Consider the following 72,089-nt stretch of genomic DNA (forward strand, 5'->3'; position numbering starts at 1 on the left):
GGTGTCTGAAAACATATATTGGTAAGGTTTATTTTAACAATTTTGTATCAAGAGGTATGCTAGCATTTTGGGTGTTGTCATATGACAATGTGACATAGAGGTAACCTTTGGGGGGGGGAGAAAATGCATAGGGGAGAAAAAGACAGGATAAGAGTAAGGGAGAGTAAGGAAAAAGAAAAGATGAGAGTGGAAAAAACGTATATAGTCACCGCCCACGGGGTCCAGCGATGACAGTCGGTAGTTGCCGCTTCTCTCAGTTGAAGTGGTGGCCTTGATCTACTGGGGGTGAAGGAGGGAACCCCTCACACTCCATGAAGTTATGAGTTATTATATCCATGGTCAGTGTCACGGGCCATGCCTCGAGCCTCCAACCTCTCCCTGGGCCTGCGCAGAGTTTTTGTGCCTGGCCTGGTTCCGACCTTTCAAGTTGGCAGAGGGGAGGATGGGCTTTGATGGGCCATCGGAGGTATAAACTCGGCTCTTTCTGCCTTTTCAGAGCTTGACACCTTCAGCACTGGAGGGAGGGATGGGCCCAACTGCCCATCAGAGGTCAAAAGCCTGCAAAAGTCTCCTAGAATGCATAAATCATCAACCCTTTCAGTCTCTGACAGTTGGAAACACAAAAACTGAACAACAGGCAGTAAGGGCCCTTTCAAAAGGAAAAGTTGAGAATACATAAATGTATTTCAAACAGAAAACCTGAACCTGGTGAAATTTGTGCAGAGGCTTAACATTTTACTTTGTGAGTAGCTCCATTTAAATCAATGAGGCTCTTCTCAGCATGTAAAACTTGACACATACACAAGCCTTTGCAGGATGAGAGCTAAAAATTGTTTTTTAAGAGTGTGACTTGTCTGGAGACATTCCAGAGGAAAAATACATGTGGGGCTTTTCTATAAAATTGTTGGCACCACCCTCCTTATTAAATAGGCATGAATTCACTCAAAAAAATAAGGTCTAGACATTTATATAAAATAGCAATAATGCTTCTAGATTTGTATGCTGGGTTAAATTCTTGATAAATATTTATTTAGAGTTTTATAATATTCCCTCTCTTACCTATTTTACTCTCTTACCTATAGTTCTGCTATCAGGCAAAATTTGCTCTGTTCGCTAATAAAATGCTATAACTTTCAAGCAGACTACTTGAAAAACAATTTCTATTATTTATTTGATTATCTTAGGTGTGGTAAAACTTAAAACTTCCTATCTTACCTTTAGCTAATGCAACACTAAGACAAGAATTTATTGTTCAATGTGTAGCTTGTGTATTGAAGAGCAATATATTCATTTCAGGAACAGAGTCTAATTTTAGATCTGTATTGAAGGTGTGATGAAAAGGCTGGGAGTGTCAGTAGGACTTTTCAAGAACAAGCCCAGTACTTTGTAAGAACAAGCCCAGTATAGTTCTTGAACTATATAAAGACTGTGAGATGAAAGAAGTCATAGAATAGGCTTTACTGGTTTAAGTGGAACCTGTTACATACCTGAAATTATTCATTCCCCAGTTGCTATCATGGGCATGGCCTCAAACTACTTCAGATAAATGTTTTGACATTATAGCTCTTCAAGAAAACAGAAATAGCCATTTGGCCCCGGGGGTGCTGGACTGCTTGAGGGTAGATGCTGCCAACACTCTAAATAAGTGGCCTGGGGAGACACGTGGAACATCTGGCAACAGCAGCTACTTTTTAATCACACAGGCCACAGGTCACATTGTACCACAGCTCACAAAATCGGCGTCACATTTAGCAAAGCACATTTACTTGACCACAAGGTGTCTTGAGGTCAGATTTAAAAACTTCTGCAGATGTAGACAGGAACCCAGCAGGATCTTCACAAGCCCCCAAGTGCTTATTTCCCACTGGTTTCCCACTAGGACTGTCTTTGTAGTAATACTTTAAAAATACTTTAAAAATATGGCATTAGGTGTCTCAAGGCACACTGCTTCAGGCTGCAGACAGCCAGATGCTGCCTTTTGGGTAACTGGTTTTCAACTGCAGTTTCTATTAGGGCAGCTGTCCCATATCAGTACCAAAATCCTCTAGTGCTCCCAGTCTAGAAACGTAGGAGACCTGTTCGGGTTAACAGGGACAATTGCTACATGAAAAAGGGACATTTTACTTAACAGAGTTGCATAGAAAGTCTTGGAAGTCTTTTTCATCTCCTAGGGTGCGGTAATCCCTGTGGATTTTTCAACAGAGATAGCATGCTATATATACAGGGAAAAGAATAGTTTCTTCACCAACTGGGTTGGGTTTTATGCTTCAAAATCATCTTTGCAAGCAAGGATTCCTCCCCTTCTCTAGGCATAATTTCCTGAGCAATTTCTGCATTCCTATATTTAAAAGTTGCACATTTGGAAGATGCAGGAACACATGCTCTTTGCAAGATGATCTCCGATTCCTTCCCCACTCCACACTCAGAGTCAATTTTAATGCATTGCTGGAAAGCCTGTTATAGAAATGTATATAATATATATAATGCCTTGCCTGAGAAAAAAAATGGGGGATGGGAAATGTTGCCAAAGAAGTTAATTGCATTTTCAAGATTTCAGTGTATTTAGAGCTATAAGTAATGAATCCAGAGCAATGTCCTTGGAAACTATACAGCAAATGCAAGGATCAGCAGAGTAGCACTAGATGGCACTACAGTAATTTTCAGTCAATAAGCATAGGCCAAATCCAGGGAATGATGGAGCCGGGTCCAGCTCTGAATGGGCAGCTCAGATTTACTATCTACATTTTACCTGAGTGGCCTGGGGAGATTCTGAGGAACGTAAGATGTAGCAGTCTTTCCAGGGATTAAAATATAGAACCTTGAGTTGTTTGGTTAGTGATATAATACAGATGATGAAAGTGGAAAGCTACCTGAATGTTTTAATGTCACAAAGTGAGATTACAAGGCATCCGAAAACCTGTTATGTTCTATTGAACACCAGATAAGCATGTCCAGATTCAGTACATCAAAAAGCATCTCATTTCAAAAGCACACAAGAAGTGTTATGTGTCATCTAGGCAACTGGACAGTTCATTGTCTGTCTTCAGGTATAAACTGCCTGGTTATAATTACAGTGTTTTGTGCCTAAAAATGAAAATTTGACTTAGTGGGCCAAAATCACCTAGATTTTAGGACTAGCCTAATGGCTTACATTTCCTGACAGACAGAGTTAAATTCTGACTGTTGCCAATTTCTTTTAATGTTTCCCACAGGTGGTAGCAACATCAAAACTTAATACATATCTCGTTCCCAGTAAGAATCAATATGGCTTGTTGTCTCTAACAAGCTGATTTGAGAGCCTACTTTTAGAACTTTGTAGAGGTATAGTCTTTAACTGGAACACACGAGTGATTCTGTAGCTTATATTATCAAATACACACAGGAGAATAGAGCCTGTCAGAAAAATCATACTCACTCTTGTAAGTTGAATCTCTTCAGCTGAACCCATTCAGGTGGTTGTGGCAATTTAAAAAAAAAACATGATCTATCTCAGATTTGAGTTCTAAAACATTTTAGAACCAGATTTATAAACCTTGTAAATCCTTTTAAAGGAGACATCCAAGTGCAGAATATCCACTGCGATAGCACTACGAGTTATTTTTATAATATAATTATTTTTCTATTATGCTTTTCTGTGAGTTATATTTTGCCTTCTGCTATGCTCCAGGTTCAAATTCTCAAGGGTACTTAATATCTATTTCACTGGAATTGGTGGGAGTTAGATATTTCAAAGATAGGAAACTCTGATATTTAAGTTTTAAGGCAAGATCAGCATGAATGTTTGAGTTTCTTTGAATCTTATTCTAGTCATACAGCTACATACATTTTAGGGATGTTGCCAGCCGAAAGGCCAAGTATTTGCCAGTTACAAATAAAAAAAACCTACTAGTACATTCCTTTACAACAAGAATGGTCTTTATCAATGGAAATAGCCTGACTGGAGACAATAGGAATGCTTAGGAAAATAAGCACTGGAACCAGTAGTATTTGACCATAAGTTGTGCTCCCACCCAGCCAATACATGTGGGTTAACCCCAATGGGCTTTCAACGCAAAAAGGGTGGAGAAGAGGGGTCATAAGAGTCAGAGCATAAAAATCTAGCACTGCACCCTTGCTTCGAACTGCCAACATTTAAATAGCATCCTTTAGTAAGAAATGAAACGCCCCTTGTGCTGCAATTGGAGTGTTTGCCCATGAAAGGCTAAACCTATGGTAAAGATGAGACATATGATGTCCAAAAACACTTTAAGCTGTCTCTTTTAGTCATAAGCCACTGCTCTTTGAAACAATTCCTGTGTGGTTCTGAGCACATCCTGAGAAAATGTTCTAGTTGTCCTACTTCTTCTAATGTGTTCTCTAATAAGGGCTCCTTTAATTTGTGCTTTAAATCTCCTTTAATCTGGTCACTGCTTTACACTTTGAGATGTACCCCTGAGGCCTCCTCTCACCTCAGAAGAGGCTTGAAAACAACCATAACTTGCTGCTTGCTTTCTCAGACGTGTCTATGTCTGCATTCCTGGAGTCCATGTTGGTCCTGCTGAACATTTCCCGAAAGCAGACTCCATCCTGGATGCAAAAGTGGTCTGTGTAGCTGGTGATGAGGCATGGCACTCACGGAAATACTTGGTGAAATGAAGGTCTGATGAGGCACGCAGTTTGTCGTGGAGCCCATTTTGCAACCTGGGTGACTTAACCAAAGTCAATCCCAACAATGCATTTGAAGTCCAGAATAACAAGTGGAAAAGATCCCCAACAGTGTGGTATGCCTGTGGGAAACAACAATAGTGCCCCAAAGCTCACTGTTTTCACTGTCACCCCAAGAGAACAGGGTGACACAGGGATAAATGAGGCAGTGCCTTGCCTTACCTTGAGCAAGTAAAGCCACAGTGGTGGTGTTTTGCTGCCAACTGTGCAGGCTTGGCAAGAGGTATGTGCTTGACAGATGTGCTTTGTTCAGTGCTAATTACAGTTACAAACCACGGTGTGAATGTATGTGTATGTGGGTGTGTGAGGCAGGAGATCCAGGAGTTGTCTTACCTGGCTCTGTTACCAGGTAACTTGACTAAACTTAGTCACCTATGCTCCCTTTCTTCTCCCTGTTCTGACCCAGGAGATAAGGCTTAGAAAACTAATTTAGAAGGTTATTAACTACTATTTGGTTAGTTGAACATGTGATAAAAGTTTTCCCTCACTGAAATATTTTCAAAATATAGCATGTTTAAGACAATCTAATTCTCTTCTAGGTTTGAAATTAACATCCAAAACCTTCTCAATTTTTTTAATTTGTCTATTGTCAAGAATTTTGGCCCTCTCCATTTCCTACCTACCCTGTTTCACTCCTCCTTAGGCAGCCTCAGCTCCCTGGGGATCACCATGTTGCTGCTGGCCTCAGTATGGACACCTGTTCCTCACAGCACACTGCAGCCTGCTATTCCTGGGCTCAGGCCATTGGGCAGATTCAGCCCCACAGGTAGCTGGGAGCGCAGGTGTGCACCCAGAAAACAGCACTCCACAGCATCCTGGGCTCCATTAGGAGGAACACTGGTCATGGGAGGTGATCCTTTCCCTCTACATAGCCCTGGTGAGGCCACACCCCGGTGCCCTACTACTGGAGTAGTGTGTCCAGTTCTGGGCTGCCCAGAACAAGAGGGGTGGGGACTTACCAGGGAGAGTCTGGCCTGCACAAGGCCACAGATATAATTACAGGACTGGAGCATCTTTTGTAGGAGGAGAGGCTGGGAGAGGTGGGACTGTTCAGCCCAGAGAAAAGGAGGTGAAGGGGGATGTCATCCATGTGTACAAATATTTAATGGGAGGGAAAGAAGAAGAAGGAGGCAACCTTCTCAGCAGTGCCCAGAGACAGGACAAGAGGCAATGGGTAGAAATTTAAACACATGAAATTCAACCTGAACACAAGAAAATGCTTTTCTACTCTGAGGTTGATTGAACATTGGCACAGGTTGGCCAGAGAGCTAGTGGAGTCTCCATCCTTAGAGTATTCAAAACTAAACTGGACACAGTTCCAGGCAGCCTGTACTAGCTGACACTGCTCAAGCAGGGGCTTGGACAAGATGACCTCCAGAGGTCCCTTCCAACCTCAACTACTACATGACTTTGTTGTTCTGTGACTTTGCTTCAAGAAAAAGAAAGCTTGAAGTCTTCATTGAGCTTGTGCTCTAAGGACAATATCTTTTAATATCCAATCTGTAGTAAATCCAGACAACTCTGATACAGGAAATAGGCACTAATTTTAACATAAAACGAGTTTATATAAATGACACTGGATTCACATAAATTGTATGTTTGTTATTATTCTATCCCTTCCACTCTCATTTTCTTATAATTCTCATTTGTGCAGCTCTCTTCAATTATGGCTTTAGCTGTGTTTCCCAGTTTATATTCTTCCCTCGATGACAACAACAACAAAAAACTCCAAACCCAAAGAAATAAACACACTGTATTTTCTATGTTTCTTGACTGAGAGTAAAGAAAATCTGAGATCTGTTCTCTCTTTTTTTAGTATCTTGCTACTGACTGATAATCTATATTTATATTTATGCATACCCACATGCACATGCTTGGACACAAGATCATTTAAGATAAACAATTCAGTTGTTTTGACACTGTATGCACTCTTCCAACACTTTCTTCCATTCTTTAAGTTTGGCTGTCAGCCTTCAGAAATCACATTAGTAGCCACTAACACCAAACATTACTGAATATAAATCAGATTTTTATGAGAGCAAGAGATTTAAGACCTAAATCCTACATTGCTGATCTTCAGTACTTTGAAAACACAGAACAAGTTCAAAACTTCTTTGCTGCAAGTGTGGAAATCTCCAAGTGGAGTGAAGCCACCAACCAGAATGTTTCCCAAACCACCTCCTAGGAGGCACTGCCACAGAAGAATACAGCCTGCACAGATATTCTTGGGGATTGTTCAACTGCTTCAGTTTATACTGTAATTATGCTGACAATCAAGTGACCTGGAGAACAAAGAGATATTTTAAAGCAACTTTTAGGTTGCTCATACCTATATTCAAAAACCCTGGTCCATGTAACACAACCCTGTTGATGCTGGTGTCAGACGTCAGTTACACATCATTTTGCTTCACCTCCTTCTAACTGGCAGTGAATTCTGCCAATGAAAAGTGCTATTGCAGGTGCTGAAAAACAGTCTGCCATGTGGAATCACGGAAGGTGTGGTCTGCCAATCCCGCAGTACAGTGTGCAGCCACAGGGACTGAGCACCAAAAATACAAACCTGGAATGCATTTGGGTGGCATTAACTAGGTTTCAACCCAATCTTTTCATACTTTTGCTGGAGCCTAAAAAATTATGCAAATGCATTGCTGCTGAAGAAAGGAAGGAAAATGAAACAAGTCCAGACAACAGAACCACCAGTTCACATTAGTATTCTGCCCTGGTGAAATAAACCAGATCCTTCAGACTAAATAGGCACAAACAAAGGTCTCATCGGGAATATAGCTGCTTGAATAGGAACAGCTTTAATGTCAGTAGTGCCACAAATCCCTTTTGAGAAAATGAATTTTGGAACACTTTAAATTTTTAACTGTTCCTTGTTTTCCATGGAACAGTACTGTGCCTCAGGCCACTCTAATAACATTCCTGGTTTGCCCTGCTGCAACAATCTGTAAAAACTCATCCATTCAGATGATTTGGGGTTTAATATCAAGTTGCTTTGGAGAACATTCATAGTGGGAAGTTCATAATAATATGTTTTATTATTGCTGTAAAAAAAAAAAAGAACTAGAGAAAAAGTGGTTTGCTTTTGCCCATTGGGGAGCTCTGGTTTGTTATTACATTCTGTGCAATGATAATTAATGACTCCACAACCAGCACTAAAAAAAAATGTTTCCTGGCTAAAATTTTCAAAAGTAACTAATGATTTGGGGTTTCTTTGCTTTTATATGTTCAGTTTGAAATACCTTAAAGAGGGATCTAGTTTTCAGAAAATGCTAAGCACTGACTTTCTGCAAAAGGTCTACCTTCCTCTTAAAACCTCCTGACTCTTTCATTTTAAGATCATGGTAGCTACTGTTTACTGGTAACAAAAGTATGTCAGTTCATAAATTAGTAATAGAGCACCAGAGTAGATCACAAATAAATCCATTTCAAAGGAAAATATTTTTAAATGATACCTTCCTTGCACCTGCAAGAACAGACTTCTTGACTCTTGGGATCATTGGAAGCTACTTAATGAACAAACACATAAGCAAAAGAGGGTAGGCTAGGGACCGGTTCTAGCAGTTGCTTTGTATTACTCAGTAAAAGAAAGATCAAGACCACACACTACAATCTTGGGTGGTGCTTGGACATGTCAGGGTACTTTTGAAAATCACTGCATGCGTTGTGCCTGCCTGAAGCTGTCCTGGAGCCTGGCTGTCCTTTTTCCGGCAGGACAAATCACTATTAACACCTGTGCAAAGCGGGGAACCTGAAACCAAACCAGAAAGGTGATGTTTCAGCCTTGGTGTCAATGGTTATTCGAGGTATGGAACAATGGAGAAAGGAGCATCATAGATGTTCTTATTTCATCTGCCCAAATGACTCAGCTTCAGAAAAAAATTAGAAAGGCTGTAGGTCTTTTCCCCAGCTCAGCTGCAGACAAGCAGGCAGAGGAAAGCAAAGGACTGAATGAGAAAGCAAGTAACTTTCTGAGCTCTTCCTCCACCACAGTGATTACACCAGGGTATCCTTATTTCACGGCCCTCTGCTTCTAGCCATGTTCAGTTAGCCCAGATTAAAATCGTTTGCACCCATGTCTTCCAGTTTGATCTAGTCATTTTAGCAGCCTTGCCTTTTCTTTGAAGGGCAGTCCCTGGACAGGGCAGGTGTGCTGGATGTTCAGGTCAGTATTTCCAAAGTACATTTCTCTTCTGATACCTTAGGTTCTCACGGTTTTTTTAAGTGCTAACTTGCCTTCTATTCATTTAGGTAACATAGAACTTTTGGTCCTGCAAAATTAGCAATGAGTCTGTTTGTGAACAACCAGATCACTGTGCTGTGGCTGATTTCACATGCAAGCAAAACTGTCAGAGGTCAGCAAAGGCAAAGCAGAGCAGTACTTGGTAGGTGAAACCAGCTACATGGAGCTGGCTGGCCTGCTGATGGGGGTTCCTCTGTTCCTAATCCTAAATCTGTACTATGTTGGGATTATGTTTGTTACATTAGACACAGACAAGACTCTGCCTTTGCTCTACCTCTCCCAGGATTGTCTGCTTCTGCTTTGCAGAGGTCTCTGTCCCTATTGCAAGTCCTTGTTCCCAAGTCTTTGTGGTTTATCTAGTGCTCATCAGCCTTTTGCTTCAAGGTGTCGTTTGCTGACAGGGTTTATCCACAGACACCAAGATTTCCTCAGCAGGACAATGAAAGTGGTTGTTGTTCTGCTCCAGCTCTCTTAACTTGTTATTATCTTAGATTTTCCATCACTAATTATTCTCTGCCTGGCTGAAGGAGAGAGGAGTGTCATCTAGTTCCACTCTGAAGGGAAAAAGCCTGGAAGCAAGGAGGCAGCATCAAATGGAGAGAGGATAAACTCTGGAGAAGGGAATGGGAGAAAGTGCTCAGGGTCAGAGCTGCAGAGGTTGCCAGGGTCAGACAATTTTCAACAGAGAAGCAGATCAGCCAAGGACACACTGGGAAGCAACGATTCAGCAGAGCTGGGCTAAGGAAACACAGTTAATGTGGCAGCTTGGGGCTGGCGAAGTAACCACGGTGGCCGAGAGGACAGTGGGCAGCGTCCCCCAGGAGTGGCAGGCTGAGGGCACTGTGCACAGCATGCCCAGCAGTGCTGAGCTGCTTGTTGGCAGCACACACCCCGGGCTGGCAGCATGCCTGGGAAATAAACATTGAAAGATGAAAGCAAGCCAGTGTGGGAGGTAGCAGCCTGCTCAGTTTCCAGCCTCTGATCACCTTCTTCCAAGTGGTGTTTCCTCACAGCGACCCCTTGTCCTACCATGATGAATGGACCACTGCCCTCCATCGGGAAAATGAAATGACTTATGAAAGAAGGAATTGCCCAAATATTTTCCAAGCGAATTGATTTTCATTCAAGAGGGGGTGCACATCCTGAGAAAGGACGTGATCTAATTTCTTCCAATAGGCTCATTGCATCCTCATAGTCTGGAGCACCCGCAAAGGCCCACGGCTTTCTCATATCCTTCTCAGTCTTACCCATAGAGCTCTTCAGATGTCCACACCGGCAGAAAAATCACAGCAAGTAGTGTCATGCACATGAGGTCTCAGTGCTGGTCCCTTGCACCAATGCTCCCTCACAAAATCAAAGTAAATCCCACAGCTGCGTGGGTTAGGCTGGTGAAGCCTGGGCATGATAACTACCAGTTGCACAGCCTCCATCCTGCTAAGCTCTGGCTCCAGCCTAGCTCTGCTGATACTAGGAATTTTTCTTCTTGTTTATAGCAAGTAGCAAGACTATTTTCTTTCTTTTCTCCATCCTATAATCAAATCCCCAAAATGAAACATGGTAGAAAGAACAAAGCAGTTGATTATTTCCCTCTATCCAGTTACTAGTTCTTTGCCCAAGTAGTAGGCCAGAATGCCAGGTGTTTTCATTAGATGAAGACTGTCATTGAACCTTAATCCTGACAAAAATGGTAACATCAAGAGGACTTGCTCTATGAATATGAAGAGATGATAAGGGTTTATGTTACTAAAACCTTATACTTCTGAGAAGATTTTAGGTATTTTGCATAAAATTATTTACTACATACTGGAAATGAAAATCCTACATTTTCCTACAGAGCTAATTAAAAAGTGAAATGGCCTATAGTTAAAACTAACTCATGTAACTTTTATACAAGTGGAGTCACTGTTGGATAACTGCAGAAAAGATTGTTGTGGTTTAACCCTAGCCAGCAGCTAAGCCCCACTCCCCCTGGTCAGATGGGGAGAGAATCAAAAGGTTAAAAGTGAGAAAGCTTGTAGGTTGAGAAAAACGTAGTTTAATAGGTAAAGCAAAAGCCCTGAGTGCAAGCAAAGCAAAACAAGGCATTAATTCACTACTTCCCCTGGGCAGGCAGGCATTCAGCCATCTCCAGGGGAGCAGGACTCTATCACACATAACAGTGACTTGGGAAGACCAACATAATCACTCCAAATGTCCCCTCTCTTCCTTCTGGTCCCCTGCCTTATATGCTGAGCATGATGCCATACGGTATGGAATATCCCTTTAGTCAGTTGGGGTCAGCTGTCCTGGCTGTGTCCCCTCCCAGCTCCTTATGCACCCCCAGCCTCCTTGCTGGTGGGGTGGTGTGAGAAGCAGAAAAGACCCTGACCCTGTGTAAGCCCAGCTCAGCAGTAATGAAAAGTCTCTGTATTATGAACACTGTCTTCAGCATAAATCCAAAACACAGCCTCATACTTGCTACTATGAAGAAAATTAACTCTGTCCCAGCCAAAACTAGCACAAGGATAAGATGCTTTAGATGCAAAAGCTCTCAGGTGATACAGTGATAGCAAATGTTAGAGAATGACATAATGGTAGAGGCTGGAAGGGAACTCTGGATGTCATCTCATCCAACCTACCCTGATGAGGATCAGCTGAGGCTGGCTGCCCAGGACCATGTCCAGATGGCAGTTGAATATCTCCAAAGATGGAAACTCCACAATCTCCCTGGGTAACCTGTTCCACTGTGTGGTCACCTTGCTATAAAGAAGTGTTTCCTAATGTTCATGTAGAACATCCCGTGTTTCAGTTTGTGCCTATTTCCTCTGGTCCTGCCAGCAGACACCACTGTAAAAAGCCTGGCTCCATTCTCTTCATATCCTCCCTTTGGGTATTTATATACATTGATAAGATCCTCTTCTGAGCCCTCTCTTCTACAGCTGGAACATCCCATCCCTTCCAGCCTCTCTTCACAGGAGAGGTGCTCCAATCCCCTAATCATCTTAGCAATCCTCTGTTGAACTCTCTCCAGTAGCTCTGTATCTTCCTTGTACTGGGGGGCCCGGAACTGGACACCACACTCCAGCTGTGGTCTCACCAGTGCTGGGTAGAGGGGAAGAGTCCCTTGACCTGCTGGCAACACTCTTCCTGATGCAGCCCAGGATACTGTTATCCTTCTCTGCAGCAAGGTCACATTGCTGGCTCATGTTCAATTTGGTGCCCACCAGAACCCTCAGGTCCTTCTCTGCAAAGCTGCTGGGTCAGTTCCCAGCATGTGCAGGTGCCCGGGGCTGCTGCTGCCTGGGTGCAGAACCTTGCATTTCCCCATGTTGAACTGTTAAGGCTGACTAGATGCTGGCTGTGCTGGCTCTGTATTTATTTTGCTTATTGTTGCTAGTTGTTAGCTCATTCTTTCTTGTGCTGTTTACGTAGGACTGCCAAGTGGCAATTTAGCTGCATTTGTGCGGGGCGCACATGAATCCTTCATGAGTGCTACCCTGCTCTACAAATGTAAATTCACACATTGGCCTCATCAGTATCACTTTGAATGCAACTAACATCAATTATGTATGTTTCATTATATTTTTCATCCTCTTCCAAGGTGCAGAATTGCTTATACAGTGTATTATTTCATCTTTGGGATTTTTGCTGGTAATGTATATGCTAGGGGATGTTCTGTGTGCTGAAGTTGTCTCTTCTCCAAGGTAAACCATGCTGGTTACTTCAGACTCTTCTCACAGGATAAGCACTGCACCTTCCCCTGGTAGTCTCCACTGTTAGTTTCTTGAGGTTTTTGTTGCATTTGGGGACCCAAAACTGGATACACTATTCCACATGTGGCTGAGCAGAAACAGATAATCACTTTCCTTGGCCTACGGGCTGTGCTTCTGGTGGTATGATTTGGGATGCTCTTGGCCTCCTTTTCTGCCAGGATACACTGCTGGCTCATGGCCAACCTGTTGTCCACTGAGACCCCACATCCTTTCCTGCAAAGTTGCTCCCCAGTCCAGCAGTCCCCACCCTGTACTGTTGCAGAGGGCTCTCCCTTCCCAAGTGCTGGACTTGTTGAATCCCCTTGCATTTGTCCTTGCTGAGTTTCATGGACTTCTGTAAGGCCATTCCTCCCAACCAGTCTAGATCCCTTTAAATGGCAGCACTGTCCTCCAGTGCTCCTGCTTTACCATCACCTGCAAACTTACTGAGCACACACTCCATCTCCTCCTCAAAGGTCACTGAGAAGGATGTCAAAAAGAACTGTCCTCCACCATTCCCTCCTTGCTGCAGCCTTTCAGTGCGGTACCACTCAGGGTCCCTTCCCTCTCCAATTGACATCTGGACATTTTTTCCCATCTAATTGTCCACCCTCTGCTCTGTGGTGTCCCAGTGTGTGTTTGCCAGATACAGAAAGCTGCAGTGTTCTCTGTTAGTTGGAATACCGGGTGTCTTTTTGCCCTAGTGCAGCAACGAGTGATTCCTTTGCCCGGTGGGATCAGATGTTACTTCACCTGTACTTTAGCCAAGCAATGGATTTGCTACGGAGTAAGGCAGAGGAAACTGTTTGGAACGGGGAATTACTCCCTTCCGACAACATCCGTGTCTCCAAGGGTGTCCATGCGTGAGCACTCGCTGCTCCCTTCATCCTATAAGGAGCCTCCTGACTGCTCCAAACGCAGTGCCGGGGTGGTCTCTGCCTGCGCAGCCCTCGGAGCCATCGCTTAGCGCAGCATCCGGCCGCCTCGGGAGTTACGCTTGGAGAAATCATCTTTCTACCGCCGTTGCAGCTCTGACGCCGACTGTCCCGTGGGAATTCCGGCTCCCGGCGGGGCGGGGACTCCGCTCGGCCGCCCTTTCCCCGCCCGCCCCCAACGTGATTCCGCCCGGACCCAAAATGGCTGCCTCCCGGCGAGCCCCTTCCCAGGCCGGGCATCGCGCCCGACTTCAAGATGGTGGTCAATGGAGGCGACCGGAGACTCCTAGCGGGTCAGTGCGAGCGCCGCGCCCCGGTTGGCTGAGTGACGCCCCGCCCTCCGGCCGCCGCTCCCATTGGCGCCGCGGGGGCCAGGCCGGCTCTCATTGGCCGGCGAGGTGTCTGCTCCCGTGTCTCCGCTCCGGGGCCGGGGAACTATTTTCCATTGGGCGAGGAGGGAGGGGGCTCGGTCCGGTCGCTCCGGGAGCGGCACCGGCGGCGGGCCCGGACCGGGGATGCTGCGGGGCGCTGCCCCCGCCGGGACGGCGCTGAGGCGCCGCTGCCCCCCGGGACGGCGCAGCGGTAGGTGCGCTCCGGTCGGGCGCGGGCGCGGCGCGGGACCGCTGCTCCGCTCGCCCCCCGGCGGCCCCACAGGCGGCCGCGGCCCCCTGCCGCCGCCCGCTGAGGCCGCGGCTCCGGGCGGGAGCTGCGCCGTGTTCCCGGCCCGAGGAGCCGCGGGAAGGGCGGGCAGGGCTCGGCGGTGCCGCGGCCCGGAGAAGGGCGCCCGGGGGGAGGCGGGGTGGGGGCGGTGTGTGGGGGCGGCCCCGCTCGGTCCCGGCGCCCTCCGGAGCGTTCACCGCGGGCCCTGGGGTGGGGGTGTCCAACCTGCCCCCAGCCCGTGTCGGCTCCCGAGGCGACTGTGGGGCTGTGCAGGAGCGGGGGGTGGCCGGCTGTCTCCCGCCGTGCTGGGCTTGCACGCGCGTTTGTCCGTATGGAAATCGCGCTGGAAAAATTGCCACTGAAGAGCCCTTGGGGCCCAAAAGCTCCTGTTAACCCCTTCTGCGGAGGGGGGTGCGCTGAGCATCAGGCCGCGTCCCCCGTGAGCGTTCGGAAAAGTTTGGAAGTGGTCGTTATGAGTGTCTGACTCGGAGTTATGAATGGATTCTTGGAATTGTAGAAGCAGTAAATCGAGTTATTTCTGCTGCTGTTGTTAACTTTGTACTTCAGTACTTGCACTGAACCACAGTAGCTTAATCCCATGGAATACATTTCTGTCTCTGATATGTTTATTTCATCAGGGTTGTGTATCATCTGATCTTCTATTCTTACGAACGCAGCATGTACAGGAGTTATGTTTCCATTCCCTGAATATTTACAGAATGCTTCTCTCTTTCGTTTTTTCCCTCTCCTATCTCCTCTTGAGAGCTTCTTGAAGTTTTCTGCAGTGTTTCTGATTGTAAGCTGTAAATTTTATGCTATATGGGGTACCATATCCCATCATGTGAGGTGTGATCCCTGGCAGTGCCATGCAAACCAGAGACACTTTTTCACTGGAGCTAATGCCAGTGTGGTTTGGGAACATTGCATCCATGGAAATCTTGAAATATGGTCCATGCACCTCAAGACCTCCTGTCATGCAGGTTTGTGCCATTAAAGGCTTCCTGCTGAAGATGCCATGAACCTCTCAGCCCAAGCATAACCCCCGTTACCTTGAATATCCCCAGCTGATGAGTTTGCTGCAGTGAGAGATTTGAAAGGAGGCAAGTTACCAAGTTAGCAACCTCCTACTTCATTCAGTTGTCAATCTGTAAACCAAGATACTCAAGTGGACCTGGTATCAAAGCAATAGCCTTAGTAATAGAGTCTCTGTCAGAAGAGGTTTATTTCTTTGCGTTTTCGTACATGAGTAAGTATGGCGGAGTGAATTAACTGTACTTCTAGGGTGAATTCTTTGTCAGTCCAAAGCAAACTGCAAAAAAGAGAAACCGAAACAGTTTTGAGACCTGATGGACTGAGCTGATGAAATCTGTTCTGATTTTCTAGTTGGTCTAAATATCCTCCATCTACTCTCGTTTCGGAATTGCATTAGCAATATAAACCAGCCAGTGAGTTCAGACAGCTGGGTGGCAATAGCTTGACATGACTTCATATGTATGAGAGTATTGGAAAAATGCCTGGGTTAGTCCTTGGAGGAATATCTAGAATTTTTCTTCTATTGCTCTTTTAATGATGGCAGGTACATCTAAGAAAGAGAGAGCAGATGGAAGGGATTAGAAATCAACTGTGTTCTAGCAGAAAGGGCTTTTTTTTAATCTTCTTTGAAACATGCGAAACCTGTCACTCTGCAGCAAGGTTCTGGAGAGATGAGTGACTGTTCATCGAATTAGATGTGGCAATTCCCATGGTTCCGTGATGGACTAATGACCCGAGATGGCACAGCAGGCAATTTTTGGTCTCATTCATTATGTTTTAGGTTAAGAGATGTGTTTTAGTCTAATCAAACAACAGTGATGATTGCTGTTAATAGTTGTAAACCACCTTGTCCTATGATAGCCTGTTGCAAAATAGCTCAGCTTTTGGTTGGTACTTCATGGATTCAGATCACTCCATGTAACTTTCGTACAGTAAGTTTAGCTTATTCTTAAGATTTAGTTAAAGTGGTGGTGTTTTATTTACTGCTACAAATAGTGCTAAGAAATGTAAAATCTAAACAGGACACCTTTTTGTTTACTAAATTGTACATTCCTGACTTTGTAGAATGAAAGATGTAAAGGCTCCATCATAAACTCCTAAAATATTGATTCTTACTCCAAAATATTGGAATAGCTTGGCTAGCTGAGTAATCCTTAAGTAGCTGTCTCTTTTAGGCTGATTTCCTTGCCTTTTTTTCCCCAAGAGCTATGCTTCCTAGCTTCTTCAACCCTGGGGGAAATTAGCACTTAGTTTTATGTTGTGGTATTTATGCCTAGAGGCTTCAGTAAGGCACAAGGTTTGGTTGTGTTGAGCAACATGCAGTGCCTCCCGTCCATCTGATCGTGGCCTGCATTGTACTGACAAGCTGTCTGTCCTCCAAAGCTACCTGTCTAGTTTAAAAAAATGCATTTTGATTTATGGGCTTTGGGGTCTGAGGGATTACCAACTTTTCTGATATGTTGACCTATGCATGAGTTTGAAACAAACATACAATTGCTCCATTAAATAAGAAGTGCCCTGAAGTGATACATATTTGTGTGGTTTGGTTGTTGGACAGCTTATTTTAATCTTTGAGCTATATCTAGTTAAAATGTATTTAAAATTTAGTAAATGTATGCTATACCTTCTGGAGCCCTTATACTTTGTCAGCTTGATAAATTAACTTTGACACACTGAATATTTTTCACCAGCTAACATAGCTGTTAGTTAAGTTAAATAAAGGAGAAGAGCCCACATGCTCTCTCCATGCATACAGCTGGACATTTCTGTTAAATTTTTCAACAAAAATGAGATTTTGATTGGTTTTTAAAGCTCCATGAATACACTAATTGGTGAATCATCTAATGTGTAGTTTAGTTTCAGGAAATATGAAATGGCTCACTAACTTTGTAGTTATAAGATTATGCAGACCTTCTGAAAATCTCAGTAAGAAAATGTGTGCAGTGGTGGTGGTTGATATTTTTGGCTGTGAGAGAGGCTGGCTAAAACTCAATGCAGTTATGCATAGTCTGCACTAGTTTATATGATAGGAATTCACTTGAAGAATTATCTGGAAGGAAGAAAGAATAATTTTACAGGTTTATCTGCTCTCAGGACCTTATCCAGGTTTTGCTGAAGAAGTTTGCAGTCAGGAACCTCTTCTAGCTGTGTAATGGATCCTGAATTCTTGGATAACGTGGTAGTTGCTTTTCACCCTGTGCTTTTACACGGCAGTGGTTGTTGAATTCTTCAGCCTTAATGTTGGACAGCTGCAAAACGTTTAAAGCCTATCTTTGAAAGATTGGGATAAGGAGGGGGAGGTGGAGGCTGGCCCAGATAAGTAATACTTCTTGAGGACTCTGAAGTATTTTCTTTAGGTAGCCGTATACGGTGTGTTCATGGCTAGCTGGATACTCCTTGATTATGTTCTGCATTATCAGCTGAGGTATTTAAACCAGTTCTCCTTTCTTGTGAACGTTTGGGTCTTTACAGTAGTTGAAGAATCAAAGTCGTCAGGAATTTGGGTTTTGTTTTGCTGCAGCAGAATAAGAACAATTTCAGTGCAGTACATAAGTACTCTGGGTAAAGTCAAGGTTTTTGTAACAAATATTTTCATTGTTGTTGAAGAAGCCCAGAGCATTCTTAAGATACTGTTGTATTGCAATACATATCGCAACACTTACGGTGAGCACCAGTTTCTCGCAGGCAGAAACTTTGACAGTGTTTGTAAGTGCTTCAGTGACTTCTGCTTGGAGTACATTTACAGAGGTGAAATCTGAAAGATTGTGTGAAAACTTAAGTAGGATAGAAGCAATAGAAAATAGTTTTTCTGCAGTGATAAATCTGATAATATTCTTCAGCAGAATGAATTTTGATAGTAATTTAACAATCAGCCTGACTCCGAGATGAAATAACTTGGGCCTTGTTGCTCAAGACCCAAATGTCAATCATAGGATTAAGAATTGTAATTCTGGGATAAAAAATGTCTGGCACTTACCACCTAATATTCCCATTAGGCTGGTAGAGACTCAGGGACTGCAGTTGAATGAATTAGGCTCGATCAAGACTGTGATAAAAACTGATTCTAGATAATGTCCTAGACCTTTTGGCCTTTAATAACAAAAATTTATCTTGTAGTGATTGCTTTTCTTCATGGAGCTTGGCTGGCTAAGGATGAACATGTTTAATAGGGCTGACCTGCAAGTACCTTGTTTCTTGAAAAGAACCTGAACACCAGGCTTCCATCTCTGAGATGTCTCTAACTTCTGATATCTTGAATTTTGTCTGCTTAGGTACATTTGCTTTTATATCTAACTATATACACTGCCTCTATACCTTGAGTTTTTTGGGTTTGCAGTAAGACCTGTGCAGCAGAGCCTGATTTACTGACTGATTTGCTTATGAAAGAAGTACCTATTACTAAACTTTGTTTTAGAGGAGCTTTTGCATTTGTCATCTGTGAAGAAAGGCATTTTAATCATTCCACTAGTGCATTAAGAGATCTCTTATTCTTTTGAAGTAGCATATGGATAAAGTGAATTAATTTTGGTCTGCAAATTAATCTTTAGTTGACTTGTATCTTTGTGTGATAGATTTGGTTAAACACACTGCTTAGTTGATGCTTTGTTTTCTTAAGTCTTTAATTTTTACATTTCTGTTGGGGAGTGGTGAATTAAGTACTATTTTTTAAGCATATGTTAAATCTCACTTGGATAGAATGTGGAAGGCAATTAAATATACAAGAAGAATTTTAAAACTGGTTTGTAGCTTACTTCAGATGTACTGGATGAGTAGTTAACCCAGCAATTTTATCAAAATATATTTTTTTTAATTTAAAAGTTGTTCAGTGAGTTAAATTTTCTATTCAGTTGTGTCTTACAGTATTTAGACATGGTAGATATAATTTTTCATTTGTTGGTCTTACTCATGGCTTGGAAGAGGAAAATAACTACGTATTTTTAAGCTGTCGAACAGTTGTGGGGGTAAAATTTTTAACAGTTAAGATTGAGAGGACTGGCTAAGAGGTTCTTTACTAAAAGAACATTCCTTTTAACACAAAGCTAGCAGTCTGTGGTTGTTTCCAACTTTCTGCTTAGGAGCTAGGATAATACCTGGTGGTGGGTGTGCCACTCCTGTGGGTTCCACCAAGAACCATCTCTCCATGTTGTCGTTATTTACTGCTTGAGTCCTCCTTAGAATTGTGGTTGTTTAGCAGAGGACTTAAGGAGTCCATCCCTCCCAGGAGTGGGTACCTGGCTTTGTTAGCATTGAAATGAATGCTTTTCCTTGCCTTTTTTCTGAAACAGTATATAGGATGGGTCTCTGCAATCACTTGGCAGAGAACCAGAAAAGATGGTGTGAATTGATCATAGTTAATAAAGCTTCTGTTTGACCTGTCTTAAATTGCACCTGTGTTATTATGCACTTGGAGTCCCCAGATTCTTTGACACAGTTTCTCAGTTTTTATTCAACTGGTTCAGTTAATCCACAGTGTTCTTATTTCTTTTCTCCTCTAGGTTAATTGTTAATGGGTTGTTAAGGGAGGCCAACTCTGAGTGTACTGGGATGTGTAATAGAGTATGGGGTAATGGTGTTGTGTTGTCCCTTCAGACTGCAGTGACTTATTTGTTCTTAAGTCTGTCTCATCTAGCCACCCTCTTAATGTAAGAAAAGTCTCTTGAACACAGAGAACAAAGTTTCTGCTGCCAAGATCTCCCTGAGTATCTCTGCAAGTTCTCACCAGTGGCTTAATCCATTTGGACATTTGACATTATTTAAAACTTTGGCAACAAACATGATCTGCTTTGATTTTGCTTTAATTTTATTTGTTAATAGTATATTGAGGTCTTAATGCAGATTGTCACAATGATGGTAGATTGGAGTTTCATTGTCAGACCTGCTTTATCTTCAAAAATATATGTGGTTTATCCACTGAAGAAATTTCTTATGTTTATTGTCCTTAAGATCTGGACACCTTATTTATGGAAGCAAGAAATTTGGCAGCAGGAACTCTGGTCCTTTACCAATGTAGGACAAATCAGGTGTAATAATTTATGTTAAAATTGTGAGATTAAAATTACTGATGGAATAATCTTGGAGAATTCAAAGGTACTATTTCTGGGCTTAAAACCCTGAATTGCAAACCTTCCTTCTTTTGGGAGAGGATATCAGGAATGTGTTAATAAATAGTTCACGTGTTATTGTATTCTTTGCTGAGCAGCAAAGACAGGCTTTTTATTAGGTGTACCCTGTGATGGTCAGGACTATTCTTATGTTACATCCCATTACTGTATTTCAGGAGCGTGTCGTCTGCCTGTTAGTATTTGCTGACATGATTAGCATATAGCCTGGTTTGGCAATTAGCAAGATCCTGTCCTGTCTTTGGTTATGACATTGTTTCTTTCATTAACTTAGTTCTCTTTAGAAGAGAATGTTTGAAATGGTCTTATACTCTACCTGTATACTGGATGCTTAACATAATGTGCTCTGGTAAAATTGTAGAAATACTGATTTTTTTAAATTTTTTTTTTTAAAAATCCCTATTCACTTAATCTCTTCAAGAAGGAAAATTTCATTTTTTGTTCTTTCTCATAAAGATAACTTAGCAATTAGTCTTCTAGTATAACAATTCCAAAATAAATTCTCTTAGATCTTCTATGGCTTTCATGTCTCAATTAAAATGTTTCCAAGTTCAGTTAATCCATACTGTAGTGTATATTACAGAGGTATTTTTACTGCCCATTGAACTTTATTCTAGCAAAAAATATTTTAATAAATACAAGGACTCTTTCAGATTGACCTGCTAATCTCCTGTTTCCCTTTACTGGAACTAAAAAGATACAATCTGGGAATTGGCTAGAAGTTTTAATTTTTATAGTGCTGAAACAGTTATGCTATAAGAAGTGAAAAAGCTGCTTTGCCTCAAGAATCTGTTTGACCTGTGTCAATTCTCATGTGCAGACGATATGGTTTTGTTCTCTCAAATTCCTTGGGGTTTGAAGCATCTTTTAGAGGATTTAGCATTTTGTCATTAGAACTGTTAGTCCCTATGTGCATATGACATGGTTTTGTTCTCTCAAACTCCTTTGGGAGTAAAGCCTCTATTAAAGGATTTTCAGGGTTTTTGTTGGAATAAATGTGACTAACATTCAAAACTCTCAAGTAGTTACACTCATCTATAGCTCAGAGTTGCTTTTGTGGGGGACTGATGACCACTGCATTGAACAAATCTTCTATTTTGGTATTTGTCTAACAGTTGTGAACAGAATAAATGGGGTTAGGGGTCTTAAGGTCCAGACCAGTAGAGGAATTAGTGTCTGAAAAAGTAGTAGTCATCTTGTATTTTAGAATGAGATTTGGACTTAGATTCAATATGGCACTGGTTTTGGAAAAACATTTTGTTCTAGAATTGCATATAATTCAGGCAAAACTGACTTTTTGTTGATTGAACTTAAACTTGTTTAAGTTCTAGGGGCTTCTAGGGGCTAACTCCTCAGTGGCCTGAAAGTTTGAAATCTTCTTCCTTTGTGTTGTTTGGTTTGTCACTTCCCCACATCTGATAATCACTGTTGTATTTGTTTTGTGACTGCTGTTTAGCTTTTTTTTCCACAACTAGTTTTGATCAGAATTTTAAGAATGGAAAAAATAGCACAGTAATGTACCATGAGTTGTTTCTTCTGAGGCTGTCTATATTTGTGATATTTGGAAATCCTTATTGGTAGTGAGCTCTGTTACAGCTCTGTTTTCAGCAATACAGTTTATTTAGGTAGAAAATATTCTCCTAGAGTATCATAGATAGGACTAGCTGCAAATCTTCAGCTTATTTTGTAAATGCTTTTTAAGATAGAAATTACTTTGCTTGAAGGCTCAAGAATTATCACGTTACAAAATCACGTTTTGTTTCACTTATGCAAATAATTCCCTTATTTTGACTGTGTATCAGTAGAAACAAATGCTGCAGAATATCTACAAAGCCCATTAATTATATATTTTTAAAACTTTAGTCAAATATGAGATATTAGTTTTGCACCACGATAAGCCAATTGTCTCAATGCTAATAAAGTTAATATGGCACAGTAACAGTGTATCTATGCATGGTGGAGGAGTATGTCATCCCTGCACTTGCTTTAAAGCCTGTAATAAATGAAAAGAATATTGATTTTCCAGTTTCATTGACAGAGGCATATATAATTTCACTTAAGTTTCTTAATGGGACACTTGCCATGGTGTTTTCCACTTTCATGAGAAATAGAGAGTCACTAATAATTTTGGTTTTCCTTTCCTCATAGTCCCAGAGAGCAGTGAGTAAATCAAACCTGAAAACTGTAGAGAAAAATGAATACTGTTATGAAAGGAGGAAAAAGTGCCATGCAGTTACACTTTATAACTTTTTTCTTACTATGAAATTTGATAAAATGATATTCCTCCTTTTTAATGTTAATGAGTTTGACAAAAGTTTGATACCACAAAGATGAACAAAGCAGTAGTTTTGTCCTTTTTGTTATGCAGTACAAATCTAGAAAAAGATCGTTCAGGGTCCATTCTCAGTTTTTCCCCATACACTCACTGCTTGTATCTCATTTTCTGAGTTTCTCACAAATGCTGTGCTTGGTTTCTTCTGTTACTCATAGACTTGCTTTTCTTTGTACCATTAAGTTATAGCTCTAATGCCAAAAAATATACTTTGCAATTTAATTTTGGCTGACTTGAAGAGGGTCAGTAATTATAGTTACAGTTTCCAGCAAGTTGAGTTTTTCCAGAAGCCTTTCTATGAAGAATGTGACTGTGGATTAATTGAACCTAAAAATGAGTCAAAAACTTTTTTCTGCCAAAGGCAAACATAGGAGTAGGTGCTAGTTAGGTTTTCAAAACTCTGTTACCTAGGTAATTTGTAGATGTAGTGTGAGCTGTGACCCAAAGAAGTGTAAAACTGATTTAATTTAGTGAGAAAGTTACTGGGGTACAGCTTACCTGTAAAATAGATAGCAATTCTCTGTAAGTTTTTTAGTTTTCACTCTTAGAAACGAGTCAATGTTGAGGCATTTTTAAAGTCTACTGCCTCCAAGATTGCTGCCAACTGTAAGGCTGTCATCTCTAAAGCATGGTACCCTGTCTTTTTTCAAGTTATTCTGACTTCAGAGAGGACAGTGAGTTAGCAGTTGTTGATTTAAGAATACACTGGCATCATAGATGACATACCTAACAGAATTTCTTCTCTTCTGCATTGCTAGTTTATGCATATTCCTTTAGTGTCCTGGAGGGGCTGAAGAGGCAACAGGGGTGCTCTGAGGCATCAGGATGACGTACTTCAGTCATTCCATAGCGTGTGATAGTACTCAGCTGATACTTCTCTTCTGAAGTATGTTTAGCTCTGCGGTTTCATTAATCACCATAGGTTTTCCTGATGCTCAGGGTGCACTTTTCTTTTATAAATACATCACAGTACTGGTACAAGGAATGATCCAGAGGGAAACATTTTGCAAATGTAGCTGAGTTTGTTACTAGCATGGAAAAATAGTCTAGGTCTTTGCTATTGGAAACCCGTGTGATTTGCATATAGCAGGAGTTATGGTGTTACAGATACAATTATGTAGAAAAAAAATCTGGTCTTTAATTTGGGACAGTGATGAAAGCCAAATCAGGAAGAGAATGTCAATGTACAAAATCTCACTTGGTAGGCCTATCAGCACCATTTGCAAATCCCTTAAGTATAGCTGAATCCAGTGCTCCTGATCTTTGTTTCCTACTCATTTGGCTTTGCATGTGTATTTTATCTTTTTACTAATTTTGGAGTTGAACCATGTATTTAGCTCTAATAGGAAGTGATTGTACTTCAACATTTGAGGTAGTTAAATGCCTCTATGCAGGAACTAAGCCTGGGGCTCAAATAAACATATATAAAATTGCTACTCAGGCTTTGCACAAGCATACCTGTCCTATGTGTGCAGGGATCAAGGAGATGGAGTAAACCGTGTACTCATGCACTCTGCTTGTTTTGTGGGAGTGAACAGAAAGAAAATAGACTTGAGCCATCTGGGTGAGGAGCAGCAGCAGCAAAGGAGTGTATAATAAAGTGAGGGTGGTGGGTTCTGTGCGTGCACTCTGCCGAGTGAAGCTGCAGCGTGTCAGCAGTAGCACAGCCACAGGTGGCTGTGATGCCAAACTTGTGTGTGATCCCTGGGCTGTAACACGGTGCCAGCCTGGTAAAATAATTATTTTTGCTTTTACATCTTTCTCCCCTCTAGTCGTGTAGAAAGGACATATGACCATGGAAATCTGTTTTGGGGCAGGTCTGTTGAGGGAGCTTGTTAAAGTCCAGAGGAGGCCAACAAAGCTGGTGCAAGGGGTGGAAGGAATGTCCTGTGAGGAACAGCTGAGGAACTTTAGGCTTATATAGATTGGAGAAAATGAGGCTGAGGGACGACCTCATTGCTCTCTACAGCTCCCTGTGGAGGGGAAGTGGAGAGGGAGGTGCTGAGATTTTCTTCTGGGATCCAGAGATAGGATGTGTAGGAAGGGTTCAAAGCTGCTCCAGCGCGGGTTCGGACTGGACATTAGGAAGTATTTCTTCAAACACTGCAACAGGCACCCCAGAGAGGTGGTCAGTGCCCCAAGCCTGTCAGTATTTCAGAGGCATTTGGACAATGACCTTAACAATGTGTTTTAACTTGGTCAGCCCTGAATTGGTCAGGTATTTGGACTAGATGATCATTGTTTTCCCTCCCAACTGAAATAGTCTATTCTTTAAAACAAACAAGCTGAAAAAAAAAATCCCAACAACAACCAACAAGTATTTAGACAAAGGTGTAACTTTGTACCAAGTATAGCTGTCTTCAAAGGTATTTCGATTTTTAAGCTGGGTACATGCAGTGCTCTTCTCATGATACTTCATAGAGCTTGAAATTGCCTTTAGTCAGAGTTGAAAAATGTCAACTGGATGTAAAGAGTTAGTGGTCATGACTGTTTCGGGTTGTATTTATATATCATCTGAATTTAAATAGAATGTCCAGGACTGCTTGGAAGAGAGTAAGAAGAGTGAGGAAAAACCTCTCCTGTTCATTGTATTTTCTTATGGTTGAGATGGGTTTTTTTCCCCCTCTTCAGACTCTTTGAGGGATCTTATCTGGTCCTTATGGACTTTAGCTCCTGCTTACTGTGGGCCTAAAAGTCCTCTATTTTCAGTATGAACTTTAGAGAATATTGTCTTCTGTATATGTCCATGTTGTTTCACTTCCTTGTTCACTGCCTCCACTTGGTACTCTTAAAATGGAGTATGCCATTGTACAAGGTCAAGGCTGTGAAGTTTTCCAGTTGACTGTAATATCTCTGAGGCTCTTAAAGGTCACCCAGATTTACCTTCAGATGTTTTCTGGAGAAAACAAAAAAGGCATAGAGTGTTAATGTTACCTGATCTTAATGAATAAACAAATAGTGGGAATTTTTAGAAAGAAAAATATTTTTATTTGTGTTGCTGGATCATCCTGCTCTGTCATTTCACTGAACCTGACATCGACCATTACACAAATAACTCCAAGAGTGTCTAGTTGTTCACCTGTCAGTTTGCAGACTCATAATGGGCAATTTGAATGGTTTGGTTCTGTATCATTGACAAAGTATCTTATTTTGTTGCACAGCTGTAAACTTCTGTAGAGAAATGTATTGCTGCTTAAGTGAGAATGGGAGTTCAAACATGACTTGTTGTTCCCACTGGTGTTCCTCTGTCATCTGTTTCTTCTGTAGATAACAGGAAGTGTTAGAAACATTTTAAGAGATGGTATGTTCAGTTGCTTATAACTTTCTTGATCTCTGATCTTCTGGACTGAAATACTTTATGCCTTTTCTTTGCCTTGAGTTTAATTTTGTGTAAATTTTTCAGCCAAAGTTCTTCCTCTGTTTTCATAAACAAAACTAGAATAATTGTGCCATTTTTTTATGTCGGTCTCTTCTTTGAAACATTGTAGTGCACCTCTGAACTGGAACATCTATTTGAAATTTGTTAGTGGGCAGCCTCTGACTGAGTTGTATTGTTTTAATTTTACATGAAAATAGGTCAGAATTGAGCCAGTTCTCTTTCTGAAAATTTGTGATCTTGACATGGCAGTGGTTTTTGGTTGGGCTTTTTTTTTTTTTGGTAGTGTTCCCTGGAGACTTGTCTGCATTGTGTGTGTGCTCAGCAGGGTTTTTCTTTGAAATACCTCTGGACTGCAATGAGCTGTTCAGAGCCTGGGAACACAATTGTCCCGAGTTAATTAGGGGGCTGAGGGGGATCTTATGGCTTAAAGCCAGGTGGGAAATCTCTGAGATAGCCCTGGCACGTCTCAGCTCCAGAATGGTGCACTCATTCCTCTTTCTTTCCTGTCCCATCAGCTCTGCAATTCCTTCAGACTCCTACCAACACCAGTACCCTTGACTGTGACTTTGACAGTTTTAAGACTGTTTTTCAGAGAAGTTGAAGTATCAATGCTGGGGTAAAGTTTGGCTTCTCTTGTATCTGAACAGATTTATTACTTCTGAGCGTCGCAGGGATGTCACTCATCACACTAATGTGTAACTGTGGTTGCAGTGCTCAGTCACTTCATACAAGTAGGGTATATGCATTAGTTCAGTACTGATTGCTGTGAAAGCCAGAAAAAGTTCCATGGGATCCCTCAGACACCTTAACAGATAAAATCTCAAAAGACTACTGAAACAATGAACCTAAACAGTTTTTTCTTCAGGAGTTCCAAACTAGACCAAATGTGGCTGAACTTCTGTAAGGATAACAGAAGGTGTTCCACACAAAGTCCACATTTCCTGAATTTATAAGATGAGCAGATGGTTTTTTTAAAGATAGCAAAAATGTAATTTTTTTGACATTTTTTTCTACAACTACTTCGACTTTGAAGAACTATTTTAGGTAACTACCTAGCCTATGAAATTCAGACCAAATCAGAAAGCTCCTGAAAGTCATTGAATGTGGTCTGATAATGGGAAGCATTAGGTGATGGTAATAAATAAATTATTTTAAAGAGGAAAAAAAGGAAAAAAAATGTTTTCAGAAGCATGTCCCTTTTGTTGGGAAGAAGGCCACCAGGTAGGCTGAATTGCTTTGCAGTTTTTGAGGTGGCTAGTTCAGACTTCAAGAAAGATGGCCTTGCATGTTGACACTGTACAGCTGAAAGTATACTTCTTAAAATACATTTCCCCTGTAGCAAAATCCATGTCAATTATGTAGACACTTGAAGCTCTGTGAGATAACCCTCACTGAGTTTCATTGCTCTGCTTTCTCTGAACTAGCAGCAGAGACCCTGTGCGGTGTGAACTCCTTGTGAAGTTAGTACCTGGTGGATCAGGATTTTCTTTTCCATGTTTGTTCAGTATAGGAGTGAACAGACAGATTTTACTGCAAGATGTTCCAGTCTGGCTGATTATCAGAACTCTTGCGAAGCTAAATCTTCAGATAATGACAGATTTTATGTTACTTACAGGTTAGTTTTGTATGTCTGTGTGCCACTGATGCCAGTGCTGTCAGAAATTTGTAGCCTTATGTACACTTGAACACTGGACAGTGTTCCCTGGTTTTCCCCTCCCTCCCCCTGCCTAAGTGGCAGACTCCTGCCAATCTATAGCAGAAGAGTTTGAGATCTGTGTGAAGTTGCACTCCTGGTTTTAGTTATTCAGACCCTTCAGCTTTATATGATGGTTTAAAATGTGCTCAAGCTGTGAGTAATCATGGGTACCTCAAGAAAGTTTCTTAGTTTTCATCTGTGAATGAGAATCTGGAATTCTTATTCTTGTGATCACCATGCATGTTTTCCATCAGGAAGCCCTGATCACTGTGTGACAGTAGCTAGATTAGCTAGATGTGGAAACTGCCATGTCTCCCAATGACAATTTTATTTTTTTACATCAAAAATCAAATTCTTTTTCATCAAGGAGGATACTTAAGGATCACAGCTTCCTGAAATCATTTAGTGAACAGGTTGTCCCTGTCTTCTTGAAAATATTTATGAAAATACCAGAAAATATCTGGTATTTTAAGTAACCAGTTGAACCATCTTTTTGAAAAAATGAAGATTAATAGTTCTTATATTTTTACATTAATAATTTTTCCTGTTAACCGTGTTACAGTTCCAGGGCCTTCTGAAGTGTAGAGTGCTTTTCTAGATGAGTCTTAGTCTAAAAGCTTCATTTTATCTTTTTGCTGCACAATTATGTCTTTGATTTTATCTTTCATTTAATAAAACATGTTTCTGAATATAAGGAGATCCTAGGTTAACATTAAGGAGTGGATTTCACAGAGGGGGCTAAACCAGTATTAACAGCTCGCTGCTACTGGTAGACGTGGTTCTTCTCCCTTTCCCTCTTTGCATAAGACCCAGGAGATTCTCCTGCCCTCAGGCTGTCACTTGTCTCTTCTGGCTTCTTTTTCCTAGCTGAAGTTTGTCTTTCTGGTGCTTCCATTAATTAGCTTATGGTGAAAATGGAGGTCAGATGAATGTTGCAACTGATGCAAAGGGATGGGAGGGAAGCAAGAATAACCCTTTTGATAGCAGCAAAGTAATGGTAGATTAGTTATCCTGGACTATCACACTTAGGGTGTCCTGTCTGTGGCTAAATTCTGTTAATGAGAAACAACCTAGAAAGAACTGTACTCTTCTGTACCTTTAGTGCAAAGGATGGTAAATTATCATCTCAAACTGATATGGTGAAATAGCATCAGTTGCTCCCTTTGTCTCTGTTGTGTCTTGGGATTTGTTTGGTTTTGTGTGTGGCTTTTAGTGCTTGTGGTTTTTTTTTAAAATACGTGCTCTCTGACAAGCTCATCATTTGGTAATCATTGTCTGATCTAGGTTTGCTCAGTTTATGTGGTGCTGCAGGCTCTTTCTGCATGAAATGCTGTGTCTTAGACCATTACAGAATCCCAGAATGGTGAGGTTGGAAGGGACCACAGTGGGTAATCTGGTCCAACCTCCTGCTCAAGCAGGGTTAACCATTCATACAACTGAATCTCTGCTTTCATAGATCTGATGAAGGGCAAAAGAGTTTTATTAGTGGCATGCAGCTGGTAATGCTGTTGTAAAGGTTCATTTTTCTAGCCTGTTCTTTTGCTGTGTCTTCTTGGAGTTCCTGCAGCCTATAACTTATATTTATCCATATGAGATAGGAGCCCTTGGATACTTAGCAGCTTTCCAATACTGAATGTGCTGCGGTGTGTGGGTATTAGAGTGGTATCACAGGTTAGTGAGTTGTCTTTTTAGATAAGCCATTTTCCTATTGATTAATAGGAATGCACATTAGCTAACCAGTGGGTTATTTGTCTGTGACTAGGTCTTGGCACAACAGTCATTAATGAAAACCAGTCAGCTTTTCAATTGGATAGATGACTTCATAAGACAAAGCATTTATATATTTTATTTTCAGAAGAATTTAGGAGCTAACCTAAAACATATATTTTTCTCAAAAAATTCTCATCCTGTGGGGTATCACTTACTTAACATGCACGGGTGATTCTTTGCTAGAATGAGCATTTCATTCAAATAGTTTTGATGTAACTGATAGCATTATGTAAGATCAAGAAGAAAGATGTAGCCACATCTTGACAATCTTACTATTTCATCTTACTATGCAATAGCTCCATAAAGATAAGATAGCAACAAAATAATCCAGTTAACACCTCAGTTGTAATGGACTCAGGCAGTAGATGCTCTTAAGAGTGAAGACAGACCTGATTTTCTTATCAGTTTTTGTTCAGTGTCTCTAATGCATATTCTAGTCAATCTTACATTTTTGAGCATGTGAAGAGTCAGATTTTTTGCTTGAAACTTTTATGGTACATCCTGATCTTATGTTTTGAATCATGGGCATTCCTGTTTTGCATGGCACAAGGAGAGTGTGGTGTTGGGTGCGTTTGGGCTTTTTTGTTTCGTTGTTTTTTTAATTTAAAAACACTAAAGGTTCTCTGATTGTGAGTAGAGACCAAGAGAGCCTCTAGATTTACTCATTAGTTGTCTCTGAATACAAATGGAGAGCAGGTGTTGTAAAGGGCTGGATCCTTTACTGTGCTTCCACATAGAGAAACATTTTTGTTGTTGTTGCTAGAGCAGTAACTCTAAACATGGGAATTTATAATCTCATCACCCTGAGCTTTTTCTTTTTAAAGATTGCTAATGGATCTTTGTATTGGTACTGTTTAGCATCACTACTAGTTAAAGGAATGTTGCAATTGTTTATATGATGTGTCCAACTAAAAGCAGAGTGGCATGCTCTGTGGCACCTGGGGTGAGTTTGATCGAGTGATACTGCTGGTTTGACAATCTGGCGGTTCCATTGCAATCTCTTGTTCTCCCAAACACCATAATTCTGCCACAATGCTTACTGATTGAAATGTCTTTCATACTGAGACTGTGTACAAGTACACTTCTAAATTTCCCAGTTTTTAAGATATGGAAATGTTGGTGCTACTGTATGTTGTTGGAATTCTTGACTAGCAAGCTAACACTAAAGCGCCTAAAACATGAAACTTGGCAGAGGCATAGTTAATGTATTTGCTGAATACTTTGCTTTGAAGAAATTTAGTTCTGACTTTTTAATGTTTATACTTATACTATCTTGTACAAAAAAATCTGAAGTATATTGATGTTATATATATTTTATATATATTCATTTTTGTGTATATATGATTAGACAGTTGTTGGTTCAGTAATATAAACTCTGCTAACTAACAAAGGGATTTGTTTGTTTTGTTTTTTTGTCCCTTACTCCTAAGAAAGATCTCCCTACCTCAGGGGCCAAGCCTGCAAGGCTAAGACTTTTTCTACTTGAGTTTTAATAATGTGAAAAAAACAAGGGCAGAATTTCAGAAAGCTTCACATTCACTGAAATTCATAATTCTTAGCAGAGGGCAAAATATGTTTAAAGTGTCTTTTCACTTTTTTGGAACTCCCACTCAAAGTTCCTTGTGCATCCTACTTCTAGCTAGTTTTCAGAATGTTGGGGATTTTTTACCTATTTTTTTTTTTACTGTCTTTAAGTTGCACTGTAATTTGCTATCTGTAAGCTGTCATTGCACGTGCTTTGTGTTCAATATACAGAATAACCAGGACAGTCTTAGTTTTGATTTTCTGGCATATTAGTCTGTAATTTTAAAGTTACAGTAACACCTTTAAATGGATTTTTGGTGGCATTTGAAAACCAAAATTTCAATTCTGCTGCAATTTAATAATAGTGTTGATGTTGCATTTGGCTGTGCTGCAGTGTGACCCGGCATAGCAAGGCTTGGTGGGTGCTCAGTGGCAGAACTTGCAAGCAAAGAACCACAAAACACAGGTTTTCTTCGGCTAGAAAGTTGCAGAAAAATGTTTGATAGCTCTAACTGGGTATAGTCTAGGATAAAGTTGCCTGTGGATCAAAGTGAAAACAGCATGAAACAGGCTAGACCTACTGGCAGCCTTCCAGCTGCTTCTCCTTCTTTGCAGGGTTTATGTTCTTTTACCTACCCGGACCCAGCCTAGGGAACCAGGTGCTTGCTGCCAATTAGTCTTGTCAAGACAGCCCAGAGCTTCTCTTGACAAGCCTGACTGCTGACAGCAGCTGTGGGGTAGTCTTGGGCAGGATTTTAACTCCTTGCTTGCCAAATGCTTTGCAGGTTAAATCCCCTGGTCTCATTCTGCAGTTATTCAAATATGCTTCTATTTTATGAAAGCATATTTTATACAGAAAGTGATCTAGACTTCAGTGGTGCTGTAGTGATAGAGTTCATGTGCCAAACTTCTGTCATGAAAGAATGTAAGTTGGGAGTTAAGTCGTTATGAAGGTCACTTTATAAGTTTGTGGATGCTATTGGAGCCATCCATGCCAGCCCACCTTCTCCTTGCTGTAGAGCGTAGCTGTAGCTGGATAACACACCAGGCTGCTCAGACAGTTTTCTCTCTGGTAGCTTCAAGTTTAGTCTCTCTCCAGTATTGCAGTGGTGCAAGGGAGTTTGATCAGGTTCCAGGTGATCTGTTGATGTAGTTGAACTACAGTTTACAATTAAATGTTTCATGTTTTTGAACACTTCAAGTAATTAATGGTGCTACAAAGATAATCTCATTTTTAATTGTGGAATTTTCCTGGATTTTCTTGTCTTTTACATGTGTGTATGCTGTTGCTAATATCAAGTCCTTTGCTCCAGTAGTATTAGCAGTGAACAAAATACACAGGTGCTCTCCTTTAAACCTCACTGAGTTTATTTTCATCAGAAATGGCGAATTAATGCACTGAGCAATCCATAGTGTGAGAGATTTAAATTTTTTAAGTACGTGTGCCAACATCTAGTCTTCAGTTAACTTTTTTAGTAGCAATTCCTAAGAAACCATAGCTTGGGCTGTCACTCTTCTCAATTGTTGTGGTTCTAGAAAGTGTTGAACTCTTGGGTCCATTTCACTGAAATTTGAAGGAAGGGGGGGCTACTTTTTATGTCTTGTTAATTGCCTGAATAGCAATAATGCTTTTTCCTATGCAGTCGCCACTGTAGATACATCGCTAGAGAAAGACAAGTACAACTTTGGTTTTGTCAGTTTTACGAGGAGGCAGCTGGCTAGTTTGTATTGGAGAATATGATCTTTTGCTTGGTCAGGTAGAAAGGACACGTGGGAAATGTCTGGGTGCATGAGAAGAGCTCTGTGCAAAGGAGATGCCTGTAAGGTGGTGGGGGGCAAGGCTACAGTGGTGAGGGAGAGGCATTAGGCAGGCTGTTGAGGTTTTGAAAAATGTAGTGAGAAGAAATAGGACTGTTAAACCAGTATAAATTGATCCCAGAACAGAACAACTGTGTTTGCAAAATAGGCCATTTGCAATTGAATGAAATGCTCTGTTTACAAAATATCTTAAATTGGATGTTTCTACTGAGCTAGTCAAGGGTGTGGGATGTGATTTGACTCATCTTTTCAACTTTGCTTCCAATTTCCTTTGCTTTTAGTGAGGCATAGCTATTAAGGTACGCTTTTTCTTAACTCAGACCTCCGAAGAATTACATACGAATAACCATTAGATCACTCTTTGTATCAATTTGAGACCTATTTATATTTTAGAACTTTATAGAGCAGGATAAGCTCTATAAAGCTTATAGATAAGTCATTAGGTAGAAACAAATTCTACCCTGCTAGGGGAGAGCTCCCTAAGCTTTTGCAGAGGTCATCAAGAGGGTTGCTGTGTTTAACTTGAATACTGACTGGAACCATTTATTCTGCCCACATGAATTTAAAAAAAAAAGGTATATTGGCAGCTTTTGTTTGAACAGAGTTAAACATAGCAGCACAGAAAACATTATTACAGCGAGTCACCTAGAGTTCTCTTCCACAGCAGGTACCTTACTTTGCTAACTTAATGCTTTTTCTTTTATTTTTTTCAAATGGTAAGGTGAAGTTATGAGTTGCCTGATTAGGGTGTAAAGAGGCAATTTAAAGGAAACTGCTTCTGTTTAATGTTGCTTGTGTGGATTTACACATTATGATGAGTGGCCATCAGGATACTGCCTAAATTATTTGAAGGTTTCTTTACTTGGAATGAATATGTACCATTTTCTTGAATTTCCAGAGTTTCTACCATAGAGATCTACCAGCATGTGGAGTTCTTGGTAGATCTGTATAGGGTTATTTCTGTATTAATATCTGAAACTGATGTTTGCTGTGTGTAGCTTTGTGATCCTCATATGATCAGAAAGACAATCTTTGCTCATGATGGTTGTGTCATTACCCACTAGACTTGTGCATGTACAGGGAAAGGAGTACTTCAGAAACAGTTGTCTCTATTTTTGGTTCAGTGGTATTCACATTCTGTTCTTCCATTGATGGTTTATCTGCTTCAGGGGTTTTAGATTTTCTGAACAGTATTTTCTAGTCCAATGTGAACACATGTAGCCCTGACATTGTCTTTTTTGAATACCAAAGCCTAGTAAGGGGCTACAAGGACATAGTCCACTGTTCAAAATGTCTTGGAACAGTATTTTTGAACTGAAGTTACCAACACAGAGCTGCTTGGAAAGAAACTGGCAGAACATTAGCCTTCCTGCATTTTGCTCATTGTGAATCTATACCAAGGAGGGGGTGGAGATTACTTCTTACTTCGGGTTGGAACAATGGCAAAATATCATTATTTTTCTTTGATTTGACAGTCTGCCAGCTTAAGTCCTTGAAACTTGTAGCATTCCTTGTGTTTTAGCAGTTTCAAGCCATCAAGCCAACTCAGCATTTTGTTTTTGGAATAAGGGTTTTCAGTGGCTTGAACGTTCAATGCAAATGTTCAAAGCAGCAGCCTAAATAGTCTTAATCTCTCTCTTTGCAGCCAGAGCCCCCCAGTTGATGAATATATGGGCTTCAAATGGAGATTTCTCTTCAAAGTAGCCGTCTAAGGGTTTAATAACTTCAGCAGAACTAACTAGTGCTGCTGTGGAAGGAAGCAGCCTTGCCCTGGCTGCTGTTTCCTCCTTCCTCATCCGTTCCTTCTGTATGTTAACTTGAATGTTTATACAGAAGTCATAAACCAGATGGAGTAAATGATTGAGACTTTTTCTGAGAATTCATTTTAGTCTGGATCAGATCCTTGAGCTGGTTGACTGAGCAGCCATATGGTGTACAGACCACCTCCTGCACCAGCACAGGTGGCCAGGAAGAGGCTGATGCCGTTTCTTCTGGTTGCAGTGCTGACTTAGTCCAATTTTGTGTTGTTGGAATTGCAGCTCGGTGTCCTTTACCTCTTCTCAGCAGGTTTGACTTTTGGTTCGGGGGTTCAGACCTTCAGATTTGTCTTGCTGTGCAACTGCACTTCCAGTTTATCAAAGCCTATTAGGAAGAAAACAGTAGTACTTTATCCTAATAGGGCTTTCATGAGCACTTGAGACTATTGGCCCCTTTATCTTGTCTAGTTAAAAAAATAGAAGCCACCTCTTCCTTCCAGCCCTCTAAATCAGTTTTTTGAGCTGTCTGCAGTGAGCACATTTTTGTGTGTGTAGAAAAACATATATTTCCACTTGAGCCAACATATTCCTTTTTTTTTAAAGAAATGTTATCTCTAGTATTACAGTAGTAATTCATTATTTCTGGAATGTGTATTGGAAGGGAGGAAATTGCTTTGTAATCCTTAGTATTGACCTTTCTTCCTTCCTTGAGTGGGTTACTTGAAATGGTAGGGGTTTGCCAGCTTTATTCATTTTGACTGAATAAGGCTGAGGAGTGCTGATGTGAGCAGCTCTGTTAGTGCATCCCTAGGAACAGGAGCCTGTCGTGGCCATTTGGCAGTGTGCAAATAAACAGTGACCTCTTCAGCAAGCATCCCTTACTGGAAGCAAAATCTTTAATAACACAATCTCGTCACTGTTAAGTGAACAATTTTAAAGTAAGGGATGATACAAATAGAAGTATAGTCTTCTTCCAATCTTTTTGCTTCTGCCTTCATGGTCCATGGTGGTGTGTACCAGTGTCACAGAATGTTGGCCTGTTTGCCTGCTAGCATTGAACTAAAGGTGTGCAAGGAGCAGAGATATTTTTCTGTCTCCTCTCTTTTCTGTCTCCTTTCAGGGTATTGATTTTTGAAGAACCGTCTGGTTTTGTTTTCCTTCAGTGTTTTGACCTTGTTATCTTTTAATGTTTTGAAGCTATCATCTTATGAAAACACCAAAACAAATAATCTTGTAGATTCTTGTTTGTGAAATAAGCATAGTATACCTGCTTTGTAAGGTGTCATACTTTGGGCAGTGTATCATCTTTTGTGAAGATGGTACATTTTTAGGAGTTAATATTTTGAATATAACATACCACATGGACTAATTTTTAAATTAGGTAAGTTGTGAGAGTGAAATGAGTGTATTATATCACAGCACCAAGCTTGACAAGAGTTCCAGAAGTGTTTGGACAATGCTCTCAGGCACATGTTGTGATTCTTGGGGCTGTCCTGTGCAGGGCCAGGAGTTGGACTTGATGATCCTTGTGGGTCCCTTCCAACTCAGGATATACTGTGACTCTGTGATTCTGTTATGGAAAGCACGACCTCGACTTTGACTACTCCTTTTAGGCAGTAACAGGCAAAAACTCCAGATAGATCTTGTGACACTTCTGGAAAGAGTCTTGAGTTTTCACAGCAATCCAATAATATATGGTATTTTAGGACTACAGACAGGTTGTAGCTGTTTGCTTTATCATATTGCACAAATGGTTTTCCTAGCTCTCTTTGTGGTTTCATCATTTGTGCACTCAGAATACTTGAAGACTACACTCATGCAAACTTCATGGCTTTGAATGTCTCTAAACTTACTGCAAATGGGAATATAGTGCTAAGATACCACTGTTCATTGCTTCTGAAGTCCCTGTAGAGTGCTTATTACCTCTTATTTTTTAAGACAACTAATGCCAGTTTAATGTAGGCAGGAATAATTTTTAGTTGAAAAGAGATTGTTTCAGGAACATTACTAGAACTTTTATTTTTCTTAGAAAAACAATTAAAATAATTTTTTCTTAGGAAATCTACAAATTGTTGAATTCACTTTGTGGATTTTGGTGGAATGAAATCTATTTCCTTTTTAGGTTAGAATAACAGTGCTTCTTGTAAACTGGGATGGCTTTAGGACCAGTTCAGAAGCAATTGTGTTTTGTCAAGCTTAGTGCTGCCACTAGAAATCTGTGAAACCACACATCTGTTGCACATTGATTTAAACTAATTTAAAATTATTAGATTGAATATGAAATACTTTGCCTATGACTCAAGTTTAAATCTAACACAAGGTTGAGAGGTTTGACTGAGACAGTCCATAATCAAGGTGCTGTTTTCCATTAGGAAAGGCTGGTTCCTAAAGCAACCACTCCCTCTTGGAGCCACAGGGGCAGATTTTCTAGGCTGTGTCAGCTGGATAGCAATGGTGATGTGATAGATAGGTGGTGCATTGACTGCTCATGTTTCTGACCAGAACTGAGGAAGAATGGTGGTATACAACACTAATGCCATTAAGCATGACACTTCCAGGTAAGCATCCATGTGGGGTTTTTTGTATTTTTAATGAGGCAGAATGGTGAGCATGCAGCTCCTTTGCCACCTGTACCCAGTAAAACAACATCACTGGTTTTATTTGGAATGCAGGTCTCTTCAGAGGCCTGAGTGGCCTAGTGTCTTAAGTAGGGCTTTGTTGAAAACTGGATAGCCCTTATTCTAGTTACTTTCCCTTCCATTTGCTCTATTTAGGCCTTGCTCTCAACCAGTTATAGTAGGTTTTACTTTGTCTTGTGTTTGTAGGCTTGCTAGGAACATACGGCAGAAAAAAAGAAACGAGAGTAAATGTTAAAGTTGCAAAAGAACTGTACTTCTGCTTTAATCTTCATTTTGTACAAAGATTTTGTACTTGTAACTGTTGCTCTCTGAAAAGGTTACTTTTGTGGAATCTTTCAATAGCAGTAATGTGGCCTAATTTTAAAAATGTTTCAGTGATTTTAGTGCTTCCAGAGGTGAATGGAAACTAATAATATTTGTACTTTTCTGACACTGCTCTGGAGTTTCTGCCTAGGAGTACTAACTTCTAAAATTCACTTAGTGATTGCTCAACCCCATCGCTTTTTTTTCTAGTACATATGCATTATGTGAATATTTTTCTTTCTGTTCTGCATGTAAAACTTTAACATAAGTTCCCAGTGTTTTCTGTTAATTCTTACTGCTCTCCTGGGCTTGGTTCTAGCATGAAGAGGCAAACTATTCTCCTCTGTTCTGTTACTGTTAGATGTCTGACAGTGGTGTGAGCATGCTAAATCCCTCAGCTCTTCTTGGATTTCTGAAAAACAATGATGATTATTTCAGGGAAGTGCTGACCTGCTCTTTTAATAAAGAACTTCTCTTGCATTCCACTTTCCCAATTTTAGAATCATGGTTCATATTGCTCTTGCTTCACAATCATATAACATCCTTGTGGCAAGTACAGCAGTTGCTTACCTGGAAAAGTAATATTAGAAAAGTGTGTATTTTTAGCTGCCTTTTGATGTGATGTAGCAGCTGGAAACAAGGAAGAGAGACAGTAGGAGGTGATCTGACAGCGCTGCCAACCACAGCTTGGGAACCACTGCTTTGGACTTGAGACCCCCATGTGGGGAAACCATTTCACAGGCCTGAGTATGCCCATTGTGCCTGGCACTTCAATGATCCAGATGCTGTGGCTTTGCTCTTGGTTATCAGATGTTTTATTTGAGGGTCCTCCCCATGACTCTATTTCACAAATGTTGTTAATGGTACAAAAAAAGTTCTGTGAAGCTTTGTGTTTGTTAATATGCATTAAAAATATATAGTGAACAGGCAGTTCTATGCACACATTTCAGGTATAAATAAAGTACCCTTTGATATTTGTGACTAATAGTAAATATCTAAATTAAAAAATATTCTAACAACTAACAAAATTTCTCTTTCTTCCTTTGTAGTAACCATGTCTACAACTCAGAGAAGGCATGTAGCAAGTTCATGGTGAGGTGTATACTTGAGACAAGACACAGTGACTCATATGCTTTTCTGGGTAAGAAGTGTATCTATATTCTCTTGAGTGTGAAAAAAGTACTTAACCTTATAAATTTAACTTTAACTTTTGAAAATTAATCTGTCAAGCCAGTATGGTGGTGATTTTGTCGGTGGAGGGTTTTGTGGGGGTTTTTTTGTTTGGTTTTTTTTTGTTTTGTTTTGGGTTTTTTGTTTGTTTTTTTGTTTGTTTTTTTGTTTGGTTTTTTTTGTTGTTTTTTGTTTGTTTTTTGTTTTTTTATTTATTTATTTTATTTTATTTGTTCTTGAAACTTTCTGGGAACATGTAGAGAACTTTCCACCCATCAAACAGTCTTAAGACATTTTAGACTAATAGTGCAAAGGAAGAGCAATAAAGAGCAATTCTAGAATAAAAGACATTGCCAAATAGTATGTGTTTGGTTAGAAAAGTTACTCCAGTTCGTTGTCACAAAGATGTGTACTGTTTCTAGCCTGATTTGCCAAGGGACTGGAGTTTATATACTCTCTCATTCCTTTCCCTTCCCAAAAATTTTAAACATCTGTCTGATGAGGAAGAAAAAAAAATGTACAACGTGAGGAAAAAGTGTAGAAGTCCACTTATATATACTGTGTTGACAGACTGGCAGCCAGCAAACATGTGCTCTGCCGTGGTCAGCATGGATATTCTGAGACACCACAACAGCTATGGTTGTTGCCATGGCAGGATATGTGTTTGAATGGTTCCTACAAATCTGTATGTGATCTGACTTATTGGCTCTGCTGCTCTTCAACTCCCCCAGTCCCTCAGTTTGATCCAGACAACTCCAGAAACAACCCCAAATTTAGGAATTATTATTTTTTTTAATCAGGAAGACATTCCTTGCTGATTTGCTTACACAGTATGAAACTCTGTAGCATCTTCTATGTGTAACATTGCTCTGCAAGTGTCTCCCTCCTTAGTAACTGCTTGGGTGCTGTGCAGGTTGTCATTAGCACGGTGTTCTGAGTAACTTGCACCAGTAATCTCCAAAGACTATTAGGGCTGGATCTCCCCGCTGCCCCCCACCTTCCTCATCTGCACTAAATTCGTAAGGTCTCATTTAATGCAGTTGGATGTGGATACCTACCTTGCTGGGTTTGCTGGATCATCAGATGACGGGGTGAGGAAGAAAACTTTTGCTTTCTGATCCTGTAACAGTCAGGTGTTTCACTCTCATTCTGCTTTCATGTTTCTCATGTAAATGATGCCTCTGACTCTTCCCCAGTTTTAGTAGATTCTTCTGTAAAGTCATGGGCTTAAAGCTGTGTTCCTACCTTAAGGGACTTCTAGGCTGGACTGCTAGAGTATTGCTTACTTGTTGATCATCCACTTTATTTCACGAGCCCTAGTGCATTCAAACACTGCTTCGGATCCCTTTCTAGTTGTGAACAGAAAAGAATTGCAGAAACAGAGGAGTTTTGCTTCAAAATAATGTTTCCAAAGAACGGAGCAGTTTCCAGAGAGAGTTAAATTAGATGAGATGACATGTTTTAGTCCTTTACATTTAGCACTTCTGTCAGAACTTAATTAGATCTAATTTAGCTTGGCATTGCCTGACTTTATTTAGTACAGAATTAGCCTGTTTCTCTCTGTCCTAGGGCAGTCCTGTGTTTTTACCAGTCTTGTTCCAATTATTAAACTGTTTCTGAAGATGTAGTTTCAGAATACATACTGCTAATGTTTTTATCTTTTTACTGTATCTTCATGATTCACTGTCATGTTTCTGCTGTGGACCTGCTTTCTTTTTAGGTGTTCTTACTAAAGACAGAAACGTTCCTTGGGCTCTTTCATTCATTTATATCTTAAGTAATAAAGCCAGACTGTTGGGTGGTTGGTTGGTTTTTTTTTCATTTGTCTCAAATGGCTTATATTAATGTGTCAGAGACCTCATAATTCTAAAATTGTCTTTTGGTGATTGCCTCATCTAAGAATGATAAATTCTTTTTTCCCCCCTAAATTTCTTTTTTTGTACTATTTGTTTTTAAACTTGTCAAGTTATAACTGGAAATTTATCTGACCTGAAGCTGAAGCTTTTGCTTTTAGATGACGTATCTGAACATTTGCAGTGCACTTGTTGGATTTCAATAACTGCTGTCATAGTTTGGAGTGACTTGAACAGTTCCTATTTAGGATTTGTTTTACTGCTGCTTATTGGAAGCTTATCAGGGAGTCATACCTTACATATGACTTACAAATTCTTCCTGAAAGGAGGAATTTTAGACTGTATTTCCTGCCCATCAGCATATGAATACAACTATGCAGACCCACCTACATGCCTACAGAAAAATGGGAGGGCCTGCTTGTAAATAAAATGTTTGTAATTTCCAAAAAATTTTCTTCATAGTGATTTTTCTAAATATCAGAGTGGTGTAATGCATGTTGCTTCCACATAACCCTACAAAGACTAAGGCACTTTTTCAAATGCACTGTGTTCAGTTAAGTCATCTTGTGTCTTAATTGACAACAACTTAATTGATAACTGAAGATGTATCCTCATGTTTTTAATTTATATTTTTATTTCAATATTTCTTCTCCTCTTGAATTTAGATAACATAATCCATGGATAAAGTGGGAAAGATGTGGAACAATTTCAAATACAGGTGCCAGAACCTCTTTAGTCATGAGGGTGGAAGCCAAAATGAAAATATAATTGTGAACTCCAGTAACTGCTCATCTGCTAAAGAGAAAGCTATCCAGGTAACTGATTTGACTCGACAACAACCACCCAGCAGCCCTTTGAGAGAAAACATTGCTTTGCAATTAGGTTTAAGTCCTTCAAAGAATTCAGCAAGGCGGAACCAAAACTGTGTCACAGAAATTCCTCAGATTGTTGAAATAAGCATTGAGAAAGAGAATGACTCGTGTGTCGCCACGGGAGCCAGGCTTGCTCGAAGGGACTCCTATTCTCGACATGCTCCCTGGGGTGGGAAGAAGAAGCATTCCTGCTCTACCAAAACCCAGAGCTCCTTGGATACTGAGAAAAGATTTGGAAGAACACGAAGTGGCTTGCAGAGGAGAGAGAGGAGGTACGGGGTGAGCTCAGTCCATGATATGGATGCAGTATCCAGCAGGACAGTCGGTAGCCGTTCTCTGCGACAGCGTCTACAAGATACTGTTGGGCTGTGCTTTCCCATGAGAACTTACAGCAAACAGTCCAAACCTCTGTTTTCTAACAAAAGAAAGATCCATCTCTCTGAACTAATGCTTGAGAAATGCCCTTTTCCTGCAGGCTCCGATCTGGCTCAGAAGTGGCATCTGATTAAACAACACACAGCGCCTGTGAGTCCTCATTCAACTTTCTTTGACACATTTGATCCTTCCTTGGTTTCCACAGAAGATGAAGAAGATAGGCTCAGAGAGAGACGTAGACTTAGTATTGAAGAAGGGGTTGATCCCCCTCCCAATGCCCAAATACATACTTTTGAAGCTACAGCACAGGTTAATCCATTGTATAAACTGGGACCAAAGTTAGCCCCTGGTATGACTGAGCTGACTGGGGACAAAACCATAACACCTCCAGGGAACTGTGACTCCGAAGAGGACACAACAACGCTTTGCCTGCAGTCACGGAGGCAGAAGCAGCGTCAAATGTCTGGAGAGAGCCACGGCCATATCAGCAGGCAGGGGGCTTGGAAAGTGCACACTCAGATCGATTACATCCACTGCCTCGTGCCAGACTTACTTCAGATTACAGGTAACCCGTGTTACTGGGGGGTGATGGACCGCTATGAAGCAGAAGCACTTCTGGAGGGTAAACCCGAAGGCACTTTTTTGCTCAGGGATTCTGCGCAGGAGGACTACCTCTTCTCCGTGAGCTTCCGGCGCTACAACCGCTCGCTGCACGCACGCATTGAGCAGTGGAATCACAACTTTAGTTTCGATGCCCATGATCCCTGTGTGTTTCACTCCTCCACTGTTACAGGGCTTCTGGAGCACTACAAGGACCCCAGCTCTTGCATGTTCTTTGAACCATTACTTACTGTATCTCTGAACAGGACCTTCCCCTTTAGTCTGCAGTATATCTGCCGGGCAGTAATCTGCAGGTGCACTACGTATGATGGGATTGATGACCTTCCTCTACCCTCAATGTTGCAAGACTTTCTAAAGGAGTATCACTATAAACAAAAAGTCAGGGTGCGATGGCTGGAGCGGGAACCTATAAAAACAAAGTAAATGGAAATCAAAATAAGCTTCTGGAATATGCTTTTTTTTTGTGTATTACAGTTTAACTGCAGCGAGCGCACCGACGACGTCTAGCTTTTCTGCAATATCCTATTTAAGCTAAGTGTTAGTATCCTGTCAGATGCTGCCTGCTGTTAATCAAACTAAGTTGTGATGCCTCTTGGAAACAATAAGCAGACAAATTCTGCACGTTTTTCATTAAGGCGTAATGAAAATATTTTTGCTAATTTCTAAATATTTTTTCCCTTTTATAGCTGTAGTAATTGGATGAAGAAACTATGAGGCATTTTCCATGGGGCATTCACGTAATGCTAATAAAGAAAGGCTTTATCAGAGGAGCATTTTTGCTAATATTTGAAGTATTTTTTTAAAAATCTCTTCCTGAAAACGTTCCACTACTCTAAGTACTAATTTAGCTCACAAACGAGTTTCCAAATACTAGTGAATATTTTCTTTTAATGAAGAGCAATTCATTAGAAGCAGTCCATTAAGAGTTAATGGTTCTTTGATGCTAACAGATGAATCATGCTTTTCACAGTGTATAAGGTTTCCTAATCATTAAAACTTGAATATGCCTGCTCAGTACTGTAATTCTATTATAAACACTTGGAGATTTAAGTGGCATTGTTAGCAAAAGTAATACTGTCTTGGACAGTTAAAAATACCTTCCAGTGTGAATTGCTGCTTCAGTGGCAGGACACAGGATTAGATTATTGCCATAAAACATAAGGTTGTGGGTTTTTTATAAAAAAGAACTTAGTGGCCTCACTGCTAGTAACTTACAATGGAAGGTAATAGTGACAAGAAAAAAATTTTTATTATTTAAAGGTGACTGATATTTTTATGGAGAACATGACAAGTGGTTGAATTATTATAATCAGAGTACAAAATCTGACATATCTGAAACAAATGTCAGGTTTCAAAGGTACTGTTACACTTTATTTGTAAATATATTTCCATTTGCGCTTTTAAAAATGTTTTAAAGTAATATGCACTGATTATAGTTACAACAGATTACTTAGAAACAAGATTCTAACTTCTGTTTGCTTATTTAATTGGAGATAGAACTTAAAGTAGTTCTGTCTTTAGACATTTTGCACTAAAATTTTGTTGGAATGCCCTGACCCCTGTTTAATGTTTTGTACCAATTGAGTGCTCCCTAGTTTCTTTACCAGCTGCTACAGTATGTTATTTCTTACTTCTCTAGGGCAGTGACCTGTGTGAGGTAGGGAACATTTTGGCTGCAAGTACAATAAACGTTACTCTTGTATGCTACACTAACCCTTCTATTGATGAATTTTTCTGCTTGCTGTGCCTTGTTCTGGCTCTTTGTGCTAATAAAGTACAGTATGTTCAGTGTTATACTTGTATATCTGCTCTGTTTTTATATATTCACGTAACTTGTAGCAGTTAACTGAATTTTTAATAGGCTTTTCTTAGTACTTAGTATAGGTAATGCACAAGCACTGTGCAGTTGAATATTGGTTGGTCAGCACACCGTATTCCTGGTTTTTGTTACAGAAACTTGACAGTGTACACCACTGAATAACGTTTCTGTAGTCACTGCAAAGTAGTGGACTTGTCTGCAGGCATAGAGCATTTTACAGGTTTTTGTAATGTAAAGGATAAATGTCAAGCAAAAAGTGTTCTAAAACATAATTGATCCCCTGTAATGGTTGCTGAAGGTGTTTCAGCTTGTTATATAGCTAACTGCTAAGGTTAATATTTTGATACTCCCCACTGAGCAAGGAATGCTTATTCCTGTAAATTGACAGTACAGCAGTGGCATTTGTTCACTTTTAGGCTATTTTATTAAATAATATACACGCAAACTGGCCAAATGTCCTGTTTTTACCAAAGAATACTGTCAATTTATGTTGGGGTATTTTTTTAGTAAAAAAAACTCAAGAGTGGAGAGGTGCAATTTTTGTTCTATCAAATATTTATCCCAAGCTATGATAAACCAAAGTATTTGACAACTTCATCTGAACTTAAGTAATGTACACGTTTATGTTGGTAGAGCTTAAAACTTTTACATCAGTGATGTCGTCATTTTTCCTGAACTCACAATGCACCTGAAGAGGAACGATTTAAATAATTTTGTAATGACTGGAACAGCACTACATGAAAGCTCGTACTGCGAGGGGTTAATCTGAAGCACCCAGAAAGCACTTTAAAACATGTGTTTATATGCTTGTGGAAAATTTGTGATCCCGTTATGCATTCTTTGTAGTAGATTATCTTCTTTCGTGTGTTAAAAGACTTCCACTGTTAAAATGGAACTTTGTTTAGAATATGTAAATACTAAGTTTATGTAATTATGTGTACAACTGTGCTAATGGTCTCTTAAGTTTTGAATTGTATGTGTGTCATTGGATATGCAACTCCTGGTTTAAAATCTGCTCTAAGCATAAAAAGAGGAAAAAGTCACCAGCATGAAATTGCACCTAAGTGTACCTTCACTGCGTCGTTCTCACTGTTCCCTCAGTCAGATCTGAATGCCAGATGAGTTTACTTAAAATCTTGCTTTCAATAGTATCATACAGTCAGCCTGCAACCAAGCTTTGTCCCGGTGTAGGGACCTGTTTTTTGTTTACACCTGTTGCAGTTGCTTGTCATAAACTAGCTGTGACGTTGTCAATGTGGTCAGGAATACACATTCGTTTAATTTTTTATCATGTGGTGGAATCCTTGGAGAAAAAAAATAAAAACCCCAAACCCTTATCTCAGAAAGTTTGCTCTTGCCTTTGTGTAAATAATCTTTATGGAGAGATTTAGTGTTCCCTTAAAACACACAAAAAAGGAGTGGTCTATTTCTCTACAGCTTTTTTAAAGCTTTGCTTCACTGAAATATACAGAATAATTTGCTAATGTGGTTATGCTAAAATGAATCACTTTAAATTATGCTGGACTTGAGTGTTGACTACTCAAGTTGCAGTGTATTTCTGAATGAATGCATTTTCAGTTCTAAAGGCACTAGCATGCTAGTGTGGGGAGAATGCAAATAATTGATTTCTCAGTTTCTGTTTGACCTTCTGGTTTGGTTTAGAAAATCTTCCATGTGTCTTCTTACAGATGAGCACAGAGCACAGATTTTTTTTCTTAATTTAACAGTAGGATTTAGTGCAATAAGGTACACTTGTATTATTCTCATCTAATTTGGTTACATGACAGATGCTTGAGTTTTTGAGCCTCAGTCTTGTAAAGTGTTCTTTTGAGGTGATTCTCATTTCTGCAGAAAGGGCTATAGAAAGGGTCTACTCTTAGGAGGATTTTGTGAGAAATCTTACACAGATATTTTTTGTCCTCATGGAATTGGAGAAAAGAAAATATACTATATTTTGAGTATATAGGAGGGTCTGTTTTAAAGGCATAACTCTTGAAAATACTCTCAAGGCAAGTAGATACTTGTCCAGCTAATTTACTTGTCAGAAAGGAACTTCTGAAGAAAATAAGTTGCAAATCCATGTTTTGCATTTATCTACTTTTAAATTTTATGTGTATTTGGCGGCTTGTTGCTTACGAAATTAGTCTTTAAATCAGAAGCATAGTCTTTGAAAGACATGTCTGTGTATCCACAGTGTTTGATAAGATGAAGTCAAGCCTCTTACATGTCAGTCACTCAAATCCTGAAGTCCATATTTAACTTTAAAGTTTTGCACTACTTAGAAATTCAGGATCTTTCCTTGTTTCTGTGATAAAAAAACTGTTTACTTTAGTATCCTTGTGGAAGCCAAAATATTTGCAGAATGCTATAAAGTTTGTCTCTGCTGCAGAGTTGCATGTAAGACAGAAGCTGTCATGTCAGAAGTACCAGAGGGATGTATCTGCAGGTATTTTTTTTCTCAAAGCTATCTTGAAATACAGTATTTAATGGAAAAATATGAACTGAATCTTAGTTGATTCTTTCTAAAATAGCAATGTCTCTCCTTTTAAAACCATTCACATTTAAAATTATGAAAGTGCTTTTTGAGCCTCATTTTCCTAAACTGTTGTTGTGAAATGAGCACATGTGCTGAACCTTAGTCTGCAGGAATCTAGCACATATATATTTATATGTTAATAAGATGCCTCTTAGCAGGTTTTCATTCATGGTCTTTTTTGAAGCTACTGAAGTACACCAACATGGTGAACACTAATATATTGGAATTCTAAAAATTCTTTCTCAGTTTTCTCTCTGTGCATGGCATGCTTTGCAAATAAAAGGACTATTTTATTTGTATCTTCATCTATATTTATGTATTATGACTAGTTGATTGGTGTGTGTTTTCCTGTTGTTGTTATGCTTGCTAAACAGTCATCTCCGAACTGTGACCAAGGGAGATTTTTCATCATTATTTTTTTAAAAATAGACAGAAATCAAATTAGTTGGCTTTTAAAGTGTTAACTCCTATGGAGCATGGTATAACACTGCTAATTGCACTCCCTTTTTGCAATATCGATGTACAGAGAATCATTTACTTGACCATGGGTTGTGTCTGCCAAATGCATTTGACTTAATGTCTGAATTCTAAGCTTTATTTTTTGTAATTGAAAATGCTGCTGATGAGGGCTTTGAAAAGAAAAAGGCTTGATGTTTTTATGCCAATATACATTAAAGTAAATGTTTTGCAATGAGGTAAGGATCTCTTGAAGATGCTTTTTAGAAATTTTCCCCCTCTCACTGTGTCTTAAATCAAGACTCTTTAAAAAAGAAAAAAGCCAAACAACCTCTTGATGACTTTAACCTTACAATCATTTCAAGACTGAAAAGAAATCTGGTGCTTTTACTTAATTTGCTTGCATGTTGCCAGACTGATTTAAGAGCAGTTGTTTCAAGAGGCAAATTAAATCTGTTATTTCAAGGAAGCATTGCCATTTCTTATTTTTATAAAATATTCAATTTACAAAAATTGTGTATCAACAGGATGTTAACCTGATACTGTATTTATTGTTATCAAGGTAACTATTGTGTGTATGCTTTTCAAACTGAGTAAGTGTTCACTTTGTAAATTTGCATTAAGGCTACAGCTGTTACCAGCTGGGTTCTCTAGGGCCAACACAGTGTATTTATGAGCTGAAGCTCCCGGTGCTTGACCCTTTTTTGTCTTCAGTAGGAAGAAAAGTACGTAACTCTGCGATATAGCTCGTTTTACAGATTTCCATGTTAAGCACACAGCTACACTGACAAGCAGGAACATATCTGAACTTGCTTGTCTGGAGTAAAGCAACCTCTCTGACTTCTCAGCAGGAGCTGTAACTTGGTGGCACGTTGGCAAAGAGGAAGCAGAATTAGGTTTTGTTCTTCTCTGAGCAGCTGTTAAACTGAACACTGTGTGCTTCCTGTGCGATAAGGTATGTCAACTTCTTAGAGCCATGGCAGTTTTAATAGCGTCTGGAAGATACAGAAGCACTTGGCTGCTTTGTCACTTCTTGCTTTCATACTTGTGGTTTTGCAAAAGCTTGAAGAGATGTATTTATTAAAGTTGAATCTATGTAGTCACCAACTGTATAAGCACTGCTTTGTAATATCTTTACAGAGATTGCAAATTCCTACGGCAAGTATATTTAAACTGTTTTGGGAAAATGAATAATGACACTGTGGGCACAAATTAATTCAGATTGCACTAAACTTTCTTACCAGAAGCCTTCATTCTTCCAGAGAACTATGCGATCCCTGCACAGAAACTGTAGCTTTGGTGGTGCGCTCTTTGGTAGGTGGCCAAAAAAGCAGCATCCAGACGGTCCCTGGACCTTTTCCGACATTCCAGTTGCAGGGGCCCTGGCAGGCCCGCTGGGCACTCGAGGAGTAGGCTGGCAAGCACACCATGCCGAGCGTCACCCAATGCCAGCACCTTGTATAACTGTGCTGGTTTAGGTCTCCCTAGCCTAGATGTTCTTTAATTCGCTGCAGCTTAAATGTTTCTCCACCCTGCCTAATTTGTCTTTGTTATTTGGTTGCCAAACTGTCTTGCATCTTAATAGAGTAAGAAAATAATGTGATTTATGGCTAACCAACCAGTGTATTAAGTAATAGATGGCTCTGTCTTAATAAATGGGGTATAAACTGCCATATTGTTTTCTTTTTATATTTGTTTGGGAGCAAAAAAGTTGTGGGTTTAATGAGTTTATTTTAAGTCTATACTGTAAATACACAGTTTTACAAATATTTTTTTGTACATGTCAAAGCGGTAAGTTGTTAAAGTAATCATTAACTCATGTTTGTTCCAGTCCATTTCTGTTGCATCTAAAATACTTTGGACAAGAGATCCACAGACTGACAGTTAATGCCTCTAGAAGTTTTATCTCACTGTGAAATTCTATCAAGCTCTAAATTTAACAAGTTTTCACTTAAATCTCAAGTGTTTTTCTCCCGAGTTTTGGGTTAAAGATGTGTTTTTCTGACATAAACGTGTCTTTTAGAGCACAGCCCCCCTGAGCACAAACTAAGGAACAGATGTAGATGTCATCCCATAAACTGGGAGTGTTTCTCCTCTGTGCCTGATGGGAGCTGCTCTGAAAGCAAATTAGTGCAAACTCTATAGATAATTATGAAAACTGAGCAAAATGCTGCTGGTGAGGAGTTATAGCTGGGCACAGCAACAAACGTGTGACAAGCTGAAGAAGTATCGTGGGCTGCTATGTAGAACTATTTCAGGCTTCTTAATTTGTTAATTATATATATATTCTAGACCACTGCTCCTAAAAATACATTTAGTCTAGGCTCCATTGAAGTATTTATCTCTCATCAGTGGTGAACTAATAGAAAATGAAAACCCTGAAAACAAACTTGAGTTTTGGCTGTTTTATATAGAGATTGCCTCTCTAGCTTTAGCTTCATTGAAACATGCAGAAGCCTAAGTGCCTTAAATTCAGCTGAAATAAATCCATAATTGATTAATAAATAAAAGTAATGGACATTGACTTTCCTATTATGGTGGTGAGTTTGAAATATGAAGTGCAAGTACTGTTAAATTTATAGCAGATATGCTTAATCATGTAATAGTATGATGGTTTTATTGTTTAGGTAAAGAAGATACGGGCACGGTAATATTTCAAAAAGGTTTCAAAACACCAGGTGATCTGAAGCTTCTGTGTCACTTTCCTAGGAAGGGAATTTTAGGATTCTATCTCAGAAAGCTCTTGTATTGTAACTGTGCAGGTATTTAGAATAGAACATGTTGGTATAGAGAATATACAACCTACCTGTGAGACTGTTCTCACATTGCTCTCCCATCAGGTGTCTTGGGGCATCTGGGAAGTCAAGGTTGTAAACCTTCAGGAGGGGTTTCACAGTCTCTCCTTAGAACTAACAGAAATGGATAAAAATTGTTATTTATAGTATCTTTAATCTTCAGAATAGCATTAGTTGTCGCTCTCATCTGTTAAATTACTAGGAATATGTAAATTCATTGCAGTTTCAAGCGTGGGACTCAGACTTCATAAGAAGGTCACAAAGAGCTGCATGGAATCAGACTTGCTAGTTGTGGGGTAAGTTGGATGATTGCTGCTCGCTACCTTGCATTTCCCTTTAGTGAAAAAAAGAATAATGCTACTTGGTTCATCTGTGAAATACTTTGTGCTCTAGTGATGAGCAGCACATGTCTAACATCCTTCCTTCAATGAGCAGTAAGACCTGAGGTAGGTATGTGTCCACCCCCAGTATTTCTGTTTCAGTGTTTCTGCTCAAGGAATGACTGACATGATATATGTGATGCACAGGTATATAGTGGCATGGCACTGACTGCCACACGCCCCTTATTTCCTAACGCAGCTCTCTGTCAACCATAGTTTGGGGGTTCCCTACATAAAGCACTGTTTGCTCCTTACAAGCTCTATTGTGGAGACACTGTCTTTTGGCTCCTTGCTTTTGTCATTTTATTTTTTGTAGCCAATCTGATAAGGCTGATAAACCTGCAAGCAGTGTGTGAGGAGAATTTCCTGGCATGAGCTGACGAATTGTTGAGATTGTTATCATTCTGTACTACAGAAGCACACTGTTTTATTTATACACTGTTTATCTTCAGTTTCATTATGTGCCAAGAAGAAAAAAGACAGACTTTTCCTTCAAGTGGTGGCTTGTGTGACCATTCAGACTACGGGCATGGGGACACCTTGATACTTAAGCCAAATACTTTTCTGCCCTAGCAGTATTGGTAAGGGTACTCTCCTTCCCCCCACTCCTGCCTGGTGCACGTGGTGTATACTCATGGTTGGAGGACGCTTTCACACTTGTTCTTCTAACTGTCCACTTGAGCCAGGGATATCCAGTTTTTCTTTTTAGCTGCAGATTTGCTTTCCTGACTTTCTGTGAATGGCTTTGCATAAGGGCTGTGGCTTTCTGTGGCTTTGAGCTGTTCCAGATGTGTTGGAGCCAGCACTGACCATCAGATGAGTACTGCCAGTGTTTATGCTGTTCAGGAAAAAGCCAGTGGGAAGCATTTTGTGAGAAAGGTTTTAAGCCAAGAGTTTGCAAGAAGCATCAGCAGCTTCAGCTGTTTTTTTCTGGATGATTTTAGTTTCATCGTGACTCCATACTTCAAGGAGTCTTAATCCTTATGCCAAGTCACCTCACCTAGATTTTTTTTACATTGGAGGGAAAAGGAAAAGAAGGGAAAAATTTCCTGTAAATAGTTCCAGCACAAACTTCGAACGAGCCATTTCCAAGGCCGGTATCTGTGTCACTTTAAGACCTCCTTAAATTCTCAGGTGTCTGGTATCTCTCACCAGAATTTAGGACTGGCACCAGCTCCAGAGATACAGTTGCCCAGAAAAGTTGAGTAGTGCCCTAAAACATTACTTGGCTGCAGCCCTTGGTGGATGCCTTGGAAGTCACTTTCCAGCAGGTCATCGCTTGGTCCACTGTGCTTCGTAGGCAGTGGTGCCCTCCAGAGCTCACCCTAGGTCCTGGTTTCTGGCAGTTGAGACATTTTCACAAAGGTTCCATTTCTAATCCTTATGCTTTTCCCAGGACGAGTGCCACCTCATGAAACAGCCTAAGATGGTCTGAGGCTCTGAATGTGGCTCAGTTTTCCTTTGCTTCTTGGGGATTCCTATTGTAGGTGAAAAGAGACAACTAGCCACAAGAGTTAATCCCCATCTCCTGTGATTAGAGAGCTCTTACTACCCTCCTGTAGCCAGAAGTCTTAGGTTGACAGGAGAAAATCTGACTTGGCTCCTGCCTGAGTATGTCTGCAGATCAAATCCCTCTGTCCTAGCAGGGCCAGTTCTGGCATCCCTCTTGTCACGTACAAGGTAAGAGATTCTGCCCATTTGCCTTGGTTAATTGAACAGGGCTCTCCTCAGGCTGCCTTTTCCTTGAGTACAGAGAGAGAATGTCTCTGCACCTATATTGTGAAAAATTTGCACTCTGAACAATGAGCTGCCTTCAGTTTTGTATAAGGGGAATTTCTGCAGTATTATTGTCCTCTTCAGGTTGTTTTAAAGGGCTCCTCTTGGTTTTCTCAAGACACTTTAGTCTCTTCATGTCCATTGTAACTTGAGTCAGTAATAGCTTATAATTTGTTTTGCTACAGCAAGTTTTGCCAAAAATAACTAAGCAATTTACCAGTCGATCAAGTAGGTGCTGATCAACAGTTTCAGACCTGCTCACAGACTTCTAAATTGGCATCTCCACTCAAAACTCCATTCATTGCCCTCAGTCACATGGTCCTCAGTGTTAAATCATGACTTTGCTTTTCTGTTGGGAGATACCCTAATTAACAGTAGGAATGAATGCCTGAGCCAAGTAATTAGATTCTCTACTTGGAGTTTAGTCATCGCTTTTCTGCAGGGACATATTCTTCCCTTTCATTCTGGCACACAGTTTGGCGTCTGAGCTCCTTAGTTAAAATTTTGTCTGTGATCATCTTTGCTGCTGAAACACTGTTTTTTCTCCTCCATCCTGCAATGGTTAGAAACTTAAAGGATTTGGAAACATTTCCTTTCGTTCTCTTTTAATTTTCCTCTCCCTATGTTATTTTAAAACGTCTTTCCTTGGGGGATATTTAAACTGGATTAGACATCCAGGAAGATCACATCGTTGAGCCCATAGCAACCATTCTGATGGCTGTCAAATCGATGACAAGGGTGAGCAATACATGCCCTTATAGCTGGCCCTCCCTGCACTGTCTCTCTTGACAAAATTCGATTTTGCACTTGCTTTACTGTTTTATCTGAGGTGAGTTTTATTTATGCCAATTACTGTTTTTCCCAAAACTGCAGATGTACATATCTGAATCATTCCATTGTTTTCTTGGAGATTGAGGAACCTTTTGTATTGTCTTGACTTAATTGCTTTATTCTACACTGATTAAATGCTGTTTTTTGAGATGAGAAATTGGTAAGAGTTTACAATGGGAACTTTAAGGAAAGCTGTGGAGGCTGTTTTGATTTTTTTTTTTTTTCTTTTTTGTAGGAACTTGAGTAAGTAGACTCAGAAACAGTGGACTGAGTTAGGCAGCACTGCTGATCTATGTGGGGCTGGGAAGCATTCATGGATTACCTTGTGGAGTGCACCCCACAGCCCTCACTCCCCAGTCAGCCAACCTGTCAAATTATTGCAGCTTTTGAGTTGTGTGTTTGTGTGTTGTTTGCACAGAAGCTGCAACATGGAGAAGGTGGCCACAGATGGTGCAGACCCACCTCTTTCCTCAAAAAGTCCCACAGCACGGATGTGAGGTCACAGCTGCTCCACTGGACCCTCTCTGTTAAGGCCACAGTCTTTCAGGAACACAGCTGTGCTTTGTTCCCTGCTGACATTAGGTCACTCATCCAAATAAGAGATTTCTTGTTATGTATTTGCTGAAGGAAAGTTTGAGTCTCCTTTATTCCTTGCTTACCACATCTGGCTTGGGACCCAGTGCTATTTGGTGGCCTGTTACACTGCTGTGTACTCATCCTCTGTCATATTATCATGTTGTGGGCTGACTCAGCTCGCTCTTTGTTCTCATCAAACCAGCTGGGATAGCCGGCAGTCCCTGTTGCTCCCAGGTCTTCTGTGTGTATTTACAGTCAAACTGTTTTAGGATAAGACACATGGTCATCCTGGAGCATGTTTGTCAAAAGCAGTCATTAGTGGCCATGGCAAAGGCCTCATGCTCAGCTCATGCTGTGACCTTCATGCAAAAGGTTCCAGGAAGGGAAACCAGATGCAGGGAATGTGGCAGGTAACTGTTCATTGTATAAATATCTCCCTCAGGACACACCTTAAAGAGTTTTTTGATCATGATCCCAGCAATCACTTGTGCAACGGAAAGGCTCTTCATCTTCTCAAAGATGATTAAAATGGGTTGCACAAACATGGAGCGTGGGAATTCGCTCACACATGTTGTCACTTGAACGAGGTCCTATGAGTTTGTGTGCTTGGTGTGTGTAATTACAACTAAAAATGTAGACATATTTAAAAACTAACTTGGATTTCTTTTTTTGTTGAAGCTGGCACGGAGGCAAACAGTGTAAGTAATTCACTGCCCTTTCTTTCGTATCGTGACTGTTGAAATTTAGACAGACCAGATCTGCTGTTCTGTTGCTGGTTGGGATTTTTTGTTGGTTGGGTTTGTTTTTTTTTTTAATCTATTTAGTTAAGATTTATTTAGAAGTTATTTTGCCTGGATACAGAGGGGAAAACCTTCAGAAACTGTTTTTTTAAATATTATAATTTAGTATACATTGTGACATTAGAGCTTTACACTGCACACTGGGACATACCCACATTCCCATTCATAATGTGACTACTCATTTTGGGATGGAATCTCCCATTCATAAATTCAATTTATTATGTGAAACAGTAATGTCCCTCAATGGCAACACCTGAAAAGTTTATAATCTGTAAAGAGACACATAAAAACTAGTGAGAGTACTGTAGTGCCTTGTGTTGTAGAAGGTAAAAAAGAAAAATCTATTAACCAAACAGTCTTTCTGTTATCAGAGCTAGGTATAATAGTCAGATATGTATCACATTTATATTGAATTTTGTTTGTGATAATGAAGGAAGTCAGACTGATCTAAGCTTGGTTACTTCTGAGGAGACCAAACCTCAATAGTATATTTTTCAGATTTGAGGGCTTTAAAAATTTTTTTAAAGCAATCTGCATTGTTTGCAGATTTTTAAAGTCTCTCCTGAAGCAAGAGTGGCCTGAAAATACTGAATTTATCACGTAAAAATTATATTTAACTCCAGGCTTGATGCCTTAAAGAACAGAATCTGAATGATTAAATTAAAAGATACCCTTAGAGATGTGTTTGAATGCTTTGAAGTAGAGGAGAATGCTAAATGTGTAGGTAAGCAGAGATATAGTGCTGGTGTAGGATTGCTGTTGACCCTCTTATGGTGGCTACATGATCTAAATGCTGTCAACAGCTTGCTTTTTTTTCCCTCTGAATTCAGAGATAATTCAAATCCACAAACACCCAAGCTTCTTTGAGAAACCTTAACAGGAGCTGGGGACTGCTGAATGGGTGCAGATTTTATTGCTCCAGCAAAGTCAGTGTGTTTCCACAATGTCCAGAGGCTCTGAGGAACTCATCTCCTATTGGTGCCTTGGAATAGCCTCTCTGAAAGCTCCAAGTTTTCTTTGCTTGTCAGCTGTGTGATTCCAGCAAGGCAAAATCACATTCTGGACAAATTTGATGGGGGGAAATGAGCCAGCTTGGTAGCTGTTGTACTTAGCCAGCTTTTTGAGCTAGTAGAAGAAACCTTCCAAAGAGGTCATTTTGCTCTCAGAGTGAACGGGAAAGCATCATATACACTTAAGTGTTATTTCAGGCTATTCTTCCCTGCCCCACCTCAGTTTAACTGACTATTTAAAACTCCTGAGACCCAAAATGTTGGGGCAGTTACCCGCTAGACAAGGAGCATTGCAGCTTAGCTGGCCCAAGGACATCAGATGTAATTGCTCCTTGCTCTTAATCCTCTCCCTTGAGAGGACTCTGGATCCCTCCTCCAGACTGACAGGTCCATCTGATCCATGCAGTGAGTACAGGACAGCTTTCTTCTCTGTAGTGTGCTTCCTGGAAGGCCTCTGAGCCGTGAAGGTTTCATGCCAGCCCCATCCAAGGAGTTCCCAGATGCATGTCAGGAAATAGGCCAAGCACAAGACTGTTTGCTTCACTGCTTCTCCCAGTGTCTTGGGAGCCTTGAGCGACAGTTGCTGTCAAAGGTTCTCTCTGCTTGATTTGAGAGTTTACCTCAACAGTTGTTTTCCTCAAACTTTTTGCTGTTCCCAACTTCTGAGCATTTATTTTATCCTTTAGAAAGTTGTAATTGTATCAGTGAGTTTTATTCCCCCTGTAAATTATAAAGGAAGGGACAGATGAAACAGGTTTGCTAAATGGTACTTTAGCATAGTTATGGATACATCACTGGTCCAAAGCCTGCCCAGACAGTGAAGGACTTATAGTTGCATTTATAACACTTATGTTTCATGGCTGATGGATCTTCTAGTACTGACTAGACTTTTAATGTCAGAAAACATAATTTCTCTTTCAGTTGAACATGTACAGCTGTTGCAAACAGTGCTGCATGCTGGTACCAAAAAATACCACATTTTCCTCCTACAGTTTGGAAGGGAAATAATTGTGGTTTCTCATATCCCACTTTGAAGCAGTGGGTTTTTATAGCTGGCTGACTTTAATAACTGTAATTGTATGTGCAGTCCTGTTCCAGCTGTGCACTGGGCACCATGAGTCACTGTCCAAAACCATCCCTTAGGTTTGAACCGCTCTTACAGAGATGATTCTAAAATACTCCTGAATATCTTCAGCTCCATTATTGGGAAGTCCCCTTCTGGTCAGGCTGCGATGTTGTGACCACCTTAGGCGGTTTTCCTGGAGCTTGCATAGGCATATCCTACATTGCAGGCTCCCAAGTCAGAGCTGGAGACAGAGGAGCAGGCTGTCCCCAGGGACCAGTGGCCCAGCCAGTGCTGGGCACATGTGGTGATCTCACCCCAGAGCACAGTGGACAAAAGTGTATGTCATGTGCAGGCCACTGTGTGAGTCGCCACTGTGTGAGTCAGCACTGTCCTGGACCCTTTCCTGAGGGCACGTGCCAGCCCAAGGAGCTTTCCCACCTCTGTTGCTCACCCCCTTTGTGAAGAGCTATGAGCAGCCTTTTTGCCTTTTTGCTCTGCTCCTCATTGCTGTCACTCCAGTGTTTTTCCTAGTGGGTTAATTTGCTATAAACACCAATCGAGAAATCCAGCAATTTGTCCACTTTGTCAGAGAAGCCACAGTTTAAATACCTTTGTATTACACTGTTATAAATCACACCAGGCTCTATAAATTCCTTTCCATCAGCAAAACTCAGATCAGTTTATTGAATTGAATTGAATTGAAGCTCAGTATTGCCTGGTATGGCTGTAAAAAATAAAGAAACTGAGACAGAAAAGTGACATTCACTTTGTCTTGACAAGTGACCAGTAAGAAGGCTGGAGAAAAGTTTATCCACTTCCAGCTCTCTTCCCAGAAGCTTTTACCATGCTGTAAATAAAGTTTAAATACTTGAATATTTTTAAAACTACTTTAAAATAATTATAATAAATGCCTTCTTATTTCATACATTTCCTGCCCACATAGCATATTTACATATTACACGTAGTTGGAAGGTATTATTAGAGATCCCTGTTCAGGCACCTGACTCATAGCACCTTTAGCCTGCCACCATAAATAGGCATGTTTGACTGAGACTGTTCATGACGTGATGCCTTAGCCTGTGCATCGACGATGCACTCTGCTACTGAATGCTAGGGCAGACTTCAGAATCAGGCTTCTTTTCCATAGTAAAAACCTGCTTGACTGATTCCCAGCAGATGTTTGTACAGGCTTTGTTGCTGGTCTCATCAGGTTGGGTGAAGATCACCTTCAAGTCAAAGCACCCATGAGACATCCTCTAAGTGAAGCGTGGTGAGACCCAGTGGATCTGTCACTGCAGTACCAACACAACTGCCCACCTTGCCTGCCTGTCCATGTCAGCAACGCTGGAGAACACCTGCTCGTGCTCTGGGAGGTTCTTGATGGCAGAGCACTTGGGTCTGTGCAAACCAAGGCAGAAGTCAGACACTTCAGTCTGATTTTCTTATGTGCTGAGGCATGTAGGAGGTGGAGAAAGAATAGTTTGAAGGTACCTCAAGGAGCTGGGTCTGGAAATGCACTCTATAGTACTACTACTGCCTGTGCTAATATGTATTTGAATTTGCAAATACAGGACATCCAAGAAATGTCAGATCTCCCTTGCCTAAGCTGGGACAATGGCTTAGGTGCTACATGGGTTATCTGATGCTTTGAGAGGTCCTTGACTGTATGTATGTGAATTGTACCTACTCAATAGGAAAGGATCTGGCAGGATCAGATTCAGGCAAATCCACTGGGCAGCCCTGAACAAGATCTCGAGTACGACTTTCCAAAGTTGTTGTAATACCTGTAGCAGAGGCAGGGTACATGCACTATAGTATATGTGCCTTGGATTCCCAGTTTCCTGGTAAGCCTGAGTGGATTTACTGCATGGTAGTTTCAGCCACTTCTGGACACACAGAAGTCCTAGGAAAACATGGACAATAGTTGTCCAGAAGCTCTGCCTAGGAAAGAGAGATATTTTTCCTAGAGAATGCTGAGTATATCTGGCCCATAAATGCACCCCTGGGTCCAATACACTTTCCTGAGTGATGTGAGATTTTATAACTCATCAGATCTGATCCAGATTGTTGGACTGTAAAGAAATGTTTGCTGTGGAATCTCAAGGTCAGCAGCAGTCCTGGAAGGTTGCTGAACCTTCTCTCTCTGTTGACAGAGTGACATCCACATAGGATGTAGAGTAGGATGTGGTTTCTCAAGCAGACTAGCCACATTCTTGAAGGAGGCTACAGGCAGAGGGAATCTTAATATTAGTTATGGAACATGGAACCACTTAACTTCTTATGCAACTCTTAAAAGGGAAGGAGAGCACAATTGTTTTGTGTAGTCCTTTGTGGAAGCATTGTAATAGACTGAGTTGTCCTTCAAGCAGCCAAATGGCACGAATGAGTGTCACCTGGAAGAATTAAGTACCGGGGAGAACTTACAGTCAAAAATGGCCTGACCTCGTACCACTGTCTCTGAAACTGCACATGAAAATCTGTGCAAGGCGACTTCTGTATCCTTAACCTGGTCTTTGCTGGGTTTTTGCATAACAGAAATTTATCTGATGAATGATATCATAAAATTCTGTCTAGCAAAAACTGCTGCCAACATTTTAAAATATCTACCAAATCCTCTTCCCATTAAAACAGTCTTGTTAGAGTTGTCTGTTCCAAACAGAACGATACTTTAATTTTCTTGGTTATGTGGTTTTCCTCCTCAGATTTCTGTGAAAGCATGTGTTTCACAAAGCATATCAAAGTTGTCTCATGGGCATAAACATGTAAACAACAAGCATGTTGTTTTCGTGAAATCCCTTGTAAAACGGCTAACCGTGTTGCCTTAACCACGCAGACAGTTTTCAGAGTTGTAAGAGGAAAGAAGGATTTTGCAGACACCCTAAGCATGTGGCTGGGGGAGATCTGAGCTGTGTCTGTGGCTCTGCCCATCAGGAAGTCACCCAAATGTGCTTTCTATGCCTATTTTCCCATGTGGGAGAAAACTTCACTGTGTAAGTGAGCTGGGTTCGGCTAATGAAAAATGTAACACAAGGTCCATGTGTAGCTAGATTGGCTCCAAACATCCAGCTATACCTGCTGGTGTGATATGTAATCTAGTTTATTCTCCAGGGAAGAGTTACTGCAGCACTGCAGGATGTGAAATTTCTCCCTTGCACTGGCTCCACATTGAGCTGTTTCTCCTCAATGCAGCCAATACACGTTTGGAGAACAAGCTCACTTATTCCTTGCTTGGTTGTTTAGGGTGAATCATTAACCAAGCACTTGAGTCTGACAAAGCAAAAATGTTTGTTGAGTGCTTTTTGCAGTCTGTATGGATACTTTGTCTTATGCAGAAGGTGTGGCTTCCCTCTCCCCTGGAATGAAAGCACCAGAGTCCCTCTGCTCACCGCCGTGCTTTAATCAGACCTAAAGTGTGTGTATATATCTATCTATACTGAAATATATATACATATATATATATATGTAAGTTCTGTGTTGCTTCTGCTTTGTGGGTGAAGAAAGAGGATGACAGAGATATCCTGAAGAGAGGAATTAAGAGGTATGTTAACTTTTCCTTGGACTCCTCCTTTCTGGCCACTTGAGTTTTTTGGTAAAAGGAATAATAATCCTTTTCCTAGCAGCACTTAATGAACTGAAATAATTCTCTAGGATGATGATGACATGCCAGTTCTCAATATATGGTAAATTACTCCTGAGATCCCATGCCAAAGGACTGCATAGTCTGCCGAAGATGAGGGAGAAGATACCCTTGTGTGAAAGGTGAGGTGGTTTTTCCTGATGGCTGCTTTGGGTGTTTCCTCCACAGATCTTTCTGCTTGCCTTGAAACCATTTCCTTGGTGTGCTGGGCTGTAAATCCCTGGGAGCAATGATGAGGGAACAGCATGGTCTAGATAAACTCTTCTTAACAAGCTAATTCAGATGGAGGAATATTGTCTTTGTCCTTTCTCCATGAGCCAAGACTGAAGAATTACTGAAATGCTTCAATATTATCAATCGGGTGAGTGCTTTCATTGTAAATCTGTAAATCCTCTTAACCCCTACTTGTAAGAGATGAATAGGTGGGCTGCTGGGCTTCCAATCATAGACCATCACTCCTGTTCATGCCAGAGATACAATGAAAATACTGGTTTCTTCTTTTTCGATGCAAAAGCATTTATCTGCCAGTGTTCAAACATGACATAAGAAGACTTTTCTGGATAATTAACTAATATAGTTAAAACACATCAGTTTGAACAGATGTTCTTGTCTTCACCTTTAAGGTGAATGGCCTTGATTTTGCAGCAAAGTCGGTGAGATGGTACCTAAATGCAAGGGTTTGGGTTTGTGAAACTTTGCAGAATGAGAACCTATATTTATATTTCTTCCAGAAATTCTCCTTATACTGCACATGCACCTCATTTAGAGAGTTTTACTGAGACAGCACGTTTAAGGCTTCATTATTAGGGGATGTCTGCAATGAGATTGTCTGTCTGACATTTAGTTCTTCCAGCTGTGCATCTATGTATTGTAATTGCCCTGATTTATTTGGTTGCAGTTTGTTTTCTGCAGCATCCCCTTGCCTGCTAAGCACTTGTGATGCTGACGTTGATCCCAGGCTGTGTGACAGATGGGGCTGTGTAGTCTCAGAAAAATATGGAAATATATGGAGTTGTCAGATGGAATGCTGGTCTCTCCAGACCACCCTTGGCTTCGTACCTTCACCATCCAGCTGTGGAGGAACTGTGCAGGCGTAACTGGCCAAGGGACTGTGTGAGCACAAGCTACGTTCCTGCAGCTCTGCAGGAGGTAGGGACATCTTGCCCACAGCAGAAATAGCAGGTAACTGCAATTCTCAGAAGTCTTTAGTGAGCCCTTAACTGCAGTTTTTCCTTGCTCTGTAATCTGGCCAAAGTTGGGTAGATTTTAATAGGGATAGACACATTTCTACCACAAAAGCCACCTCTCTGCCAAATTTCAAAATTCCCCTTCTGAAGCTATAGATCCTCACATAAAAAGTTGCCTGGATTTATTTAACATGTGCCAAGCAGTATATTTTTCCTTTAATAATATTCCTGGAAATGGCTGAATTGTTTTGGCTGATGCAGATGCCAAATGGTTTGGAATCAAATTCTTAGTGCTACAATTTGCCAGAGTTGAATAACGTACCATTTTCTGTTGTTGACACTGGGGAAGGCTGAGCACCATGGCAGCAGGAAGGGGAGGTGGCACAGCAAACCAACACCAACCAACAAGTGCTTCTTTTAGGAAACTGTCATCTTGAAGCCAGCAAGGAACATCCCTGTGCTTGTGTGCTCTGTGGTTTGTACCTTAATCTTAACTAATGAACATGGCAACCCAGAGGCATCAGTGGTACTTACAGCTACCTTACTTAAATCTGCCCTTTAAATCACCCACACGCCCTCCTCCCCACCTGTATTGCTCCTGTATTGGGCTTAAGGCTGGATCTATATGTGGAATCTATAAGTGTATATTGGAGTTTGGCCTGAAGCCATTTGTATTGCCAACTTGATGCTCACTTCCCATCTTGGAAGTCCATCTGCAGAATCATTCTGTGACAAACAAGTGTCCCCCATGGATGTTTCACCATATAGTTGTATGTTTTGGGTTAAAGCCTCACAGGGCTGTGAAGTGAATGAGGACAAGGCTCCCCCTCTTCTTTGCTCTGTGCCCTGACTCCTTTCTGTTTTTAGGACCCAAGGAACAGGAACATGAAGCTCCTGTTCTCCTTCCTTCTTGTTTATAATGCTTTGGCAAATAAATGGGGTGGGAAAAGCTGTGGCTCCCCTTAGTTTTGGGGGAAGTTGGCTTTGTCTCAGACTATTATTTTGGGGGTAGAGATGAAACAATGAAGTTCCTGTCTCTAAAATTTCATGATATTTTAAAATGAAAATGAATATAAGAATGACTGAACAAACAAAGCTGTTGCACTCTTAAAAAATGATGTGCCCATTGAACTCAGCACCCCAAGCTGGATTATCATGCCCTTTCCAAATTTGTGCTGTGCAAGTCCTTTCTATGCCCTCACTTGCTACTCAGCCATTTTTCTCAAATTATACCAGTACCAGAGCATGGGCCCAGCACTTCTATGAGCTGCAGAGCTGTGAATATCTCTTTTTACAGAGACAATGTTCATGTGCTGTGGCTTTGGGCACAGGATACATCAGTGTTAGTGTGGGGCTAATAATAGCCTCTAAAAATAATTTCAGAAGTTGCTTTACCTTTACCCAGGGAACAGGACATGTCTTTGTATTTCCACCTTCAGATACACAACCCACTTGTGGGCTTGACTGCGTAGCAAATGCAGGGTGGAAGTCATCCTTGCTTATGTAGATTTTTTTTTTCTCTCCTTTGTTTTGCTTTGCATTCTGAGTTGATTTCTGCCTGTGTTCTCCAAGGCTAATGATTTCATGGCAAGTTATTGCTCATAACCAAAGTAAGGTAATGGGCAAGCAGCAACTGCTGTGTTAGGTAGCCCAAGCTGACCCTGCCACTGTTTTGGTAGGAGAAAGAAGCTGTTTCAGAAGAGCACAGCCATCCTAGGCTTTGTGCACACAAGGGCTGCTCAGAGCAGCCCCTTGACCCCACGCTGTCTGTATGCCCTCTGCCACTCTGACTGATAACAATAAGCACAGTTTGTGTTGGGGCTTTGTTATCTCCCCAGAGAGAAACACTAAACTGCAGAATGACTAAGTGCCTTTTCAAGGGCCACATAATGAATCAGTGAATGAACAACAACCCCCAGCAGCTCCAGGCCCCCTCCTCTCTGCAGAACAATGCCTCTTTCCCTGTATGAAGACGTGCACGTGGTATAGGTTGCATACAGAATTATGTATTTCAAAAGAAATTTGGATATTAATATTTATATTCTAGCAATGCCACTGTCCTCTGGGCTCTGTAAATAGCAGCACCACAACAATGTGAATTATTCCCTTTATGCAAAACCCTGGCCAGTGAAATAGCTTGTCAATACAAAGTAAAATTACTGCACAAAAGTTTGACAGCTACATTCATTACATATGTCAATCAAAGGATCTTAAAGGCTTTATTGTCACTGTACAGTGCCTGAACAATCTGCTAGCCCAATATGCCGCAAAGTTATTTTCTCCCTACTCCTTTCATTTAAAAAATAGCCACCAATAACTTTTGACAAACAGTCTGAGAAAACTGCACGAACGGCAAAGAAATTTTAGATTTTCTTGGGTGTCTGTGGGCTGGAGCCATTGCTCTCGCTGGGTTATGCTAACATATCGCAATGCTTACAGTAGAGATCTGGTCAGAAACACGGGGCACGCAAGTTGCTGCACAAAACCCAGGGCAGGCTGGGGCTGTGGGGATGGTGTGAGGAGTTAGGGAGGAAAGGTTATGCTAAAGAAAAGCGACTTGAATCTGTTTTGGTTATAGTTTTTTGTTGCTTTTGCCAGGTATCGGATATCCAAGCTCTTCTGTCCCAGGTCTCCCCCAGGTTAGGCTGGGCCCGTTTTGATGAGCTCTTGCTCTCAACAGACCACCCCACAGCTTTGGAGTGTGTGTGTAGGGGGGTGTTTCGATTTGATTCCCTTTTTCCAGCTCGCTGCCCTCCCCGATCGTGTCGGAGCCCAGCTGTCAGCTATGGCTTGCTGTGGTGTAGCCGGGGCGGGGGGCCGGCTGGCAGCCGGGCTGTGCCCCGGGGAGCCGAGCCAGCCCCGGCCCTCCCACACAGGCGGTGGTGCCCCGGGCGGCCCGGGCGGGGGGTCGCCCAGGGCCAGGCTTTGCCCGGGTTTGCCGGCCCCCGCAGCGCGAGGGGAGCAGCCAGAGCCGAGCCAGCGCCCGTCGTCCCGCTCCGCCGGGCCCCCCCGGCCTCCTCCTCCTTCCCGACGAGGAAGGGGCCATGCTGGCGGGGGAGGGAGGTGATCCTGCCCCTTCGCGAGGCCCTGGTGAGGCCGCGTCTGGAGTGCTGTGTCCAATTCTGGGCTCCTCAGTAAGAGGGACATGGAGCTCCGGGTCCGGCGGAGGGCTATGAGGATAGTTAGGGGACTGGAGCACCACATGGATGAGGAAAGGCTGAGGGAGCTGGGCCTGTTTAACCTCGAGAAGAGGTGCCTGAGGGGGAACCTCATCAATGTCCATAAGTATTTGAAGGGGGGCAGTGCCAGGAGAATAGAGCCAGGCTCTTCTCAGGGGTGCTGAGCAGTAGGACAAGAGGCAATGGGCAGAATCTGATGCCCAGGAAGTTCCACCTGAGGATAAGGAGGAAATTCTCTAGTGTGCGGGTGACTGTGCATTAGAACAGGCTGTCGAGAGAGGTTGTGGAGTCTCCCTCTTTGGAGATATTCAAAAGCCATCTGGATGCAAGCCTCAGTAACGTGCTCTTGGGGATCCTTGCTTGACAGGGACTAGATGACTCCAGTGGTCTCTTTCAAATCTTAACCATTCTCTGAAAGTGTGGCGTTGTGATCTTGTGCCGTGACAGACCATACCAAATCTGATTTGTGAGGGTATCATAATTTGACCGTCTTTGTTCTGAGGTGGAACCTAGATTAAATTTCTCACTTCAAAATATTTTGCAGGTTGGTTGTTTCCTCTAAGTGGTCAGCTTAGTTTTTAGTGTGTGCTGGCGTGTGGCTTTGTTATCAGACCCTGGTCATGAGCACCTCAGCAGCAGCAAAACCTCAGGAGCTTGCTTCCTGCATGCATCTCTGCCTGCACCTTTCTGACAGCTGCTTTTGGGATGAGATGGGCTAAAGAGCACTTTTCACCTGCTGGCTTGGAAGTGTGAAGAATAGCCCTGCTCTTGTGTTTGGCAGGGAACCATGGGAATGCTCTGTGAGGATGCACACAGAGGAGATATTGCAACAGGAGTGCTGATCGTGACAACTAGTGTTTCTACTGAAAAAGCCTGGTGAAGAAATGGAAAAATGGAAACTTTTAAAGAATGGAGGTGTTAATTCATGTGCTGAGAAAGCTGTGCTGCCCACTCACCATCCCAAAAATTGCGTGACATTTCCCTGAGGTGTGCTGCTTGCTGCTGCATCATGGGCATGTGTTTGATCACAGGCAAAATTAAACATATTTTGTAATCAATGGGCTCCACAAGTAACTTCAAGGTACACGGGAGTAAAAAGGCATAGACTGACTCTTCTCACAGTGTTGAATTTTATATTTTACGGTCTGTTCTCTCCCCATGCAGCACTGCCCTCTTTTTGAGGTCTTGCGCAGAGCTCTTTTGTTAGTGTTTTTAATAATTATCACTGGTGTGACAATGGCATAGAAGTCTTTCAGTGCAGTTTGTGGTGAGCACCAAATGTTGTGCAACAGAGTGTCTGTTATCTGTGGCAGAGCTGATTGCCAAAATGACAACTAACTTTCATTTTGGCTTTTAAAGTCTGGACTCATCTGAACATAATTAGGTGATGCTGACAGGATGCAAAAGACTCTCTGTAAGCCAAGTGGGCTATGTTTTTCTTGCTAGTTCACTTCTGGCCAAGGACAGGCTTTGTAGTGTGTGGGTGCAAGGATAAAAGACAATGCAAAGACTTTTTCCTACTGTGGTAGAGCTAGGAGCTCCAGTTGTTGTGCTTGTGGCAATACACGGGAAAAAAAAAAATCCTGCCCAAATCTGAAGCCTCAGCCAGGAGCACCACTGTTTCATCTTGTTCATTCTGATCCTAAAGGAAACCCTCCTGAAGGAGTGTGGTCCCCGGCCCCTCCACTTCTGTGAACTCAGAGGTAGTGGTGACTTCCCAGGGGAATAAACCTGTCTGTGGTGCTTGCCTGTCTCGCTTCTCCGCCTAGTGGGAAAATGTTATGACTCCCTCTGTTCGGATGATTGCTCACGCTTCTGCACCCGCAGACTTCATCTGTAAACTCTTAGCAGAAAATATGCACTGATGCTGGGATGGCTTTTGCCAGCTAGGAGCTGTTTTCCAGTGTGTCACTCACTTGTTGTTGGTATGTGGAACCTCTGTGGTATTTTATCAATGTTTAATGTGACCTAATTGTGTACTTCCACTGTCTAGGAGGATCAGCTCTTCTGATGTGACAGTTGCCATAAAATCGGTGGCGTTCAGGAGCCTCTCAGGCATTTGCAGCTGGGTGCAAGGCAGAAGCTCCTTGATTTTGCTGTATCAGCCCAGCAAAACATTGCAGGGCTGTGTGTGCAGCCAAATGCTTTATTTTGTGCCTGGTAATGGCTTGTCAATATTTAAAAAAGAAAAAGTAACTTCCAGCTGTTTAATTTGCTCTTGGGGGGAAAAAAACCTAAACTTCCTAATAATCTTCATGTTTACTTGGCACATTTGGTTTGAAGCAGATGGAGGTGACGGATTAATCTACAAAATAAATGACAAAGCAAGAGAAGAAAAAATGTGTGAGTGGCTGTACCATTAGAGGGGAAGGTATTTTTGCCGTGAGGGTCTCACTACTGGCCTTTTTAGGTTTTTTTTTGTTAAGTCAGGTTATTGGAACTGCTGCCCACCAGTTTACTCCTTTGAGCACAGCCAACTGTTTGCCTCTCGCTATCATCTACAGGGAGGGGAAGGTGCAGAGCTGAAAGAAGGAGAGGGACTGAGGTGGCCCCTCCCTCTCAACCATGCTGTGCCTTCCTTGCCCACTCCAAATTTGTGATGCAGGAGCCTCCCTGTTGCACCAGCCATCTCCTCCCAGTGGCCAGACCGGTGAGTCCCTGTGTCCTTTTGACTGGGCTGGGATATGGTCCTTCCTGAGCCACTGCTGCTTCAGGCACTGGCACTGAGCAGAGCTGGGTTCTCCAGGCAGGCTGGCACTGAGGCTGTGCCCATGCATGCCTCTGCCCTGGCAGGCAGCTGGCAAGTTGTGAAATTTAGATCAATGTTGTTGGTTCTTTATATTAACTTGTATAGCTATCCTGGAAAGGGTTAGAAATCAGTTCTGGAAAAGGCTGTAGTAGTTTTTGATGAAGAGTTCTGCTGTGTCCTTGTTTATAGGAATCAGGATAGAAGGATATCATGTTAACCCTTCAGCAGGGAGAAAGTTTGCAAATAATCTAATAAATGACATATACAAACTTATAGATTGAATAGGTTTAGTTGCAAGTTCTGAGACTTAAATTGAGGAAATATCAGAAATAAGGTTTCTGCATAATATTTTGTATGTCACATGGTTTGTTTGGTCAGGCAATTGGACTAGATAAACATTGTAGGTCCTCTTCAACTGAAATACACTATTCCATGTTCCTGATGGCACAGCTTTCTTCTACAGGGTCACAGATTTGCTTACTGCCCCTGCCCCAGTTGCTCCCACCACCTTTCACTGTAGTGGGGGTTGCTCAGGGGATGAATGAGAGACAGGTTGATGCCCAGTAGGCTCTACTCCATGGCCTTGGGGCCAGGCATGGTTGCAGGAGCATTGTGGAGGGGATACTGGTTTTGGCAGCTGAATGGTGTCAGGCAAAGCTGGCTTCTCTCCCTTGCCACATGTTTCCAGGGGGCTGCTGAATAAGTCAGGGAAGCCAAAGCAAGACTCCTTTTTGGGCTCAGAAAGGTCTGTTTTACCAGATGGTGCTAAAGAAGCTGTCCCTGCCCAGAGGAGAATCCAAAGAGACTTGCAAGAAATGTCATTTGCCAGGTCCTCGGGGAAATGAGCGTTGCAGCAGTGCTGCAGGGGTGGAGATGATGTCAGACCACTGGCATGCATCATCCCTCAGGACCTGTTTGCTCGGAGCATGGTGCACTGATTCACTGACCATTCTTGGGACTGTCACGCTCCTCCTCAACTTCATCTACTGTGTTTCAGAAAAAATTACAAGCTACAAGAGGTTTTTGAAGTGCCATTGTGTCCTGCAGCATATAAAAAAAAGGTCTAATCTCCATTGCAAACTAACTCAGTCCAAACAAGCTGCTCTTCTACTGTATCAAAGGATACTTAGAAACATTCTGTCAGTCTCGAGCTGGAATATGGAGTGCCAGCAAACAGAACTCATCATTGTCACTTTAACAGGTGTCCAAATGTTGATGATGTCGATGGTGGGGCCTTGCTCAAACCACTGCTTCCACCTTAGCAGAGGTTTAGAGCATTTCTGATGTCTTCTGATGCAGTGAGAAGAGGATCCTGGAAGTCACAACTGGAGAGAGGGAGATCCCAGAGGGACATAATCCCTGAAGGATGATGATCTCTGCTTTTAACCAGCTGCCAGCACTTCTAATCCATGCTGGCTGGGCAGGGCAATACCTCCTTGATACAAGTCAGAATAGCAGGGAAAGCTTAATCGCCAGGTAAGGTTGTTAAGTGTGTTATTCACAACTGAACCAAGAGGTATCAGCTCCAAATTTAGAGTGATAAAGTCAGAAACTTCAAAGCCAGGAGCTTGTGTTGTTTCTCCCCAGCAGAAGAGAAGCTGGGATTAAAATAGAGATTAGTCCACACCGTATCTTTGAAGCTTGGATGCATGCCCATAGCTGTGGTTCTGAACTGCTTCTCAAGCTGGAAGGCATGTGGATGGGAAATCTTGCAAAATACCAGATCTCATAGGATTTCTGCCACTTAAAATTAATCATGTTGCAAGATTTGGGCACTGTCAAGACTTAGTACTATTTTAAAGTGGGGACTTACTTTTAAAATGAGCCTAACCATGAATTTGAATTGGATCTTTGCACAGTACTTCTTCCAGATGCTGCAATAACACCTGTTAGTGTAGCTATAAATAAAAAGTACTGAGTATTTTTTAAAATGTGCAAAAGTACTGTATCCCCAGTGCTGAGCCACAGCATAGTTTCTCCTGGCACTGCTTGTGCTTACGGGACTTGTGGAAGCACATCTAATGCAGAGCAAGTACCTGTTATGCAAGCGTGAGCCATGGCCAGCGTGGGCTGTCCCAACGTGTGGCCCCTTTGGTTGTTAAGGAAAACTCATTTTTTCTCTTTGCAGGCTATTTCTTATACTTATGTCTTATTGCTTTTAGTTAAAATGCAAATATTTAGAGGAACATTTTGATGGCACTGTGTTTTTTTTAGTTATTTATTATTAAGTGATTTCGTGTAAAGGTTTTTTGGGTGGTTTGATGTCCTTCAGACCATGTCCTACCATAATTTAAAGAACTTGAAGCACACGAGCACTTGGGAATATCAGAGTGGGAATAATCAGGGTCAGTTACAGCCTGTGTAAATTCAGTCACTTGTACAGTGCATTGCAACAAAGCCTATGGCTGTGCTGTACATGGAGAAGAGCTGTGCAATGTACCAGTAGCCCTGCACCTTAAGACCTCTTGGCCTGGCATGAACTGTGATCACTTTTCACCATGGCCTGATCAGGTTTGGGGTATGTTTGTGGGGATGGCAAAAAGGGCATTCCTTGCTGTGGTAGTCTGTGCCAAATCCCACTCCCAGCTTTAATATTTTGGAAGCAATAGGACTTTTCAATAACATGGGTAAAATTGTGGGCAAATTTAACCTGGGCAAAACAGACCATTTCAGAATCTCATCTTGGTAATGACAGAGAGATCTTCTTTGATTGCAAAGAAATATCTAATGGCATCAGACATACTATCAAAAAAGTCGATATCTTGACAAAGTTATAAACAGCTGAAAACAGGAGAATGTGAAAGGACATACCAGGCAGCTTGTGATTACAGGGGGCCCTACCACCATCTACCATAATTCTTTGATGCAATCAGTTTGTTGAATGCTTAGCATATCATCTCCCAAGCTTTATTAATATTTCTGTTGTTTACTCTTCAGTGGGTCAAATACTAAATGCATTTAGGGATGCAGATGTGGTGTCTACAGCCCGTTTCCACCAGTATTATAAATGTTGTGGTGCTTCAGCTTTGCATGCCTTCAGCTAAAATTAATTGTCCCTATTCAAGAAATCTCTTAAACACAGACTTAAAATCTCCTGGATGTCCTTGTGACCTACCCAGGTAAGCCTTTAAGTTAAACCTATGTTTCTCTGCAGTCATCAGTGTTATTTTGGCATGTACTTATTACTGTTCATGTGCTATAGCATTAGAATGAAATTTGGAGTTTTGCTGAACATGGACACAAATTTGGTCATTTTCTTATTTTAGGTATTACAGCTTTTTGGGCCATTTTGAAGTAGGTGTTGTGCACAAAATTATGGTGTTCTGTATAATCTATTTCTGTACGAAAAGGAGCATATTTTCCTACCTATTATGGAATGCTATGATGCAGAGGACAGTTTATTTCTAGCTGTATTTTTTTCCTAGCTCTTTTTTTAGTGCTGTCAGTCTTGTCCTGTGTTATTAGGACAGTTTTCAACACCGCCCACCCTTACTTGTAGAGCAATGAGATAATTTAATTTTTCATTTTTTGGAGATTTCATTTGCATTTTGAATTTTTTCTTCATAAAAGATGGAAAAGAAACCCAGAAAAATTAATAAATCTTGCTAATCAAATGATGTATAGTGCTTTTTACTGCATTCCATAGAATTAAAAAAATGTTTTCAAAATAGAAAATCATTCCATTGCAGACAGGTTGAAATAGTGCGTTTGAATCTTACTAAAGCTTTCTATAATCAACTTATAAACTGATTTTTTCCCCAAAGCTGCCACATTTCACTTGCAGCTCCTCAGAATTTTTCAGCAATTTGCAAACCTATTTGGGTGTCATACAAGATTTCCTTGTAAATAAGGAAACCTGCAGGACTTCACAGACAACAAAATGCAACTGTTCTGTCTTCACCAGTCATTTTCATGTTGGTATGAGTATTTTAGCTGGTCTGTGTCCAAAACACAGTCTCTCTTTTTTTCCTGGAGTAGGTGCTCTCTTGGCATCCTTCTTTCCAGGGGTCTCGCATGAGAAGTTGCTCATGCTTATGTTGTGTCAGATGTGTAGAACACATCTGCCTTTCAACAAGCAATTATGCTTATGGAGATAATTCCTTCTGGAACTGGAAATTTAGGTTAACAGATTCAGAAGCCTTTGTTAGGTAATACCTAGTGTGACAGAGCACAGCCCTTGTAAGCACAGCACCCAAACAGATGTAACTTCAAAGCTGCTCAGAAGTAATTTAGAGCATTCTCTCAAAGTCTGGATAAGGTACCTACTGATTCCCATAAGGGATAACATGGTATTTCTTCTGTGCCCTGACCTTATCTTTGATTGATACTATATAAATTCTATACCTTACTCTTGTATGTGTGCACATCTTTTAAGAGTGAAAGCCCACAAACTGGCTGACTAAAGAAATGCAATTAAAACCAGTCGAGACTGAGAATGTCCCTAGTGGCAGAGTTTATTTTTAACTCATGCCTCTTTTTCAAGTGCTTCCATCTTTTCCAGCCTTTGCACTCTGAAGTCAGAGGACTTGGCATCTCATCAGAAGTGTGTTTGCATCTAGTCTGAGGATGCTCCTATAAAACTGGAGATCTAGGTCTTTTAGGGATGGCTGCTGCAACACCTGAATACTGTTCTCACTGCAGAGCAACCAGAAAATTGTGTGATGGATCCATACTCAACATTTTGGCTTTACGAAGTTTGTCATACAACCAGAGACCTCGGGTCTACCTTCATTTGCAGGATCCACATGGGAGACG

The 72,089-nt window shown here is 41.1% G+C and overlaps 1 protein-coding gene across 1 annotated transcript; it reads left to right on the plus strand.

Moving 5' to 3' along the window:
* Positions 1-14,150: 14,150 nt before the first annotated feature.
* SOCS5 (suppressor of cytokine signaling 5) lies at positions 14,151-45,702 on the plus strand. Its single transcript, XM_008932900.4, has 3 exons — positions 14,151-14,198; positions 38,696-38,787; positions 41,335-45,702. The coding sequence occupies exon 3, from the start codon at positions 41,347-41,349 to the stop codon at positions 42,958-42,960; it is 1,614 nt and encodes a 537-aa protein (XP_008931148.2). The 5' UTR covers positions 14,151-14,198; positions 38,696-38,787; positions 41,335-41,346; the 3' UTR covers positions 42,961-45,702.
* The last annotated feature ends 26,387 nt before the right edge of the window (positions 45,703-72,089 follow it).

This window comes from Manacus vitellinus, unplaced genomic scaffold (genome assembly GCF_001715985.3).
Source record: "Manacus vitellinus isolate BGI_N305 unplaced genomic scaffold, ASM171598v3 scaffold_8_pilon, whole genome shotgun sequence".
Taxonomy (NCBI): Eukaryota; Metazoa; Chordata; class Aves; order Passeriformes; family Pipridae; genus Manacus; species Manacus vitellinus.

Coding starts and splice junctions, on each gene's coding strand:
- SOCS5 (XM_008932900.4), top strand. CDS start 41,347: ATGGATAAAGTGGGAAAGATGTGGAACAATTTCAAATACAGGTGCCAG.